The sequence below is a fragment of the Mytilus edulis genome, chromosome 1 (assembly GCF_963676685.1).
Source record: "Mytilus edulis chromosome 1, xbMytEdul2.2, whole genome shotgun sequence".
Classification (NCBI taxonomy): domain Eukaryota; kingdom Metazoa; phylum Mollusca; class Bivalvia; order Mytilida; family Mytilidae; genus Mytilus; species Mytilus edulis.
The window spans coordinates 38822323-38894411 of NC_092344.1; the positions used below are offsets into that span (position 1 = coordinate 38822323).

Genomic DNA, 72089 nt, shown 5'->3' on the forward strand with positions numbered 1-72089 from the left:
GGAACGATCAATCGTATTTGAGAAGGAGAAAAAACAAAATATTATCTAAAACTGACGTGTCCAAGATGCTTGATGTTCTTGATTGATAAACATATTTGTAATGTCTAAAGGACTTTTCAACAAACATTCGACATTCTTATGAGAACAACCTCTTCTTCTTTCAGATTTCTTCCTTGTTTCATATGAGACTGACTTCATGCAGGAGCGTTTTAGGAAGAATGAAAAGAAGCTAGCATTATACGTTAACTTTACTCTCCGCTATACAAATAATGCCATCGTATTAAAAATATTTACCAGTTTAAATGATTTTCAAGACCGTGCATTTCCTATCGTAGTTTCATACATGGAAGATTGTAGAAATTGAAGCTATTGTAAGAGCTCCAAGTTGTGAATAATTTTCGTAAAGCATTACGGACGCCACAACGAACTGATATGTTTTGATTGGCTTAACCATAATGCCGCTATATTTTTCCTCAAATGTGCCCTACCTAATGACGGATGCCAATTGTTAGGAATGTTCTATTAATCCTCCAGGAGAACCAATGATTAACATTGCCTTTAAAGCGGGAGTTTTGGCATGCCACAAAACCAGGTTCAACCCACCATTTTTATTTTAAAATACCCTGTACCAAGTCAGGGAAATGGTCATTGTTATATTATAGTTCGTTTTTGTGTGTGTCACATTTTAATGTTGTGTTTCTGTTGTGTCGTAGTTCTCTTCTATTTGATGCGTTTCCCTCAGTTTTAGTTTGTAACCCGGATTTGTTTTTTCTCTATCAATTTATGAATTTCGAACAGCGGTATACTACTGTTGCCTTTATTTAGATCAACTCATTTTTTTATTTTTTTTTTGGTTGAGTTCGTGTTGTTCAGTCTTTAGTCTTCGATTTTGTGTTTTGTATACTGTTGTTTGTCTTTTGGTCTTGTATAGTATTTGCAATTGTATACATGTCACATCAAAGAAGAAGATGTGGTATGATTACCAATGAGACATATGCAACTAACTAGTTTGGATGGGCTTTTATTATCTTACGACACTCTTTAATAACGGCAATGATTAACATTTCATTTTTTTCGTGTATCTCGTAGTTATATAAAAATAAAAATATTCTTTTTATTTTTTCTACGTTGAAAATATCCAAAAATACTTGACGCTTGGTTCAGAATCGTGCCTTCTTGCACGGATTGATCAAGGTGTTGGAATTACAACCCTGCTCAATAGAACCAGCACCAGAGAGGTAGTATGATTTATATATAAGTAGGTAATCAGAGATTGCTTTCTGTAACTGATATTTGATAAGTCGATTTTGTTTTTGAACCTACGTTTTGTGTCGTATTATACAGGTTGAATAAAGCAGATTTTTCTTACTCTTATTGTATTTTCTTTTCACTAATAGTAAGCAAAGGAATGGTTTGCCTGAATGATGGAAAAATTAATCCATCCCTGTCATATATACTCATACATCTGTCTCACGGTAAGAAATTAGTCACTGATTTCTTTCCTTGTTACTATATGTGACATACAGTTTGATTTGGGACAATGATTTTAAGATGCCTCAAAAAATCAAAACTGAAATTTACTGTTTAAAAAAGAAAAATAGCTTTTTAAACAATATTCAGTTCATAGCTTCCATCCAAGTTTGCAAAGTGTCTGTATCAACTAATGTCTAATATACAACACTCGATCCTCAATTGATTCAATTAAAATTATTTGAAAACAAATCCCTTGATATAATCTGTTTTCTAGACTTTGTATTTCGAGTTAAAATGTAGCACTGCAGTCATTACCTCACCAATATATCTTAAAGTTTAGAATTTAAATCGAGAAGGGTCGAATTGGTGTTTTATTCATGATGCAAAATCATGGACAATACAAAACCAAAGGAACTCGTACTTATATAAAACCAAGTTTATCCACTAATTTCTACATACGAAAAAAAAAACAAATCAGGAATATGAAAGTCGTTATCCATTCGTTTGATGTGTTTGAGTTTTTAATTATGCCATTCAAATGTTGACTTTCCACTTTCCTCGGTGTTCGGTATTTTCGTGATTTTACTTTGTATCGGTGTGTTTCAAATTCATAGTCATAGCAAGGCTCCAACTTCGCAAAAACATTAAGACGACCTCAATCACCAGTTTAAACTCATGTTTAATTCTTGTGTTCGAGCATGCTAGATCTTCAATTTGAGGTAAAACAACAGAAAATCACAACATTGCCGAATTTAGCATGAATGTTATCGATCAATTACTGAAATAAATTGCCCGGTAATGATATTATAAAATCCAGACACCCTTAAAGCATTTAAACAACCTTGGAGGACTTCAAATTATTTGTAATAATTTCAGGAAATCACATATGAATAGAACTAATGAATTGACTCAGCTGTTCTACAATCAAGCTAAACACACATACCAAAAGTGAAGTATTATACAAGTGAGGAGGGTATTTAGATTACAAATACCATAATTGTCAAACAATAACCAGTGCTTAAACTTAGCATAATACTTATCATAAATACCAGGATTGAATTTTTATATTTGCGCCAGACGCGCGCTTCGTCTATAAAAGACTCATCAGTGACGCTCGAATAAAGAAATGTTAAAAAGACCAAATAAAGCACGAAGTTGAAGAGCACTCAGCAATGTTGAGGACTAAAAATTCCTAAGACAATTTGCCAAATACAGCTAAGGTAATCTGTTTCTGAGGTAGAAAAGCCTTAGTATTTCAAAAATTCAAAGTTTTGTAAACAGTTAATTTCTAGGTCTGACCATATCAATGATAATTGATGTCAACAAAGAAGTGTTGACTCCTGGGCTGGTGATATCCTCGGGGGAAAAACATCCACCAGCAGTGCCATCGACTTAGTGGTTATAAATAAATGACACAGAAAACTATTTCCTTCCTAAAATCTCGATGCTATAATGTAAATGTTGAAATTTGATTGGGGACATTTTATAACCGAAATAATGAGGACTTTCTAAAAAAAAATATGTTTAGCTGTTTTACGGAATTTTGAGTCATCACTGCTGTAAAACTGTGTGCTTGATTTGTCCTTTAACTTTTATTCCTTTATCGAACGGCTATTATGAGTCTTTTAATTTTGCAAAGTGTCTGTATCAAATAATGTCTGGAATACAACACTCGATCCTCAATTGATCCAATTAATTTGTTATTAAATTGTTTAAAAAAAAATCCCCTGATATAATCTATTATTCTTGACTTTAATTTGTTTTTTTAATTAACATGTAGCACAGGAGTCATCTCCTCACCAATATATTTTCAAATTGAGAAAGGCCAGACGTGCTTTTCGTCTTCAATAGACATCAGTCACCCTCCGATCATAAAATTTAGAAAGTGAAACAAGTATGAATTTGAAGAGCATTGAGGACCCAAAAACAAGATGATCCAAAATACGTCTAAATATGTCTAAAAAAATCATTAGTATTTCGAATAGTTCATTCATTGTTAAGATATCAATGTAGGCAGCTTAAGGCGGGAATGTGACATTCATTTCTTTAGTACTCATTCTTCATTGGTTCTCTATATACTATTGACAACAGGGTTATAGACAGCTGTGACATTGTAGCACAAAGTGCCTACTATTTTTTAGCCTATAGTTGCTTAAAGTTGTTGACAAATGAATAGTATTTTTTATGTTTTTCTATGTGTGTCTGATAAAGTGCCACAAAACTATTTTGCATTCCTAGTTTTGATGTTCATTGATGCATGTATGTATGAACGAATTGTTCGATATCTTTGGAGTGTTAATTTCAAACGAAACTAATTTAACTTAAGCTAAAAGAAATCTATAGAGTGATATGTATCATGAATGTTATTACAAATTCGAATATGTATGCTACTTTTATGAACACAAATTTACATGACTTAGTGATCTTGTGATATTTTTATGCAAATTGACCAGTCAGGATTATGTTTTAGATTGTCTAGTCCAAATGCAGCTTACATACTGATTAGCACCATTTTCATTTTACCAACGCAAATTAATCATATCGCATTGTAAAGCTATTTCGTTCTGTGTTATTGACATCAGGTCTATGTCTGGGACGCGATTTAAATCCAAACATTTTTCTAAATTTCCTTCGAAAATTTGTATTGCACAATGGATAAAGAAAAGGATTAAGTGTCGAATTAAGATATCCAATCCACGTCATTGCGGTTAGAAGTCCTGGATCAATACATCCATCACAGAATGCGACAAAGAGAAATAAAATAAAGTATGGTAGAAAACAAAGCGTAAAAGCTCCCATGATTACTCCAAGCTGTCTTGCCGCTTTTATTTCTTTTGTCAATGAAGAACTTCTACGAATATTACGAAGACGGTGTCCAATGTTTAGTAATTTTGAAATGCGTCTATGCGAGTCATCGTTCAGTGTTGTTAAGCGATTTTTACCGTTTATATGGGCTTTCTGACTAGCAACTGAGGTATGGTCCATTATGTTCGTTGCCTGTCGAATTTGTTTCAAACCATTAGTGAGTGAATATAGTGACTTCTTTTTCTGTGTTAGCGGAGGCTCTAGCGACCTTACAGACTGTCGATCTTCACTACTAGAACTCCCCGTCGGTGTTCCGGAAGGAGGAGACTGATCGATACCTATATCACAGGCATATGATGTAGGTCCACTCTGACATGAACCATTCATTTGTTTTTTGTAATAATATCGCTCCAATTTTTCTGTTGTGGAATCGAATACACCCTCATCGTAAATGTATTCAATACGTCGTTTGGGAATATATCGCGTGTTAAACTCAGTGACATGGAAATCTCGATAGGCTTTTGGTATCACATTATTACGTCGACGAGTTCTATAAGTTGTTTGTTGACAATTATTTCCATGAACTGAGTAAAATCCACTTGAAAAATGCATTTTTGAATCTTCTTTGAGAGAAGTTGTTAAATTGTTTTCACTGCTATCATCTAATGTTTGGGAATCTAAGCTTGGTAAAAATTGAACAGTTGGATGTTTTGAAGTGTGTCTCTGTCCAAGTTCTAATGCTGAACGTTTTCGAATTTCATGAAATACTTTTCCATAAAGACATATCATAATGGTAAGTGGAAGATAAAAATTAAAGAAAGCTGTTATTACTTTGAATGCTGAATCCTTTGCATATTCAGTCTCACAAACATTGGAAGGTATACTTCTTATACCACCGAACACAAAGAAATGCCATCCAACAATTGGAATTATCCACAGTGATGACAAGAACCAAACAAAAGATATCATAAATAACGCCCTCTTTTTCGTTCGTTTTCTAATATACTTCAAAGGTGACTTTACAGAACAGTATCTATCAACACTCAATATAAACAAATTAAATATAGACGCCGTGCTAGCTATGTAATCCACAGATATCCATAACTGGCATAGTCCTACACCAAAATACCATTGTTCGGTGAAGATATATATAGCACTAATTGGCATGACAAACATACCAACAATTAAATCGGCCACAGCGAGGCTTACTATGTACATGTTGCTTACCTGAAAAGATAAAAGAATATATATTTAATCATTATTTGATATATAAAAGTACCTTTTTCAATTACTATTATTTGTATTTAAATAATACCAACAGAAATTTATTATGACGTCGTAAGGAAAAAGCTTTAATAAATTGATGAAGAAACAAATAAAACTAACAAAAAGTAATAAATAAAGGAACACGAATCAAAAGGTTGGAACATCGTCGATTTGAACAAGATTTATTAATTTTCCAAGAAAATAATGATACAAGAGTGTTTTTGTCTATTGTCATACAAAAACAATTGGACGAAGAAAAACACTTTCGTCTTTTTTAATTGACAATGCAAAGGTTTCCTTTGGGAAGTAGTAATTTATAACTTAGTGATAATCAAACATAGTGTATTTTCATGTTTTAATTTTATGTCATTCCATCAAAAAGAGCAAATCACCTGCGCTCAAATTGCAGGCTTAATTGTTATTAAAAATATTCCAACAGACTTCTCGCAAAGTTCTTAACTATCTTAATTAAAAGTGATCTATCAACAATTTCATTAAAAAACATTGAAACATCAAATTTGATTCATGTTTTAGTTAAAAGAAAACTGTTTACCTGTTCAGTAGTTTTCTTAATACGATGTTTAGACCGTTAATTGTTATGCCTAATTTTATAATATTCAACTTAATATATATTTTTGAGGTTTGCTAAAGATAATCTGCAAAAAAGGGAAACCATAAAATAACTAGAGATCACAAAAATACGAAATAACATTAGAACCAGACAGTGGTTGAATTGGGATAATTCTTATTATTCCATATTGGTATTATTTCAGTAGGTTTCTCTCTACGAATTGGATTTTGAATAAAAAAGCATATTCACCTGGGAAAGTGTTATTCACCGCGCTTAACGTCACGCGCTTTTACATGCAACGTTACAGTAAAATGTTTCATGTAAAATTTGTTTTGGTATATGTTTGTGATTAAATACATTTTCTTCTATCGGAATATGGAATAAAACAATTACTGTCTTTTGTTTCGGTAAATATGGGTTTTAATTGACTTTTGAAAAACTGATATTCACTTCGGCCGTCGGTCTCAGTGAATATCAGTTTTTCAAAAGTCAATAAAACCGCATATTTACCTCATCAAAAGACAGTAATTGTATAATATAATTGTTAATGAATCAGATAACAAATCCTTATGTTTAGATTACCAATGATTGCAACGCAACAAATAAAGAACAAAAACATTGTTTAAACATATATCTTTATACTTATAAAGCCAACGCATTACATCGGTACAAAGATAACAAATTACAATATGAACAACACAAGTGAGTGAAATGTAGAAAAATCAGTTTTTGCTTATTAGCAGTATATAACAAACAGTCAATTGAGCATGCGTATATTTTTCACAACATCTAATTATAATATTGAAAGATTGCTGTAATATTAAAAGTACAAATTGAGAATATATGACGTGAGAATGTCAAATATGGTTTCGTTGTATAACAGTCTAACCTACTTGCTCTCATGGCTCCTTTTGTCCAAGTAAATGATTGTTTCTTTATGAATCTGGCAGAATGATGTCAAGTATGCAATATTACGGAATTCAAACAATCTTGACAACCCAGGCTCTGGAGAAAACGACCTTTAAGAACTAAACTGTATAAAAAAGAAGATGTGGTATGATTGCCAATGAGACAACTATCCACAAAAGATCAAAATGACACAGACATTAACAACTATAGGTCACCGTACGGCCTTCAACAATGAGCAAAGCCCATACCGCATAGTTAGCTATAAAAGGCCCCGATAAGACAATGTAAAACAATTCAAACGAGAAAACTAACGGCCTTATTTATGTAAAAAAAATGAACGAAAAACAAATATGTAACACATAAACAAACGACAACCACTGAATATACAGGCACATACTTAAATAATGTGGCGGGGTTAAACATGTTAGCGGGATCCCAACCCTCCCCCATTGTGTACGGAAGATATTCGATTGAGCAAACGAAAACAAAAAAATACGTGCTTAGGGACAAGATAGTGGTTGAATTGAAATTATTCGAAATATAATTGTTAATAAATCGGATTACAACTCGTAATTTCCTTTATTACTAATCATTTTAAACACAACAAAGGATTCGCTAAAAGTTATGCACAACGTCATGCCGAGTGAACTGTTCAAAAACAAATTTTGGTTATAAACCAGTAGTCGACAACACGTGTAACTTTACATTTTCTAAATATTGATCGAAGTCAGCTCAGCAGTTCGTGTTTTACGTCATCTAATTCTACTATTTAACGATTACAGCAATTTCAAAAAGTACAAGTTTCAAATAAATGATATGAAGATGTTTCATATGGATTAGTTGAACTATAGTCTACCTATTTGTACTGACGTCTCCCTTTGTTCAAGTCAGTGATTGCTCCCTTATAAGTCTGCTGTGTTGATATCAAGTTTTCAATCTTACGTAATTCAAACATTCTTGGAAGCTTACGCTCGGAAGATATCTATTTCCGTCTTTTTAAAAAGACCTTTTAGAACTGAATTGTGTATGAAAGATATTTGATGAGGCAAATAAAAAAAAAACGCTAAGGGACAAGATAGCGGATGAATAGAAATTATTCTATAATAAATCAGATTACAACTCGTAATTTCCTTTATTACTAATTATTAAAATACAACAAAGGAACAGCGAAAAGTTATGAAAAACGTCATGCCGATTGAACTGAACAAAACAAATTGAATTATGAACCAGAAAGCGACGACAATTTCACCTTTAAGTATTTTTTTTTTAAATTAATCGAAGGAAACCCAACAGTTCGTTTTTTTACAACATCTAATTCCAAAATATTTAACGATTACAGTAATTTTAACAGTACAAATTGCGAATTTATGACATTAAGATGTTGCATATGGCTAAGTTGTATTACAGTCTAACCTATTTGTCTCCTTTTGTTCAAGTAAATGATTGCTGCTTTATAAGTCTGCTACATTGATATCAAGTATGCAATTTTACGTAATTCAAACATTCTTGGCAGCTCACGCTCAGAAGGTATCTATTTTTGTCTTTTTAAAACGACTACATTGTGTATGACAGATATTTGATTAGGCAAAAAAAAAACGTCATATCCAGAAATCAACGCCACTTTGCTTATTTGAATATTATACTAAAGAAATCGGATACGGGTCACGGAAATTACATTAAAATGATAGGGAATTTTGAAAAAATGTCTGTTTTAATTTTAATTTAAGTGATAGACAGGTTGTCGGGGCAGAAAATAAATATACACAACAATATACACCATTTAACTGAAACATAATGACTGTTGTTGCAAAAATACAGGTTCCTGAGCTATTTTAAAAATCGAAGCGTGAGGCTTTTAACATTGCAGTGTAAAATACAGGCTACAATGGCTGAAACGTCAAATTTGCAAACTTCGTGTTGAAAATTGACTTACAAGGTCATTACAAAAACAGGTTGCCGGGGTGAAATATGAAACTTGAATTTCCAAAGAATAAGCAAGTCCAAACCTTGTATGTGTAGTCATTGAACTATGGGTTCCCACGTAAAATTAAAATGTCACTATTTCAAGAAGAATAAACTCACGAAATCACGAAAAAATCACTAAATGCGCGTTCATTGTTTTGATTTTGACCGCCTGACAACTTTACGGAAATATCAAAGTGATTGTAAATAAGGACTCTGTTACGGGCAATTTATAATATCCGTGTTTTAAAGATTTTATTGATATCAAGCCTATCAAGCCAGCCCAGTTCAAAGTACTATCACGTGGTACAATTCTCATTTACATATTATGAATATTAATTAGCAAAACCACTACTAATTTCTGGCTATGGTGCTAAGGGACAAGATAGCGGATGACTTGATATTATTTTAAAATAATTAATAATAAATCTGATCGTAATTTCCTTTACCACTAATTATTAAAACACAAGGAAGAGGTTAATGTTATGTTCAACTTCGTACTGGGTGAACTTTACAAAATCAAATTTTGAGTATGAACCCGTAGTCGACAATACGTGTACATTTATGTCTTTTCCAAACGGTGATCGAAGTTAGCCCATCAGTTCGTGTTTTTACGTCATCTATTTCAAATATTTATCGATTGCAGGAATTTTAAAAGTACAAATTGCGATTTATGACACGAAGATGGTAATTTTGTATTACAGTAGTTAAACCTTCTTGTCCTCACGTCTCCTATTTTTCAAGTAAATGATTGCTCCCTTACAAGTCCGATACATAAATATTATGTATGCAATATTACGCAACTCAAACAATCTTAGCAGCTCGGGCTCGGAAGAAATCGTAATTAGTCTTTTTAAAACGATTTTTTAAAACGTAACCGTGTATCGCGCTTAGGGGACAGTATTGGAGATGAATTGAAACTATTCAAAACATCATTTTAAATAAATCAGATTACAACTCCCACTTCCTTAATTACTAATTATTAAAACTCAAGAAAAGAAGAGCTAAAAGCTATAGAAAACGTGGCTGAACTACGCGAAATCATGTTTTTATTATGTTCAAACAGGCGACAACACGTGTAAGTTTATCTATCACGAAATGTCAGCTCAGGGTGAGTTTTTTTTTGTTTAAACCATCGAATTCTAATATTTAACGAGTGTATTAGTTTTAAAAGTACAAATTGCGAATACGTGACGTAAAGATGTCATACATGCGTTTGTATAACAGTCTTACCTACTTGTACTCACAAGTAAATGATTGTTTCCTTATAAATCTTGTATATTCAGTTCAAGTTTGCAATGTCACGTTATTTCAACAATATTGGCAACTCGTGTTTGAAAAATTTCTATTTTTATCTTTCGACCTTTTAGAACTTAACTTGTTGACAGATATTTGATTTTACATACACAAAAAATGGCGCCTTTGGGACAGGATATTGGATAAATTGAGAATTTTCTGAATTAAATTGTTTATAAATTAGATGACAATTCCTAATTCCTAAATAACTTATTATTGCAACGCAACAGAGAAAGAGCTGAAATTTATACAAACGTGGTGCCTTGCGAACTGTTCAAAAATTGAGACCGAATTTTATATAAGCCATAGCAATTCATTTGGTAATTATCTTTTTAATTCATTCTTCAAATAAGGTTGCCTATTGACGGTTGTTTTGAGTTTAATATCAAATATGAATTAAAATATTACTACAGTTTAATTAACCAAATTTTAGTTTGACCGAAGTGTCACATGCACTTATTATTTGATGTACTTAAATATTCTGTTTTCTGCGAATCTATTTAAAGTAACAAAAGCGAAGAATGGTTAAACCAGTTCCTTTTATTGCATTATATATTGCAACACTTGGGGGTATTTCATTAAGAAAATAGTATACTGTCAGATGCACTATAAAATAAGAACAAACTGTCAAAAGTTTTGAAAACAATTATTTCGTATACAAATATATGGTTTCCTGCACAACTATTTGAAGAAATGATACAGAAAAATTGATAAATATTAGATAGATACACCGGGGGATATACATATTATATTATACATGTAGGTAGTAATTAACATCAGGCACTCTATGTATACACTTTTCTGTCATTCATTTAATTTGATGAAGCCAGACTAGTATTTTTCCAAAAGCACTTGTTCAAACTTGTACTTCTACATTTTCGGAACTTCATACGGAAATGTTAGCAATAAAAAAGTCCACTGAATAAATAATAATGCTATAATAAATTCAATCTTTGGGCAATATCTTTCGTTTCGGTTTCAGACAGTAATTGGTTACAATGATAATTTCCAATTAGCTGTATCCAAGTTTTTTGTTACTTTTTTCATCGAACTGATAGATTTGATTGATATCACATTTGCTCTGTACTTGAGAAACAATATGCTATTAACAGTTATTTACGGTTAATAGAGACAAGACAATACAAACAATGCCAGTTTTCCGCGGTTAAAGAAGTATTTTATGTTGACTATGCTTAATTAATTTTTGCAAGATACTTTTACGATATTTTTTTTTCCTTTCAAACTTTGATGTATGGTAAATGCACTGTTTGTATGAGGCGCGGTTATCGTTTTGAATTGAAAGCTTCATTTGATAAGGATAGTATAAAACTAGATTGTTCGTTCTATTCATGTGTCTGATATTTCGCTCTTGCTTTCAAATGTTACATTTCGTGATAGATAAACTTACACGTGTTGTCGCCTGTTTGAACATATTCAAAACATGATTTCGCGTAGTTCAGCCACCATCACGTTTTCTCTAGCTTTTGGCTCTTCTTTAGTGTGTTAAAGTAGATCATAAGTATATACTTTTTGAGACAGCATTTTCTTATAATTTGCCAAAATGAAGATTTTACTATGCTTTTTTCAAATATATAATAAAAAGTATGGGTCACCGTGCTATTTTTTAAGCTATGAATCGTTGAAAACTGCCTAAATTTGGTTACATTATTCATGAAAAAACATATTTGTGTGCATAAAATAAATTCTATGAGATAGAGTTTTGAAAAAAATTGTGAGAAGATAGGTTGTATTACATGTTTTAAGAAAATAAAAAGAAAGACGGGGGTCACCGAACTTGTTTTCTTGCTGCAAGTAAAAATAAAAAAATTCCCTATTAGTCCAGTATAATGTTTTTACTAAAAGAGTTATCTCCTCTTAAATGGCTCGTTTAAAAAATGATTTTAAAAACAAAACAAAATAATATGTGTGTAAATATTTTTGATAATACAATAAATCATCAAGTTTTCCTTATATAAATAATCAATCTAATCATTAAATAACAAATCTGTCTCAAAATTTGCAGACTTGGGCAAAGAACTATACCGATTTTGTACTGTGATTGTACAATCCAAGATGGCGGTATACCATGTATCTACCTTAAGTGTTGTCGCCTAATTTTTGATTTTCATAATCAAATTTTATTTTGTACAGTTTACTCTGCATCTATAAGCCTTTCCTTTGGTGTGTTGTAATAATTTTTTATCAAAGGAAATTACGAGTTGTAATCTGATTTATTAACAATTATTTAGGAATTAACTTCAATTCATTCACTATCTTGTCCCTTAGCGTGTTTTTTTTTTTTTTTTTTTTTGCTTAATCAAATATCTTTCATACACAATGTAGTTCTAACAGGACGGTTTACAAAGACAAAAAAAGATATCTTCCGAACGTTAGCTGCCAAGAATGTTTGAATTACGTAACATTGAAAACTTGATATAAATTATATAACAGACTTATAAGGGAGAAATCATTTAATTGAACAAAGGGAGACGTCAGTACAAATAGGTTAGACTGTTATTCAACAAAGCCATATAAAACATATGCATGTCATTATTTGCAACTTGTACTTTTTGAATTGCTGAAATCCTTTAATATTAGAATCAATGTTTTAAAAAACATAAAGGTACACGTGTTTTTTCCTACTGTTGAGTTCATTATTTTTGTGATTTTACTTGATCACTTACAGATCACTAGTCTTAATAACACATGTTAAGATAGTCGGTAAGATAAATTCGTTACATAGTGTGCTAGTGACCTGATACAAAAATATGGGGTCAGTAAATTCCATATGGTGATTCGAGCTTCGCTTTTACCCCATATGGAGTTGAAAAACGTATAAGGCTACTAGCACACTTATGTAAATAATAATATCAAAATAGCATTGCTGGTAAAGATTTAGAAACAAGATAAACAACAGTTCTAGCTATTATTGTTACCCATAGACGTATTTACACTTGTATACAAATTTGTCCGCCATTACGTAAAATCACACAGGTTTCCGTAAACTTTAACATCATAATTCAAAACATTTGACGTCACAAATAAAAAGTAATTGTTACTTGACGTCAAAAGGTGGTTCGTAGTAGATCTCAGGTCATTCGGATGCAAAATACAGCTAAATACCAAAAGTGTAAATAAGTTTATTGGAATATAAACAAGCTGTCGAAAATCTTAACCGGAATTAAATTTATGCTATTCTAAGCCAGGAACATAAAACCCAGTAATTGTTGGTTGCTGTCTGTCATCTTTGTTTTCCGTTCAATGGTGAAGTATAGGGAAGGATACTGATTTTCATATTTGAATGGATTCACATAGTGGTAGTCTGTGACCATTGATAGTCTACTTTACCGTTGGAATTTTAATCATTGCATAACGCCGTATGGTGACCTGTAGTTGTAAAAATCTTTGTTCTTTGGTCCTTATGGATATTTGTTTCCTTGACAACTAAACCACTTCTCCTTATTTTATGTTTATTTTATAATGGTTTGACCATTACTTCATTAATAGGCAAAGTTTATGCTTTCTGCATTCGACTTTATTCATATTGCTATACCAGCTTGATCCAGATATTTTATCTTTTAACTCCCCCATAATAAGATCTGTCAGTACAAGGAAATAATAAGATCAATATAATAATACATCTCTGACACGTATGAATTAATCGAGAAACAACATTTATAACACAATTTTATCAATTTTATCACCGTGATTCATAATTTGAATAAAAATTGATTTGATCATTATATATTTTGCATTAATTAAATTGTAAACAGGTATGATAGTTTTGATTTTTAACAATGCTTAAGATTTAACTATAGCGACAACTTACATCAATTATAATAGAACGAGATTGAATTTAAACTTAAAATTAATATACACGTATAGATTTGATCGTGACACCATATGCAGTTTAACGTCCGTCGTACCGGCGAATGGCATGTAAAGACAGATAATACGTCCATAATCAAATATAATCTACAAGAAAATATTTTTTTTTATAAGTTTTGTTTAAAATTGCTTTCATCAAAAGCGAAAAAAGCAGAATCTTTTTGCATATAATATCCAAGATAGTGATGTCATGTTTACCTAGATAAACTGTATATGCTTTGTACATGTACATTTTCTACTGTGGCTTTATTTTAAAATACTTCAAAAAAGAGGGGTTGGTCTCGTGTACTTCGGAAGGGAAATCAGATTCTGCTACACATTTGGCACCCGTCGTGGTGCTCATGTAAGTACAAATTCGGTTATAAGTCTCACGTGATGTGAAAGCTAGTTTGTTTACGGTCGTTTTATCTTCATAGTAACTTGGTTGACAGCATGTTATGTCTGTATCGTAGATTTTAACTGGTATTATCCATCTATTAAAGTTACAATTCACATTATGCACAACAGACGAACCTTTCGTCCACCAAATATACAATTACAAATATCTTTAAACATTATTAAGATAATATCATGGAACACTGTATTGCTATTATATGAAATAAAGAAGAATGATGTAGACGTATGTATGATTGCCTTTAAAAAGACTATTAATTGCATGAAGTTATACAGAAAATGTTTGCTCTTTGTCTTGTTCTTTTGTTTTTTGTGTTCATAGGTTGTAGCATTCTTCAATATATTATTTTATAAGTGAAAACAGACCGTCACATTTATCAACATGTCAATTCGCTTTTGATAAAATGATATCATTTATGTTTTGAATGGACACCATGTAATTTCTTGGGAATCAAGGAGTTTATCGTATTGGAACAAATAAAAGATAAATCAGATATCGGTGATGACTAGATAAATCTGGTGTCAATGAATAAATACATCCACATTATATTTGTTCACAGATGATTTATTATCTTAACTTCATAGAGTTCACAGAAAAATAGGTTTCATAAAAATAGTCGAACAGATTTGCATTTTGGTTGGGTTTTTAACAATTTGGGTTAATGATTGCTATATTATTTTGTGACGATTGTATGACTCTTGTTTCCTGTTGCAATGATAACGCAATATAGACAGATATAAACTGTGATGCGCAGTAACGGCTGTTCTGTTTTCATTTGTGGCTCATTATTAGATTTCATATTTACTGACTTACGTACCGGTGTATTTATGACAATATGTCTCTTTCTTTGAAGTTGTTTGGTTTCTATCTATTTTTTTTTATATATATAACATGTTCAGAAAAAGGATACCAGCGATCACCGAACATGTATGACAGAACACAAAACTAGCATTTGAAACTGCCCTGGTAAATAAACATACAAACTGCTATATACAAAACATAGATGTTCCATATAGCCGACAAACCGAAAATGTGATTGTGTTCACCCAGTCTCTCATGCGCACACATCTCTTGCATTGGGGGTCTCAATAGAGAGTTGTTTAGATAGTGCATCTATCGTTTCACGTCTGGTATATCAACACTAGAGTTGAAAATCAGCACGTGATAGGTGATTGACTCCGATCTTAATTACTAGGATTTTCAGCTTTAATAAACTCATCATAATGTCAATGTTTCTCTAAAACTGACCGCTACGATATTGTAAATAGCTTGCTAAAACCCCAAAATCAATCAATCAATTTTGGTTTTGTCACATTGGCAATCATACCACATCTTCTTTTTTATATTGTTTCTGTATTCTATGTCTCGCAATAGTAAAACACACAGTATAAACCCAAAAGAATGACCACTAATTGTGTCGGGTTTTATTTTTTTAAGTAGACTCGTGAGTTGTGTTCTTTTTGTGTAATGATGCAATTTGTCATATAATGTAATCTGGCAGTAGATGTAATTATGTTTCTAGAGTAAATTTGAGTTAAGCGTGATGGGTCAACAAGAATATGACACCCCCATGTACGTAATGCTAATTTGAACGATTACATGTTGGAAATCATGTTTATATATATAAAAGAACCAAATCAATTGAACTTGAACAATGAAATAAAATGCGTTTCCTGGAAAGAAGGTTAAAAGTAAATCCTTACTAGAACGAAACATTTGCAATTATTATAATTTATCAATTTCAAGACCAAAGTTACAGAAAACAGGTCATCGACTTGACTATAAATGGTAGACAAGTAAATATTTGTCTTTGACGTCTCAGGGCGAATTGTGGATCTTTTCAATTCACTCTCTTTTATTCAATAATACGACCTTCGTCTGACAACTGATGTACAATATGGTTCAAGATAAATGTTTGCTGCAAATAAAGACAAGTTGATGTATCGAATCTTTCAATGTAGACTTCATCAATCATTATGCTGTAGCATTTTATTTACTTTGAAGCTTACATTATGTAATCAAAATCATTTAGAAAATTCACTGCGAATTGTACAAAGAATAATTGACTTGTAAATATTTCAATGAAACACATCAGGATCAGCAATTGGTGTTATAATTTACGTAGTGTTTAGTAATTTAATATATTTAAGATATTCTATTGTGGAATCAAGTTCAATTTTCTTTAGGTTTAGAATTTCAACCCTTAGATTGCATATTAAACTTTTTCAAACAATTTAAGATCATCTTAATTCTACCACCTGAAAAGAATGTCTGTTTCAGTATACAATTATTAGTTGAGATGTCGCAGTGACAATGTTAGTGTTGAAATATGGTCACTGTCAGAATACCAAATACTGAGCGAGACCTTTTATTTTGATTTCTAGGAGGCATTCATGCACAGCTTTATCCGGATGAAATTTTGGCTTTTAATTGGGTAGACAGTGATGGGAAAGTAAGTTTGCTATCGCAACGAAAAACAACGATCACTTTCGCATCTGGTGCAGGAAAATTGGTACCGTTAATGTTATTATTTCAAACACGTTTGAAAGGACATTGAAAATATCCATATACAAATGTACATTGCACCAACAAATTCTTTGAAAATCATTCGAATATGCTATTGAACTTACATGTATGACTTTTTCTAAGAATAGTTCTGTTCGAGGTCAACCTGAAAATTTGGTTTTAATTTGATTTGTGTTAATAACTAATTTAAAAATTGTGTGAGTTTGGACGTCTAAAAAATTGTTTGGCATATGCGTCATTTTATTAAGTCTTTTAGCTACTGAGGTATTTAAAACCATGTGTAAAAATCATTACATACGTCGATAGCGCCATGTCGATAAAATAGATATGTACTGCATAATCAAGCAGTCAATATCCGCACATATCAAGAGTACAGATAAACAAGAGGACAATACTTCCGGGTAAATAAATGGTTCAAGGTAGTAGATAAAAAAAACCATTGATTTACCTTACTCATTCACTTAAAAGATGTGTTATTGACTTTCAAGATATGATTTGTGTCAATAGCTAAAAGTGTGTGAGTTAGATTGAATCCAGTAAGACTGCTAAAACATGTTTGGGATATGCGTCATTTCATTTAGTCTTTTAACTTTTAAGGTATGAAGACATTGTTTAACAATCATTACATACGATTGTGTTGATAGCACCATGTCGATAAAACAGACAAGTACTGCATAATCAAGCATTCAATATCCGTTCACATTACAGAGTACATATAAACAAGAGGACGATACTTCCTGATAAATAAATGTTTCAAGGTAGTAGGTATAAGGAAGCATTGATTTACCTTACTCGTTCATATTAAGTATAAACTGTAAATAATCTTTTCCTTGTTCATATATTCCCAACCGCGCAAGGGCTGTATAGCCAGTCAAGGTCGTTAAAAACTTCCATCATCTTGCTCATATTTGAAATACGAGTTGGGTGACGATGGATATATGTATTAGTTGTCGTGATCAAAATCCGGTCGAGAGTGACGTCACCGAATGATACTTGTCATCAACACGAAGGGTGTCGCATGTGTAGCAGCATATAATTTCCTATCCAAAGCATCTGATATCAAACCCGTATTATTTAGGGGTTTAATGCTAAGTCTGTAGTGGTATATGTTGTGTTTTGTAAAATGTTGTTTGTCTATTCGATTTGTTTGCCAAAAAGTTGATATTTTGTATAAGACTTATAAATTTGAATACAGCTTTGATATCTCCCTCCTCTTTTTTACATTGCCAAAAGATAATTAAAAATACAAATGTGTATTAGTGTTTATAAAAATGTTACACATATTGTAAGTCTGACAAATAATACAAGACATTATATTTACCGCCTGTACAAAACTTGCATTTTTTTTGCATAATAATTTGGCTATAGCGGAAAAGATTTTTCTCTTAAATTTAAGTTATCGTTATACATTCAAATTAAACTGTAGAACCCGAAAGGTTTCCATAGGTTTAGACAAGTATGGTTCGTGACAAGGACATCTTTCTGCCTGTAACGGATGTATAAACGTACAGCTGTGTCAAATTTAGGAACAGGAATGTTTAAAACGATATGCCCAATGTTTGGAAAGAGCATATTAACTCTATGCACTTTAAATTCCTATTTATAACAACTCATTTCGAGATCCTTATCAGATCAAAATGTACGTCCAGACTAAAAATGTTTCCTTATACTCTGCTCTTCATACAAGTCGATCCGCTGCTACAGAATTGCTAAATATGCATTGAATATTTGCTGCTAGACGTTCACCAAACAATCCATTTATCAATGTATCAATAGTAATAGTAATCTCTCTGTATCATTTTGTAAGAGATAATGACATCAGTATGTTTGTATTTCAATTAAGCCTTTGCTACACAAATTTTCATTACAAGTAAAATTTAATACATTCCAAGTAAAATTCTAGAGATTTAAACGACAGAATAATAAAAATTAAGACATATACGTGTTATTTAAAATCACAGAGAAAACGTTTGTTTTAATTGAAAATATTGATAATCGTTTGTGCATATACATAATTTATAAACATTAATAAAAGTATAATGTTTATTTTTAATTGATATACACAGGTAAATTATTATTTGATTCATTAAACACATGTTTATTTGTATTTTATCTTAACTAATTTCATATGAAACTTCTTTAATTGTTGTTTTATATTAAACAGGGAGCAAGAACAGCTATCTATGAAAAAGATTGCTTTTATGAAGTTTAAATTATGCAGTGTTCATTTGACTAATGAATAAAAACAATTATAGCAGTGGGCTGTAACATACAATTAAGTTGTTGTTTTTTGTTTAACAAGGTAATTCTAAGTTGTCGTTGACTGAACATGCTGAATACAAAATAATATTAATAATAAAAAAAAAATAACACTAAAAAACGGCTAAACACTCTTTAAGTGAAAAGCAAAAATGAATAATAGAAATTAAACGTTATGAAGACTAAATATGTGTTATATGCATCTAATGTATTTCCTTTTATGCGAATAAGTGTCCTTTGTGTGTCAAGTGTTAGAATCTAAGTAGATAAGATATCGTCATACATTCAAAGACGTTTGATAATGTCTTGCAAAAAACTATGAGTACCCTCTGAAACTGAAATTATCTACTGAAACAAACATGTTTTCTGATATGATACCACTTAACTTGAAGACGAAGGCAGCAATTGTGACTGGAAGCCTGTTACTTAATTACATGTTTGAGAATTTTAGTTCAGAAAGGTAACTTTAAAAAGTACGAAGATGACGGGTTGGTCTGTTTCTTTGGTATGATCTTTCGCCTTTCTTTTTGGATATCGTCGTTTTTCCTATTACTTTAATAAAATAATGCAAAATTAATGCAAATATATTTGATGGAACAAGACATGTGACAGAAGAGAACACATAAAAACTTTAGTCGTTTTGTTTATATTTAGAAAGGCTATTCCCCCAATTAGCTTTAAAATTTGTTTTATCTTTTATTATATTTGTTAGAAATGCAATATTGGTTAATACATATTAAAGATCATATACTTGGATTTTGAAGAGCATTTGCATTTATAAAGTAAATATTTATTGTAAATATTTATTGTAAATATATATCACAAGTGTAGCTAGCATAAAGGTTTAAACAATTTCCAAAGACTTTTTCACACCAGGACCATTTTCAAAAACATTGCCAGTCGTGATCTTTTCAATTATGTATAGTATCATGCTTTAAATGTAAAAAGGTAGGACGAAATTTGATAGAATTGTCAAAGTAAGGGCATACTCTTAATAAAATATCAAAGAACTCTTCAAACCATACAAACATTAAATAATATCAGCAATAAAAAAAATGAATATATTTAAAGTTTGGCTTCATGGTGTCCCTCAAAGCATAATTATACATATATCTATCGTACCAGACAAAACTGTACCTAGGCATACCAAATACTAGACCAAGAATACAACTTGAAGGAAAATTTCGCCAAAACACAAGTAGAGAACCATTTCTACAAGCTGATGAGGGTGACATCAACAAGATACTCATATTTATAACTGCCGAAAATCTTCGACAACTGTGCACTGCAGAAACTGTATACTGTGATGGAACTTTCTGCACAGCACCACCAATGTTTGACAGCATTTTCACCTTTCATGCATTTGTTGGCAGAGCCATGTTTCCATTAGTGTATTATTAGCTTTCACATGACACTTATATAATATTCTTCAATCTCCTGAAAAACATCGCCAACCAACATAACCTCAACTTTCAGCCAGACAGAGTTAGCCTAGACTTTGAATGTGCATCAAGAAATGCAGTATCTCATGTCTTTCCAAACGAGGAACTCAAAGGTTGTTTGTTCCACTACGCAAATGCAATATGGAAAAATACACAGGAATATGGGCTGCAAACTCAATATGAAGATGTCCCAGATGTCAACAAACTCGTCCGTCGTTCAGCAGCTTTATCATTACTGCCTTTATATCGTCTGGAAGACTACTGGTTACAGGCCTCGGAAAACACACCACAGTCAGATGCTTGCACCACATTAACAGACTATGTAATTCTGACATGGATAGAGGGCAGATTTCCACAACCAACCTTGAGCCACCACTAAACAGAAGGACCCAGAGAAATAAAAGAAAGATTTGTTACTTTGAAGGAAACCCAACACAATGGTACAACTGACTATATTCAGTATGGTGATGCAGTATCTTACATCCTCAATATTGGAAACTAAATGAACTTTGAACATTCAAATGTTTACATCAGTGCCTTGTTTTTCACAATATGAACTATATGGAAATAATTCTCAGGTTTTATTTATTATTTCTTATTCTCATGCTATTATTTATAACATTGTGCTTTGAATTCAGTGCTGATGCAGAAATAAAATATTTGTTATGATAGTTTGATATTTGCCTTTATTTATTCAGTAAAATATGAAATATCCATGTCCAATTTGTCATCTCTAATAAGACTTTATTTACAAAATATAACACATGAGTAAAAAAAAAATACAATTTCAGAAAAAGAAGAGCAACTATCAAAATAAATATTTCAAAAGTGAGACCCAAAAAACATCTTCTTTTAAATAATATTTCATGGTAAAATTTGACATCAAAATAACAAATATCAACTAATTGCAATACAAACAAAACATAACTTAATTACATTGTTTACAGAAGCTTTCATTTCGCCTTAGTTGATTCTTGTGTACCTGAAATTTTTTACTAAGGCAAACTAGGATTCATTTTATGCAATTATTTTGACAGCTAAGGCGAAATGGGAATAAGCCATGTTAACAGTGTAAAAAGTGTAATGATACTATTACATGTGTGTATCCCAATTGATTTCAAAAGCAATGCATGTATACGCCATTTATTTTTAACTACAATGTATAGAGGTGGATTACATTTTAATTTATGTATATACGAAAAAATCTTTAAACTGAAAAGCGATCATAGAATATCCCATTATGTTCGGAATGAACAATTCATGATATTAACATAAAAATAATAGGAGCCTTTGCCCTTCCTCTTGTCTGAAATTCTCCAAACTTATTTTGGGAAAAGTAGCCAATCATATTTAGAATGAGATAACTTCAGTTGCTACACAGACAATTTACTATCTTTCTTTTATTCAATCAACTCTAGATCTTTAAAAGATTGGATGCGTGGAGTTTGTCATGCAGTCATGTGCTAAGAGGTATTTTTATTCGATTTAAGTCTAAACCATGTAAATTCTTGACATTAATGAGAACAGATATGTACAAATTTACAACCATCTTTAAATTTAATCCTGCAGAGTATAAAGACTTGTTTGTTTTAAACCTTTCCGACGTTGAAATTGTCGTTACGCAATAATATCATTATGATATATTATGTTTCTTTAAACATAAAAGGCGACATTTATTGGCGCTTCTCTCATGCTGACGTCCAACTTCAAAGTCTATTGAAAAGATAAGAAAATAATGCATACATGTATATCTAATAGGAAAAACAAATCTAGCTTCAAATTAGAGACCCGTTAGCCTTACCAGCTTCATATGGAAGATTATGGAAAAGCTAATAAGGAAGAGAATTTTAGATGACATGTACATTCTACTGCTTAGTCAATAATAACCGATTCTACAGTAATTCTTAATTATGATTGTTTTTACCTTTATCTTTATTTAGTTAACTAAGGACAATTTTGATTTAATAATGGATGATCAAGGTTGCTGCATGATTGAAAGTGCAAGGCCATTGAACTTGTATCTTGGATAAAAGAGAACCAAAAGAAGACACATAATTATACTGATTTTAAGAAAGATTTTAATGTAGTTCCAAACAGATGTTCGATGCATTTGTAAATGAATTAAGGCAAAGAGTAAAAGTTGATGGTAATCAACTAAAGATTCATGACATGGTTCTTATTTCTCAAAATAAGTTCCATTAAAACTCCATTATTATTAGTATTGAATTCAAATTGTTCTCTATACAATTTAGCTTAAGTCTTTCTGTTTCGAAATATATATCAATTAGAACCGTTCCTTAAAAAATCTGCGTCTGCCATCTAAAGATTTGGTACTGCAGTAATTTACGGAAACCAGTTTAACCACATACGTCTTACGAGGTATTTCAAATAGATTGCTGTCAAAAGAGAGTTTAAAAAATGTACGCATAAGAAGATTAAATACTTTATTTTAATAGGCTGCAACCGTTTAATCAGTTTGATTATAATAGTATTTCTTAATTTAAATGCAAAATATCACGATTAAACAGAAGGTGTTTTAAAATGAAAAATATCACTCTTTTTATGGACTCATATTCATAACTCCAAACCCATGCGTATCAAATGCAAATTCATAAGTTATACATGCATCAACATCACAATTAAGTTTAATGCCAAATGTCAGTTTTGTTGCAATTGTAGTCATAAGAATAATATGAAAACTTCAGACACGGCCGTTAAAAGTAAACACTATTTCGCGTGTCCATGACCGGATGAAAATACATGTTCATTGTTAGGCCGGGTTTTTAGTGTATTTATTGTCATCTTATAAAGTCATGCTGATTGTAAGATGCACCGTTTTCTTTGCTTAGAATCTGAGTGTCTTGGTCTTCCTGCACAAATTAAGCTAAATTGATAGTGATATTGAAGTGAAAGGAAACAGACTTGCTAAATTATGGACTAAAGTATGAAGTAAAACACATCACATGAATTAAAAATACTCACAAGAAACTATGATTTGCTGTTCTTGTTATTATTGAAAGGACAGTAAACAGTAAATCTTCTCATTTGGGGCGGGTGTATTAAAGAATATTTAATTAAACTCAAATAAATTATATTCATTTCCTTTAAAATCCTTCTTAACAACCAATCCTTTACTTCTTTATCATAAAATCCTTCAGCATTCGGTGATAAATGATACTATGCCTATGTGAATAATTATATGACGGTTCTAGTTTTACTAGATTTCCCTCAAATTGTTTTTTGTCGTGAAAGACTATTAAAATTTAACCTGAAACACAACAATTGATTGTTTAGACGTCATGCACTGAAGTTGGTTTATGCTTTCACACGAAAGTTTTTAATGAGTATAATAATAGATTAACAAGCCGATCTTCCTTCCATTTTAATTGATGACGTAAATTAAGCTGACAAGAACACAGTTTACGGTCAGAGAACCAGCTGATTATTTAGGATCCAGAATGTAGCACTTGATATATTTGGTGCGCCAGAATGTAGCACAAATCTGCGAATAAGTACTTTAATTGCATTTACTAGTACCTGGGGTTGAAATCGTAGAACTTTTCTCAGTGCTCGAAATACAACAAAGCGTGCTCGAAACATGACATCCAGCATTTTGGTTGGTTGATTGTGGAGTATGAGTACAAAAAAGTATGACTTCAAGGCCTGGTATATGCCTGTGTTATTGTGACAGTTTTAAAATTTTAAGGTTTCTGTTAAGATCTTTTGTGAAGTCATTTCATGTTCTGTTGATCTTTTGTGAAGTCATTTCATGTTCTGTTTCCTTGTTTTTCAGTTGTCCATGTAAAGACTTTCTGTTTAATAAACTTTTCAACATGGTCTATTTCATTTCAACAGATTTTACCATGTCCGTAAATGACATGCACTTACTCGTTTAAACTACTAGTACTCCAATTTATATGACATAAAACTTATATCTGTATCTGAGCATGCTATTTTAAGCTGGATTTATTGTACTATATAAAACTCATTTTTCTGGTTTTGGTGTCCGTTGTCCTCAAATTTCCCAATATTAGCATTCAGAAGAGAAAGGAACAAAATGATTGAAAGACATTTTTTTATAGATTAGAAAACGTCTCACTTATCAATGAGTAAAATCATGACAAATTTGAAATAAAAAAAGATAATTAATTGTGAGAAAAATTTATTCCAACTTGCATCCTACTACCAGAAAATACTGTACAATATCATCGAACAAAGGATTATTTGTAATCCTAGAAACTGCCGAGAAAATAATAGAAAATATCTCACATCGAAACATTCAAGCAACAATCTGGCAGGTCTGTAAACAAATGGTTCAATTCCAAACTCCATGAAAATGGAAAAAAACATAAGGACAAACAATCACATTTGGTTAACTTTATACAAAAAAAATATCGTTTCAAACTTAAAATACTTTTGTATGTATTTAATCTTTTAATTAACAAGAAGGTTAGCTGATACATTGAATTATTTATACCATCTGACTAATAAAACGTTTATGTGATACTAACATTAGCCTGATGAATTCGGGTTCAATATTTTATGTCAAAATCATAAATGAAAACGGCTTTTTATTTATATGTTTACACATCTTTATAAAACAAAAGATTTGAAAGTGCAAAGTACATGAGCAAAAAATAAAGCTGTATTCAACATGTCCTTCTTTTCCAGAAAAAGGTCATAATTCTCTAATTTTTTATCGATTTCAGATATATTATATAAAAAGTTTCTATCTTTCAATATGAACCCACTGATTTCAAAGTATCGACTAATTGCATTTTAAAAGTTTAAAAAAGCAAAACAATGAGCTCCCCATGGACAGCACTTTAATAACCCTTGCCTCTCCATTATCAATTATTTTCTTTATTGTCGTTGTCTATTTTAAATGGCATTGACATGCTAACCAAAGCATAATGCTCTTGACTAACATTGTACAGTTTTTCATAACTACAAACTTAATTACTTTTTAAGCTACATGGAACATTACATGTAATTAGGAGAATGTTCTTTCACGAAAAAGATAACAAAAGAATAATATTCGCAAGTTCATCACATTTGTTTTTTATTGTAATTACTGATTCACCAAGGACAATACATTTGTACTTAGTCTAGGACAGGTTTCGTGTACAGTAAATGTATCCTTGCTATGTACTTTAAAAGCATTCTATTTGACATTATATAAGGGTTTTTTTATGGTTTCCGTTATATGATATTTCATCTTAAACGTTTGTCTAATAAATAATGAAAATAAGAGAATTTTACAGAATGTATACCAATTTATTAAAGAGTCAAAGAGGTTTCTTATTATGTAATGTAGCACACTAAAGTGCAAATACATGTATCTTGTGTAAAACAATTCACATCATCCAAATGATCTTTTTTACATATCCTATATATACATGTACATGTATACTTGTGTCCATGTATGCTTTGTAAATATTCGCTTGTTATAAAATGTTTATGGAAGAAGACTGTTTAAATTTTATTTACTTGTGTCGCATCACTTTTGCATATTAGGGCAAACAAATTGTAAACACTCCATGACACTTTTAATTTGCAAAACACTTATTTGCAAATCCGTCGCCGCATGTCCTTAGCGTTTCAGTGTCATGTATTTAACCAAAATGTGCAGAATTACATGATATTCAATAAAACTATTATTATTATATAATTTGCAATTGGATTTAGAAAAAAAAACATGTGATTTTCAATATCCAATGGGACAGGGCCAATGATATCTAAACTTAATTTTCTGTCTTGCAGAATTTTCAAGTAAATTACGATAAAACCGTTAATTTCGTAGACACATAGAAATGTTTAAAAATTCCGATTCTGCAGTACTATTATACTATTTTATATAAAAACGTGGAGAGGTGGTATAATGATTATCAATTGAACAACCATCCACCAGTCAGAGCTAAAATAAAGTGATAGTACACAAATATCGGACATCATACGGCCTTCAATAATGAGAAACTCCATACCGTATAGTCGGCTATAAAAGTCCCGAAATGACAGACGTGAATCAAATCAAACGAGAAAACCAGCGGCTTAATTTAAAACATCACCGTTTACGAAAAAAACATATGAGACACGCATCACCTGACATGGGACAAACACAGCAAGAATGCTGCGGGATGCAACAGTTTTGCAATTGTGAATCGTTAACCCCTTCCTCAAAAATTATCATGATTTCTGCCGGAGTTTATGCACTTTTTAACATGTTTAATCTCACCATGTCCTTTTTGAATGCCCATGTACTAATTGTTCATCATGACTATCAGTCTACAGTTGTTCTGATAGTTTCGTTAATTGTATTCGAACTTTTGGTCGTTAAATTTGATTTTCCGTAACGTTTGAAAACTTTTTTTTTTTTTTTTTGAAAAGTATTGACAAAATATTGAAGATTTTCATTGCAAATTTATTGTTTTTAAGATACAAATTTTAATTTCGCACCAAAAACAGATGTTTCTGCGCATTTGATATTCAATCTTTGTGTACACAAAACTAGCTACATGTAAAATATGATGCGTGATTTAAGTAAATCGTGCTGATAGTTCCAGAAGTTAATGAAATCATCTGCTATACAAAAAAATCTTTAAAGGCTACCGACCGTATCATCCTCAACAACCAGTCATGGTCGTTAAAAACCAGTATGCAAGGCTACAAAACTGCATGACTCTAATAGTTCGAATATTTTTTTTCAAAATTTTTAATTTGGTTTAAATAGATGCGATAACAAAATGTCGATGTTCAAAACAGAGGTAAAAGATACCAAAGGAATATTCTTACTTATAAAACAAAAATAAACTGAAAATGTCATTTCAAAAATAAAAAACGATCAAATGATAAACAACAGTTTACAAAACATATAAAAACAAACGACAGACAAACAGCAATCCAACAAAAAAACCGGGATTTTCTCGAAAAGGAAGTTTTAGAGTTATTACTAGAGAAAAAGGGATCACTCTACAGCTTGCTATCACAAAATTACAGTTTCTTGTTTAAACCCGAATTATGATTCTGGAAAGAGTACTACCATTATGTAGAGTGCATCGCCTGTCCTTTGAAATATAATATTATGACTTAATGTGACAAGTTTTAACAAGGCAGACATACATATAGCAATATGATACTTTGTCAGCTTACTTATTATAGTAGCAATCATCAAGTCTATCTGATGATCGCTACTATAATAAGTGACCATAATTTACCATTTAAAATTGATTTCAGAAACAGTTATTAGGTAAACTTAAATTTGTCCCCACCCCCGTATTTCAAAGTATCGAAACGAAGTAAGTTTTTTCTCTGACAGATCTGAAAGGAACACCCATGTTACATGTACATCTTATCCCTATTATGCTGAAATATTTACCAAACTTTACCAAACTTTATACTTTGAAATGTTACATCAAATCATAACTTGTTAACAACATTATACGAAAGATCTCTTAGCGATGCTCAGGAACACAGTCAGTACAGATGTTTAACCGCTGAAATAACATTTTAACAATTTATATGTATATTTATGTACTTGTGTACTAATACTAATTCGACTAACTTAAATTATAGTAATAAATAGTGACAGTAAGTTTTTAATTACCAAGGAGTGTTCGGAGAGAACCATTGAACTTCGTCAGGAAAATTAACAAGGATCAGAGTCGGACACGAACGTGCTTTGAACTCATAGTCTCAAGAATTAGCAGGCTGTATATCAATGAAGATGAAGAATACAAAGAATCCTATTAGTATGGAAAGCCTTGCCATAAGATCGGAACTGTGCACAAAAGAGATTTTGGTCAGCTGAATAATTTTAAATTCTTTGTCGAACTTAACTTGATGTTGAATCTAAATATTTCAGGAACATACATTGTTTAAACAGTAAAATAACAAAAATACCGAACTCCGAGGAAAATTCAAAATCGAAAGTCACTTATAAAATGGCAACACCAAAAGCTCAAAAACATCACACGAATGAATAACTTCATCTTCATATGTTCAACGTCCTTGAAACAACAGCACTATTTCAACTTTCTGAATAATAGTTGTGTCTATTTGTACTTTTTACTAATTTAAACAAAATATTCAGGAAAATATTCTATATTTTAGGTAAAATGCAGCAAATATTCATATATCCTTTATGGTATTCCTATACTCCAGTCAAAGATGTGACACACTGGTTACATAAATAATTGTTTCCGTTAAAAGGTTTTATACGGAGGTTTGAAGATGTAATCAGGAATTACATCACAGAATTGTTGTACGTGCGCTATTTTCGTTTAAATTAGAAGGCAAACGAATCCGGCTATATTCTTTATCTGTTGCAAAAAAAAATTCAGTCAATCTTTTTGGCTGATGACACTACCACGTCCAACAGCAACACTTATAATCAATGTCAGCGATAGACGCATGTAGAAGTGCCTATAATCAGTTTTTTGGTGCATGTATATACGAAGATAAAATTATATTGTACATTACATAGCGATACTATATAAGTACAGCACTACTGCTGCCAAATCATTTTTTTAAACTATAATATCTAAGTTTTTAAATTTCTTAATAACAGTTAAAAATATTTTTAAAAATCTAGTTTTTAAAACGAAATACAAAGTGAAAATGTCAAATACAGTCCACCATCGCTTATTTGAATTTAACACTTAGTCTTAGTTGTATATACTCTCCAACTTCGTACTTGATTTTACCTAACAACTCTTTTGAATCGAGTGCGACTTGCATACTAGATAATAAGCCTCGTATCTTTGGGGAGTTTTTTCCAACTGTCAGGGATTTAAAAACCTTGTCTGTATTGACAGTTTGACCGTTTTGGATAATGACTCAATAGTAGTATGGTAGAAACATGAATTTCTACGGTTCGGAATACAAAAAGCTACATTTCAAAGGTGTCCATCACATGTGTAACCGTTCATCGTCTACAACATTTCACTTTAAAATGTACAAATCAATCTACAGAAAGTGGACTACTTCATGCTGTATAATAAATCTAAGTTAGGTTATACACTGAATAATTTTAAGATACGAAAGTCAGGATTAAATAACAATCTGTTTCAAAGAAATACAGACTTTTAGGATTTTTTTCTTTCTATCGGAAGTACATTTTCATCAATATATTAAGTCATCACTTGTCGATTGAATCTTGTACCGGTTGTTTATAAATGTTAACATCAGACGTATCTTGCTATCGATACAATCGCAAATCAATTTTTTTTTTATTTTTTTTTTTTTTTTATCTCTAAACAATCTGTCAAGGTGACGTTAAGAGTGTCTTACTACGTATCTTACTAAGGAATTCCTTTCAGTAGAGAGGCGTAAAGTTTTGAATAAAGATGTAACCTCTTTGACAGCATGTAACCAGATTACGCAAAGCCTAACACAGTGTGCTTTTAATATTCAGGATATTAATGTAGATATAATGAAGATCACCCACCACTGCCGATTTGCAGTTATGTATAAATGATTTCAAATATTTGATTTGTTCAATTATTTTAATATTACAACATCCATGCTGTGATACCTCCCAATTCAGTTCCTTAATTATCTTGTAATGTAATGTGCTTCAGTTGGTTAGATTCCGTTTCTGTTTGAATGTCAGCTCATTGGCAAACTATTACAAATGTATACTATAACAGAGGTAATCAATATCACAGAAAATTACAGGCACAGGAATAACAGGTATTATTAATATATGAACATTTTGTGATATAGAAACAAAGACATAAATGAATGAAAGAGGAAAAGAATGACATAATATAAGTTTTATAAAATGTATCTAAATTCAAATGTTATACATGTGTATTTTCGAACTCCTTATTTATTAATATTTCATTCGAACTTAAGAAAATAGTGTTTAGACTTCATATTTTGAAAGACACTATGTTCGACTCAGTGAATATGCTATATGTTTCTGTGTCTATAAAAAAAAATAATAGACTTGTTTGGTTTGTCTTTAACAATGTTTAAGTTGTTTTTCATTTATTTCCAAAGGTGTTAATGGTTTTTTTTGTCATATTAAACCTGAGAGTTTGAATATACCTTAGTTACATTCCTCCTATCTTTTATCGTAAAAATACTATACCCAACATCTCCTTTTTTGCATATTTCTGACATTTCAAGCTTAATAATGCTAACAAAATGTATCCATGTCGAGAAATATAATGAAGTGGCATATGCAAAAACAGCGGAAATAGGGAGAATACTATTGAGATTATTAGTATGTTTAAATGCCACAGAGAGAACAGCTTCTAACATGTCAATGGATTCTATCGCGGTAGTACAAATGCATGGTGTTTTAAATTTTGAGTAAGAGTTATCTAACTTTACTAATTGCGAAACATAGAATACTTCCGCTTTAGTTAGATCTAATCTATCATTTAACAGTAAGATTTTGAATAATGAACACTATTCCTCATATGATTTAGCCGGTGACAGTTCTCACTGAAAACAGTTGTATTACACTATATACATAGAACGTATGAAGTGCTATTTCATATGAAATTACATCGATCTTAATCCTTTCACGAAAACCTTAAAGATTAACGACGTTATAGCCGGTTTTCCATTTTCTTTGGAAAAGTGCAAATAAATGGAAAAGAAATGTATGTCTATAGGAAAAAGACAAGAAAAAAATCGGTTTTGTTAAAAAATTTAGTTCTGTTTACTTTTGGCTAAGTGTTTCCCTCAAATAATTCATTAATTTAAAAAACATCTTTTTTTTTTTTTTTAAGTATTATAGATAATAAGTTGTGCTTAAAAAGTTGATATTGTTTCTATGTGTTGGGAGAGCAGGAACGGATACGATAATTGTTTAATTGGTTTAATGTTGTTTGCTTTTACGTCCAGTGACAAATATTTAATGCATATTTTTGAAGCTTAAATATTGAAACTAATTCGAAAAGTATATATGTTCTGTAAAGACGGTCGAGGTAATGAAAAGCGGGAGTTAAGACAACCACTTGGAATAAGGGTTACATGTTCGATACGGCAGTGGTTTGCTTCGCTACAACTCGCATTCAAACCGCTCAGCAAAGCTTGCAAGGGTTGTGTAATGTTCAATGAGCAAAGTACTCAGCAAATACGATGTCGAATTGACACTCACGAATCGAATGCGTATTCATACATCAGACATAGTTTCTTAATAGTGAATATGGACTAGGTTGAATTAATAAACTTTGGAAATGCAGCCAACTTAATACTCAATTAGTCGATTAAAGATAACTACAATATTGTGGGCATATATTTCTATCATTTTTATCTAAGAAACGGTTTAATTCAAATTTAAACTAATAATTAATTTTGTTTGGTATTTTCATTTTCATTCCCATTCCACGTAAATTTCAATTCATTTTTTTTTCAATTCAATCCGCCCCATTAATTTAGTTTCACTATTTTAACTCCTTATTCATGTTAGTTGAATGATTTTTAAAATGCAAACCTTGTTGATTTGAAATTGAAGTTAGCATTATAAGTTGCAAATTAACCTGATTTAAATAAATAATAAACAATAAATTGTTACAATACATTATATAATGATGTTGAAATTCAATAAGTTTTTTATGAGCAATCTATATTGAAATCGACATTTTCATTACACAAATTCCGCCTATATATGACGTACAATGCATTTCATGTTTGATAACAGTGCTAAACAATTTCTGCTGAAGTTATTAATTATGTTTTATTTCGAAGATCTGTAAATATTAGAATTGCATGTTGTTTAAAGAAAATATTATAACTGAAAGGTAGTAACGAACAAAGTTTGAAATTGCATGCGCGGAGCGCTTTCGTTTTGTTTAATTGAATTTGTTTTTTAAATGAAGAATTAAGCATAAATACATTTTAAGTGAACTGACATTAAAAGAATTATACATCTACATGTTTTTGGTCAATTCTAAGACTAAATTACTATACCCATTTTTTTAATTAATTTAAAGAATAATTCCTTCCCGGATATTGTAGAGAAAATTCTCAGATGTAAGATGGTTTATGGGACTTGATCACGATAGGTCATTGGAGAAAAGTACACGTCTATCTTATCTCTAAACAGAAAACTAACTTCAATCAGGATTAAACAATACGAAGTCCATACAAAATGAAATTGAACTTACATTTTTCTGTTCACTTATACACCCGTAGTGTTTTACATGGTAATTTGGTAAAAAGCCAAAATTTAATGAACTGGCCATGGTCCAATAATAAAACATTGCCCATTACAAATTAGTCTACTTGAATGCACTTCTACATGCAACGACTGCTTGAAGCAGCTCAGAATTAGCTCTCTATATTGACCTTTAAAATGAAAAAGGTATAGACAAGAACTAGGTAGGACCAGTTTATGCCAGTGAGAAAGCAAGCAAACGACACATAAATCTTATTATTTGAAATTCATCTTTACGTATACACATATGGTGATCTGTATTGAAATTAGACATTTAGAACCTAAAATACATATGTATAATTGACCTTTCTTGGTTCTATGAACTTTAGTTAAGATTGAAAGACTTTTTTTGAAAATGTTCTTGGTGTGAAATTCATTTAGGGTTTATTGTACATACATCTTTCAAGTTCCACATTTTTTTGTCAGATGTCATGCTTAACAGTTGTACAACATACCAATGCTACTGTTATACCATTGGGAAATCATAAAGCGAATGAAAAAGTATGAAGGCGTTTTTAGTATTTAGATGTGTCTTCAATCATGCAACAACTTTAATACTTTTCTCACGTACATATCTATCTGCTAAAAAAAATAAAACTTGTGAAAGATATTGCATATTAGAAGTGCAACACACGTAACAGTATATATTAATATAAAATGATTTAATGAAAGGAAAGAATGCATGATATAATTGCACCATTTAGTTCTTAGTGAACTAAATTACAGGACATTTTAATAGTTGAAGTAAAATCCCGATATTTGATTACAGCTACATGTAATCTGTTCTTTCAGAAATCAAAATGATTACATAATAGCACTGTGGTTTCTTAATGCGTTTCCAAAGGACTATGTTTCTAAATCGACATTTTAATTTTTAGTACGCCTTACATCAGTGTAATACGTATGACTCAGAATTAAACATGTCCAATTACTTGCACTTGAAATGGTGGACACTTTTTTTCCGGTTTTTTTCAAACCGTATCATAGTAACAATTTCTTTGCTTGAAAATCATTTTTACATCAAATCTCCCACTGAAGGAATGAAGCTGTACCTTTTTTTCTTTCTGCAGGTTAGATTCCCCTATACAACGCATAACAAATAATATATAAATATGTACAACAGAACTAACTTATTAAGGTAGATAGGGTGTCTTCCTCCATCTTGGATTTTGAAATACTAGAAAACAAGGTCTAGATCTTTGATGAAATGTGCAAATTTTTATAGTAGTAGGTAATTCATGTGTAAGAATTTTTATTATAATATAGAAAATGCCATGTTTGATCATATTCCTGATTGTATTTTACAAAAATAAGAATTCTTTTGTTTGATTCATTTTTTTCCAACTTTCTCAAATAAGGGGAGGCAACTCAAATGCAAGGGCAGATAATTCAGATAGTGTTACTTTTACAATATAATGTGTTGGGAATTTACCCATTTTTACATGTAGCAAGAAAACGAGTCCGGTGACCCCATTTTTTCTTTTTCTTATCTGAAAGCCTAATATTGGAGCTATCTTCTCATATTTTATCTCAAAATTTTATGGTGTGGTTTGCGTTTTATGGCGGAAAAATGGGTTTTCCATGCATAATCTATACTAAATCTTGACAATTTTGCACAACCTGTACTGTGAAAATAAGTCCGGTGACCCATTCTTTTTATTAATGTTTTTAAACAAGCAGGATATGAACTACATTTTGGCAAATTATTTAAAGATTCTATGGATTATAATTTAGACACCACATCTACCTTAAAGACACAAATTCAAAATAAAAATCAACCAAAAAAGACATCAACAGATACGAGTTGTCAAAACAAAACTTATTAATCTTTGCATTTGAAGAAATAAATGCAAATAGACAAAAACACATAACGTTGATTGTGTGTAATGCGTCGTCAATATTACAAAATATTCGTGATGAAATTAATGTTCACGAAGGATTTTATTCACTATACAAATCATTGATGAAACTGATCAATTATAATTTTGTTCATAACGTAGCTCTAAAACAAAATTTCTGATATCAAATTATGACTGACATTTTCATATTTCTGTCCAGTTTTACAGTTTTATACAAAATGTACAAAAGACGTACTTACATGCACAAATGTTTACGACATTTACAGGAGTTAAACTTAATTTGATTTATAAAGACGAGAACCTCCTCTACTTAAATAATATAGGCAATCAAATCATATATACCACATCTTCTCTTATTATGTGTTTATTTTCATCATTGCGCTATACTTTTGTCACTGTACATGTTACAAAGACGTGTCTCATTTGTGGTAAAATTGATAGGGTAATGAGAAGATAGAGCATTAAAACGAATTAGCACGAACTAACTCAGACCGATAATATCTCGTTACTTTCGTAAATGAGGACTTAGATGTGTAAATTTATTGTGCTCAAGAAGAACTGCTATACTGTCTTTTCCTAATTTAATGATTTGGCTATACACATAGGGAAATAGAACGATTGTTTATTGTAGAAATGATTTAGAATGAGTTGCATTCACGGATACATTATCCAATACACGTTCTTCTTTTACAGCAGACTGAGTGCTTAGCTGAAACAAGTAGCTTCGATATCTTGAAGATATGAAGAATCTCCTCGACGTTAAGAAATTGTTTCCTGTTTAATAATACAAAAAAAAGAAATACATTGTATAACGATTGAAGCGTGTATGAAAAAATGGAGATACAATGTATTTTCCAGTAATTAAATAAAAAGGTTCAATACCTTTAATAATGGTAGTATTTATATAATGTTATAGATTTTTGTAATCACGGCCTTTATGTTCCAAATGAACATATTCTTTACGAAACGATCTCTTCACCAACAAATCTAGACATTGTATATTTATACAATAGCTGCATTGAATGACCTTAAAAACAATCTTGAAAATAAATTAAGCAGACGAGTCACGTATTATTCGAATCCTTTATATGTCCGCCGTTTGTGGAGAAAAATCCGCAATTATCTCTATTGCATTAACTAGTACGGTTAAGGAAACAGTGGACGGCATATCAATTTGCGTCTTCCAATGATTAGTGATCTTATTAATTATATTTTTTGTCATTTGGAATTTATAATCTAGACAATACATTGATTATAATTATTTATATTATAGCCAAAAGCTTTTCTATATAGACTAAGTCATAAATAATAAAATTTATGATAACAATTACCTTTAAACTTTACAAAACCTGCGTTTAAAAATAAAAGAGTTACAAAATGCCCTTTATACCATACTTTTTTTTTATTAGAGCCAAATTATCTACCAGTCATCCACGTGAACTTCTGATGAGTTAATCCTGGTTTAAGTGGTAAATGAATCGTATCATATGGATTCAATCCAACTTTAAAAATCTATAACCTGTATTTTAATTTTATTTAGTACCGTTTTCCTTAATTTTTATTACAATTTGAATTTTTCATAGTGGTATATTTGAATAGAATGAAATTCAAAACAGTGTGGCTGTGGTCATTGATTGACACATTAAATTCATCCATTGACTGGGACAATTTACGTGAACGTTTGTCAGTAACAACCACTGTTCACGACGTACCTACGATAGACATTTAAACCGTGGGGTCACAAAAGGTTTCGTAACGCCTTTAATTATAAAATAATTCGAAAAATTAATCAGGAATAACCTTTATGTTTTGATTTATATAATTGATATAAATCAAAACATCGTGTTATTTCTGATTAATTTTTCGAATTTCTTTATTAAGGTGTTGAGAACCTTTGGTGATCCCATAGTTTAAGTGTCTTTAAAAAGTACATAGTGAGCAGTGGTCGTTACATACAAACGTTCACCTAAATGTCCCAGTTTTGAATTTCATTCTATATTTATGATTAAAGTTTATATGCAATGCTTTTGGAAGTAAAGGCAGAATTAAGAGTAAATAATGGTAAGAAGTTTTTAAAAGATGTCTACATTTTTGTATATATTTTTAAAATATTTCAACGGAGAAAACTTGAAAATAAAATCAAGTTAAATTAATTCCAAATGCACTTGCAACTTAAGTGCATATAACGCTTAAAGTGGATCTTAAAATCTTTTCATTGTAAAATCTAACACATTCTTTCTAGTATAAAATTTTTATGTTGACTTATTTATTCAATAATCACAGCATCTGCAGAAGCATACAGAACAAACATTACAGTGTTGATTTTGCATTATTTGTTTAATCATCCTAGTAAGAGTTGGAGCAGAAAAAAGTAACAATTCACGTGTTCTTTTCCAGTGCATTGATTCGAAGCCAGCAAGTGAACAGTTTGATGGCTTTTTAATTCCTTATTTTATAAGTATCTGAATTGTTTTCTCATTTAAAAGACGACCCATGTGCAGAAACGTTCTCGGCTGTAATAATATGTATTGAAATTGATGTGTGTCAAACAGTGATTACTTTATTAAAGTCAACAGCTTGACAGTTTGACGTAGACGGCATTTGTTGATGACAGTGGCAAATTTGGAGAAACCACAATGTCATAGGGTAGAGATAGTGTTTTATTCTGATTAAATGTACCGTCAAAAACATTGAGACTAATTGTTTTTAAAATATCTCATTATATATAGCGTTTATATTACCACGTATAGCTCAATCGAAGAAGAATTACGTATTAACCATAATATTAAATCATAGAAACATAAGAACATGGGCAGACAATTCTACACTAGATACAAAATGACATAGAAGTCATTATGCATACTTGTCCAAGGAAAGATATTTTAATTGTTTAAAAGTTTAACTAATTCGTTAATGAAGCGCCACACAATTGTAGAGTGGTTTGTGTCGGTAAGGGTCACATTTAGCAACGAATATTAAGTCCGTTGTTTCAAATTTAAAAAAAATCAAGTTGATAAAAAGACAAGCGAAAAAGCGAAAAAGAAGTATTTTGCACAACTGCTTTGACAAAGCGTTTAGATTTACAGACCAAATAGTTCAGATCGAAGAAAAGTTTTTGGTGAAATTTGACAAAATAGTCCAGATTTAACCAAAATTTAGGCCAAGGAAACATAGATCGCAGGTTTGGAAAAACTATATTAAAGTCAGATATGTAAAATCTTCTAACCAACACATTATGTTAATATATCTCTATTCAGTCGACACATGCGTTATATGTCTCAAGTCCAAAAATTCAAAAAAAAATTGCCTGTTTACCTTGATTTTCGTGGAAAATCAAAATGGGTTCTATTTTTGTCGTCATAAAAGGAATGTATGATCAATTAACGCAAGTTTACAACAAATAGAAGAACCGGTATTTTCTGCTAAGTTATTGCTTTAGTTTTGATTTATTATGAAAAAGGTCAATCATATCCAGAAATCAAAGCCACTTTGCTTCTTTAAATATTTTTATTTATACTAAAAACATCGGATAAGGGTCACGGAAATTAAATTGAAATGATAGGGAATTTTGAAAAATATGTCTGTTTTAACTTTAGTTTAAGTGAAAGACAGGTTGCGGGGACAGAAAATAAATATACACATCAATATACAAGCCAGTCCAGTTCAAACTATTATCACGTGGTACAATTCTCATTTACATATTATGAATATTACTTAGCAAATGTACTATTAATTTCTGGCTATGTAAATCCTCATTCGAAAATGGGGGCATAATCGAACCTACTTCCTTTTCACAAGTCGTACTCTTTTGCCAAGAATTAGTCCGATTTGAGGGAGGTAATCCAATCTTGTCATTAAATTTATTTCAAAGACTGATAACTCGAGCATACATTGTTATCCCTCCATCCCAGCGTGTGTGGTTAAATGTCGAGGTCTGGCAGTTAGCACCTTGTACTTTTTGTCTCTTATCTTAAATTCATGTTATAAACATACACAACACATTTTCTGATTATACATGTATCATGGAAATTGGTCATATATCAAGAACCGACTCTGTTAACATTTTGAATATAGTTTTCTAAAATCGTTCGTAAAACCCGTTCTTATGAACGTAGCTATAACAAGTTCTTGTCTCTATGACACATTCCCTGTTTCCATTCTCTATTTTATTTCAGTTTTCATGCGTTAACTAGTTGTAACAATTTACAACGTGTCTTTTGTTTTAAGTTTTATATCAATTTTATTTAAATTTAATTTTTCATTATCATTTTTTTTTTATCGAAGAATGCATAATAGGGATTTGTTTTACATATATGTGTTTGTTAATACCACTTAACATTTCGCTTGTTAAATTTGGAGGTCGGTTTTTTGTCCTATTTTTTTACTTTTAATTCGTAATTTTAATCTTTGATATAAAAGTTTGCCAGTTAAATAGTTATAGCTCTCCATTCGTTTGCTCATTCAATAAATTGGCATTCCGACTACGCGAGCAACATTCAACAAAGTAGTCGCGTAACAAGCATAACACAGTTGTATTTTGAGTTATGATTAAAGGATGATGTTAGCGTCAATGAAACAGCAATCCAACGACTGAAATAACTAAACAACGTCTAAATGGCATTATTCAGTCTACATATATAATGTTTTCTTATTCTATTGAAATATATCCCTTTTCGAACCCATTGTATAAAAAAATCAAAGTGTGGTTGCCGGTGATCTCAGAAGATGATAGGCCGAGTTACATAGCCTTTCTCAGCTCCCTGAAATGATCAAAATGTTCTAACAGGTGTTAATGAAATTGATAACTTTGTGGAAAGTGGAAGTCACTCGAAGGGGAACAAAGGTGACAAACGCAACCCCAATAATTACAGACCAATAACTATTGTGAGCTGTTTCGGAAAAGTCTTTACAGCGGTATTAAATGAACGCCTTAAAAAATTCTCAGAACAAACATCTCTTCTTAAAGAAAATCAAAATGGTCCCCGAGAGAAATACTCAACAATTGATTGCGCGTTTCTTCTGAACTCTCTAATTGAAGTTTTACAACACTCAAAAAAGAAACTATTTTGCGCATTTGTAGACTTTGAAAAGGCCTTCGATACGGTTAATCGTAATTTCCTATGGTTTAAAATGTTGAACAACAATATAAAGGGGAAAATGTTTAATACTATTTTTAGCATGTACCAGAATATTAAATCCAGCTTGAGCTATAATGGTCAAATTTGTGAACCTTTCGCTTGTGAAATCGGTGTCAGATAAGGAGAAAATCTGTCAACGTTTTTATTTTCTGTATACTTGAATGACCTAGAAGACTATCTAATCTCGGAAAATGTTTTAGGTATGAACACAATAAGTAAAGATATAGAAGAAAAACTTGGAACTTTAATGAAATTATTCATAATTCTCTATGCAGATGGCACTGTAATCATAGCAGAATCACCTGACCAACTGCAACATGCACTTAACAAATTTAAAAAGTATTGCGAAACCTGGAAGATGCGAGTAAATGTTGCTAAAACTATAAAGATCGTAATTTTTTCAAAAGGAAGAACTACAAACCCTCCACTTTTCCGATTCAACAATCATCATATTGAAACTGTAAAACACTTTAACTACTTACATGTAGGAATTATTTTCAGCATAGCAGGCAGCTTTAAACAATGCAAACAACATCTAAAAGACAAAGCAACAAGTGCAATGTACGAAGTTTTAAGGAAGGGAAGAATTCACAATTTATCAATTAAATGCCATGTAGATTTATTTGACTTACTGGTAAAACCTATCCTGCTATATGGATGCGAAATATGGGGTTACGAAAACATAGATATACTAGAAAGAGTTCAAACTAAATTTTTTTAAGCTACTTTTACATCTTAAGTCATCTACTCAAAACAACTTCATTTATGGAGAACTGGGTACCGCGGTATCCCCTAGAAATAGATATAAAAACTAGAATTGTATCTTATTGGACAAAGTTAATTACCGGTAAAGAAAGTAAGCTCGCTGCTGTAATGTTTAGATATCTTTTCAAGTTAGCACAAGAAACAACATTTCGATCGCGATCGTTAGACAAGATTAAAAGTATTCTAGAAAAATTTGGATTCTCTTACTTATGGTCATTCCAAAACACATCACCTCACCTTAAATCGACAATTAAACAAAGACTAGAAGATCAGTTTACACAGTCATGGTCAGGAAAGGTAAACGATTCGCCTAAAGCCCTGAATTATCGCCTATACAAGACATCACACAATTTCGAACACTTCCTTAACGTACTTGATAAAGATGTAATAACAATGTCGCGGTTTAGGACAATGAACCATAAACTGCCGATTGAAAATGGTAGATGGCAAAAACATTCCCCGAGAACAGAGAAAGTGTCCGTTGTGCAGAGTTGCTATAGGTGACGAATACCACTATGTAATAATGTTTTAAAATTTAATGCTATTATGAACCAAAAACAGAAATCTTAACTTCGAAAATTGTGCCAATTTATTAGAATTATAAATGACAAACTGGATTCTCTCTGATGTTAACCTGTCGGCTATACTGATCATACCGTTGTACAAACTCATATTTTATGCTTCCTCAACAAATGTACATATATGCAATGTAATGTAAACTAATGTGTTTTTCTGTATACCTTTGTCCAACTTAGGTGATACCAGAATAAAATTATATATAGTTTAGATTAAAAAAGGAAAATTTATCTTTTAATCATTAGAGAAACAGATTATTACATAGTAGCGCGTGGATTATCCGATTTATCCAATCTCGATAGTTAAATCATAAATTTAAAACGCAAACAGAAGTTATTCAGGGTCTATAACCATAAAAGCACAAATGCCACAATACTTAATACAATTTTCAAACTTTAATAAATTTTAAGCCTATGAACTCAAGTTTTGAATACCTGTACGCAAAATCTACTTCAAAGGGTTGTAAGATACAAGAGAAGATGGAACAATACGTTTTCAACTATTTCTGTAGATCATGATATATAAAAAAAAGCGTACAGTTGGTCATAAGAGTAGCCTTGATTCTACGTTGATTGATATAAAATAATAAATCATATTTTATATTCTTATTCTTGATGGCGTATTCCATTGGGTCCGTCTTTAAAAAAAAGAAAAGAAGAAGACACTAAGGGGACACTTAAGGCTCACAAGTCGAAAAAAAAACCCCAAAAAACCCTCAAAAACCTAAAAACACGACAACGCCATACAAATAAGGCGTAAATTAGTAGACATATGGAATGGAATAAAATTTACATACAAATTGTTTTCATCGAGAGAAAAAAGGGGGGTCTTTGCCAAAAGCACCAATGAGAGAATTGTTATCTGCATTTTTCTTTATAAAGATATTGGCATAATAAACAACTCTAATTGAATGATCACGCTATGTTTCCACACCAAACAGTTTAATTATGCATAGTAAAGAACGAAAAAAAAACTCGATCAAATATGGGATGCGGTGCTTAGAAAAAAATAGAACAGCAAAAAGGATCAATATTGTATTAATCGACTTCCTATCTCCTTTATATTTTACATGTATTCCGCGGGAGGTTATCAAAGATCTTACCCTATAATATTACAAATGTGAATATTATTTATTTCATAAAAAAAGATTTTATAAAATTGTCATTCCCCTCTCTCATATCCTCTGTCTTTCCCATCCCACCACACCTTGTCACTCCTCTATCATATTCAAACCCCTTCATGTGCCATCTCATACACACACACACACACACACACACTGTCCACTCAAACCCCTCCATGCGCTCGCTCTTCTCTTCACTCAAACCCCTACATACACTTTCCTCTCCAATCAAACCCCTCCATGCGCTCGCTCTTCTCTCCAATCAAACCCCTCCATGCGCTCGCTCTTCTTTCTCTCACACACCCACTCTCTCATCTCCACTCAAACCCCTCCTTACACTCACTCTGTACTCTCTCACTCCCCTCCTCTCCCTACATACACTCACCTCTCCACTCAAAACCCCTCCATACACTCACTCTACTCTCTCTCACTTCTCTCCTCTCCTATCCCTACATACACTCGCCTCGCCCTCTCTCTCCTCTCCACTCAAAACCCCTCCATACACCCACTCTGTACTCTCTCTCACTTCTCTCCTCTCAACTCCTATCCCTACATACACTCACCTCGTCCTCTCTCTCCTCTCCACTCAAAACCCCTCCATACACTCACTGTACTCTCACTTCTCTCCTCCTCACTCCTATCCCTACATACACTGTCCTCGCCCTCCTCTCCACTTCTATCCCTACATACACTCGCCTCGCCCTCTCTCTCCTCTCCACTCAAAACACCTCCATACAATCACTCTGTACTCTCTCTCACACACACACTCAGTCTATACTCTCTCTCTCTCTCTCATCTCCACTCAAACCGCTCTATACACTCAATCTGTACTCTCTCTCTCTCCACTCAAACCCCTTCACACACTGTAATCTCCCTCTCTCTTATCTCCACTCAAACCCTCCATACACTCACTCTATCTCACTCATAGTCTCTCCTCTCACGTACTCTCTCCACTCTCAATACTCTCTCTTCTCGCACACTCTACAATCACACACAGTCTCGATCTTTAGCCCAACCCTTCACTTTAGCCAGCCGAACTCCTAACTTAAAACCAGCTATTAACACTCCTCGACCTTAACCAACTGCAATATTCACCCTTTTTACCCTTAACAGACTTCACCATCATACCCTTAACCCTCTAAACCCTTCGCATACCTATCCGTTCATACTCCTAACTATACCTACACATAACCCATAACCCTAGTTACCGCTACCGCCAAAAGTACACCCAATCATTTCACCTGCCCTACACGACCGCTACTCCTCTCCCAGTGAATTTTTTGTATACGAATGTTTCCCATCCACATGTGAAATTTTAATATGTCAAACATTCAAAATGGCTTTGGCTGTACAGAGTTCTACTCCTTCAGGACTGTGGACACCACAATGGGGAGAGCGCCGCTCTCTACCATTGCCTGGGAAAGGTTGGTAATCGTCCCTCCAAATAACTTTCATTAGGTACGAGTATAACACTAAGTTAGAAAAATCTATGCTTTTATTTGCAATGAAAATGTCATACTTGACCGGTCTTTTAACATTTTACAATTTGCAATATATACCTATATGAAGATACAACTTTTTTTGTTTTCATTTGCATATAACTTTCTTTAATATACTTGACCCTTTTTATGTTCAGTTAGCTAAACAATTTCTTACATTTAGTATGCACAAAACATTTTAAATGGGATGAAATAAAGGGTGCTAACTGTGACAATCCTTAAGTCCGTGTTAATATATAACGTAACAAATATTTGCTAATTAACAGATTGTTTGTCAAAAAAGTTCACTTGTCATCATAGTAATCACTGAACTGTAGAAATATCAACTGAACATTTATATCTTAAATTTTAATTTATATCATAAGGGTTTTTCGAATGAATTAAAAGTGGTTATATAACATTTTTTATCTGACTCTCAAAAACTCTGTTGAATAATTAATATCAGTTCCTGTTGTTTCTTTCTTCTTGTTTTTTTATAGACCTTTAATTCGGCATTATTCGTTCGATACCTACTTTCGTTAATTTCGTGCTTTCATGTGAACCACAAATTTTATGTTCAACACATAATCTATATTTAAATATCCACGAAAATAAATGAATTTACAGTTGTCAGGTTTGTGATTTTATCTGGTAGGTCGTTGATTTGCGCTGTTACATGTATAATGTATTTCGCACATTGGTTATTTTCAACAAAATAATCCAATCATTAATAAAAATCATAATGATTACTTTATTATGACTTTTATTAATTATAATTGAAATTATTGGTTCTAACACTATTAAGATATACAGTTTTACTTTTTTCACAACCAAACAGAAACTCCGCGAACTTTTATGTTTGCGAATGTCAATGTTAAAGGAAAATTAGCTACGAGATAAAAACGAAAAATCCAAACATGTTTTTCTTTGTTCCATCATAAATGAAAGTCAAAAAGTAAAATAATAATTCACTTTTTGCAGCCAGTTTGGTTATAACAAATTAGATAAAAAAAAAATATGACTATAAAATTTAATCCATTCAATTCTAGCGAGAAGAAAGGAAATACATAATTTTTCTCGGAGTTCGGTATATTGTGACTTAACTTTTTACCCCCCCCCCCCTTTTTTAAAGAGCAAGTGAAACAAAAGTCGGGATACACGCCTCCTGATATGCAGTATTTTGTCTTCTTTGTATTTTATTTTGCATTCGTTATCTTTTTTACCTCCTCTCTCTTTCAAAAAATTATTCTGAATCCCTTTGAATTTTATATCCGTTTTCAAAACGTATTTATTTTAAAACCTTTCAGTAATCACTATACCAACATTTTAAGTAGCAACACAATTTACAACAAGAAATGAGCTGTCAAATTGACAGCACATCCGTTTTTATGTATTTAGATGGTAACTGTTAAACTAATAATCATGGTAGCTAGTACGGATGAAATAAATGCATTCTGATGTATAGCATGTTCAGGCTTGTTTGACCTGACGCGTTGTCATTCTATTTTCTAATCTATCAAGGAACAAATGTCCTTAACAATAAAAAGGAAAATATGCATTATAAAACTTCAACTCCATTTTGTCATTTATAATAACATATTACATTTGAAAAGCATTGGATGAACATTTCATAAGTAATTGCATGGTAACGTTATTGGATGAACAGTTAATAAGTAATTGCATGGTACCGTTATTGGGTGAACAGTTCATAAGTAATTACACGCATACGTTATTGGGTGAACAGTTCATAAGTAATTGCACGGATACGATATTGGGTGAACAGTTCATAAGCAAATGTATGGAAACGACTGAAAGTGCCATTTTCCAATTCATCAAGGACCATAACTCGTTCACGGTAAAAGTGAAAATTGTCAATATTGAACTTGACCTCTCTTAAGTCATCAGTAACAAATTAAAATTAGGAAAGAGTTGGTTCAAATGTTCATAAAAGAGAGTTGAAATAATAAAATTAACGGTACCAATTTTCTTGTACCAGATGCGCATTTCGACAATACATGTCTCTTCAGTGATGCTCGTGGCCTAAATATTTAAAATCCAAAGCTTATATAAAAGATGAAGAGCTATAATCCAAAAGGTCCAAAAAGTATAGCCAAATCCGTTAAAGGAATCAGAGCTTTGCATGAGGGAGACACATTCCTTAATTTAAAATAATTTCTAATATTTTGTATCAGCAAATGAAAGATACCAACTGGACATTCAAACTCATAAGTCGAAAATAAACTGACAAGACCATGACTGAACATTAAAAGACCAACAGACAACATTTTTCAATCTGCCATGGACCATGACTCTGGATGTCATCAATAACAAGATATCTAAATGTGGAAATCAATAATTGAACGATTTATATGTCACGTCACGGAAAAAGCATCAAGTGCCATTTTTCAATATATAAGGGACCAAAAGTCATGAATGGTATAGGTCAATTTTAATCGTCATTATCGAAATTTACCTCAAATTGGCATCGGTAGCAAAATGATACAGTTTTAAAAGCATTGGCTGAACGGTCATATTAATTGTTGCACTTAAATGTTTGGCAGTCGCCACATGCCGTACGTCACCACTTTAAAAACGGTTACCGATTTTCCGTTAAAAAAAACCCAGGTTAACTTCTGGTACGCACTAATTAAGTGACTAAATAACCTCGATAAGTTCTCAATAAATATTTGCCACAACGTACCTAACAAAGCTGAACATTTGCATGACATTTTGTACTCCGTGTGTTCCGATTTACACAATACAATTCTTATAGAGGTTTTTTGTTCAACTTTTCAGAATCCGGTTCAGTGATTTACATGACAATGATTCTAGGAATAGCACGATTTGATTACAACTTGAATGTTAGACATATTTATTTTTTTTTGCTGATCAAATATAAGGCATAATTTATACATTAATTTTAACAAGTGGAATTGTGATTTATCTAATAAGTACCGTACGATGAGGTTAAAAATTATAAAGGGAATTGTTACATATAAATGTTTTGAACGTCTAATAAGTAGATTGTTTGAAGTTATAATCCACCAGAGATTCGAAACCTTCAATTATCCCTACCGTTGTTTGTGAAATAAACAAACCGAGTCAACCACTATTTCTGTAATGAATAAACTTGCAGTATGAAAACAAATATTAAAAATAATACTTGTGCAAAATCAGAACGATCAAGAACTAACATCACATGATGTACAATGTATATGATAAGACACTAACAAAATAAAAGTCGGAGGAGATAACAGTCACGATGTTATGTGGTCTGTTTTTTTATATCTCTTTAATTTATATTGATTACGGCAATCCATGGTTTAAAGATGCACTCGATTATGTTATAATGTTATGTAAATCTGGTTTATAGGTGCACTCCTTTATGTTATAATGTTATATTATTTATAAATAGTATTACATTCTAGAAAGATATTTCTTTTTTCACTCATTGTCATATAAAAGAATATTAAGGATTATTACATGTATACTATTTTTTTCTGATAATACAGTGCACTTTTTCAGCCTTCTGCTTCCCGGACAGTTGGTTTAAATGTAAACGGGAATCCACAGTTTGCATCCTGGGCAACTGAGGAAATTGTAAACAGGAAATATTTGGAATAAACAAGTATCAATTTAAAAAAAAAAAAAAAAGTCGGAAAAGGAATAATTTAATATCGAAAATGTTCCCTCTCTAAGACAAATATCGGACACCTTGATGGTTGACTTGGAATATAATATAATAATTCCTTGACTGTAGTAGGACTGACTACCAAAATGACATAGACATTAACAACTATAATAGGTCACCGTATGAAGGCCGTACGGTGACCTATAGTTGTTAATGTCTGTGTCATTTTGGTCTTTTGTGGATAGTTGTCTCATTGGCAATCATACCACATCTTCTTTTTTTATATCATTATAGATAGATACAATGTTCTAGGATTGAAATTGTGTATTTTCGCCGGATCTTCGTTTTTTATATCATCATAGATAGATACAATGGTCTAGGATTGAAATTGTGTATTTTCGCCTGACGCGCGTTTCGTCTTCAAAAGACGAATCAGTGACGCTCGAATCAATAAAAGTTCAAAAGGTCAACTAACTTACGAAGTTGAATAGCATTGATGACCAAATAGTCTTAAAAGTTTTGCCAAATACAGCTAAGGTAATATAATTCCTGAGGTAGAAAAGTTTGGAAACAGTTAGTTTATATACTGTAAACCAACTTATTTTCGCGAATACTTTATTTCGCGTTTATACCCAGCTAGTCAACTTCGCGGCGATTTTATTTCGCGATTTTCTTATTTACTTATAATAATGTAGTTGGATAGGGAAAGATCCAAGTTATTCTTTTTAGCGACGATTTAATTTTGCGTTATTTTTCTACTCGCGAAAGTCGCGAAAATAAATCGCTCGCGAAATTTCGTTGGTTTACAGTATTATGACCATATCAATGATAATAAGAAGTGCTGACTACTTGGGTGCTGGTCATGCCCTAAGAGAATAAAAACTCCACCAGCAGTGGCATCGATCCAATTGGTTGTAAAAAATCTCATCATAGATACAAGAATCCGGCAACGTTATTTTTTTTTTTTACATCTGACCCATTGCAAAGAAAATTACTACCTCTATTCAGTATATTATTAGTAACCTTGTTTTCTAGTAGCAGTCCAAATTTCTGCTCTCCATCTCTTCAAATTTACATTGCATAATCTATTATGTTTATTGTAAATGTGTTCTTGTTCTGATTGTGAATGAAATATTTTCAATTTGAATTCAGAGCAAGCAACAATGAATCAATCAAATATAGTGAAAGAGCTCAAGTAATGTGAATTAACATAGATAAAACGACAAAAAAATAAAAAAAAATAATTTGATAAAAATTGCCATGTTTCGCTTTAAACGATTTAATGAAAAAATAAGATAAAATAAAGTAGGTTGCGTGCATGTCTTTGATTCAAGTGGTTAAATTATCAAACTTTCGATCAGTAAAATCTAACAAGAAACATACGAATGGAATTGAAATGTCATACATCTTAATTAAATAACAAGAATTTAAGATTGATTTGAAAATATCTTAATTTTCATCAGAGGAAACACACAGGTTGCTTGAAAAAATAAACTTAATGTTGTTGTTTTTTTTTTTTTTTTATAAAAACCCTAAATATTGACAAAACACTTTTAAGGTATAAACGTAAAGTAAACGTAAAAAAGCAAAGAATTGCAATAAAATTGGAATAAATCGAGATTTTGCATGGTCAATTATATATTGCAGATAGCGATAGAAGAAAAAGAATCATCTTGAAAGTAACAGGAAGAAATTTCAAAAGCTGCTGCTTTTTGTTTACTAATGCCCGGACAACATTTCACCAAATAACCTCTTCATTTTCCCACATTTTGAAATGTGTAAAATTGGGCAAATGTATTCCCCAAACATTAATATTTCTAAAGTGGGTATCATACAGGTATATATGTAAATAAAACAAATCTCTGTGTGAGCAAGTAAAAACCCAAACGCACACGTTAGGCTCGTGGAAAAACAACTATTCAATTCTTTATTACTTTAAACAATCATTTTAGCAGTAGTACTATGTGTGTGTGTGTACTACTTACCGTTTGTAATCGTCTTTCTGTCCTGACAGCATGAAGCACCAAAGCGTTTCCAACAAGGGTCAACAAAGATAAGATGGTCAAGGTACAACCGAGCGGTATGTCTCGCCATAGCTCACGGTTACTGTTAATAGAAAGTATAGCTATCGCTGTCGATATGTTAAAATCGTTATAGGATCCTGTCGTATTGAACTCGTCAAAAATTAGAAACGGATTGATGGAGGTATTTTCAAAATCAAACAAAGATATACTTGTATCAAACTCCGACGTCCAATTTATTGTCATCGTTAGAAGTACATAAATCCTTTTCTGAATGCGTATACTTATTCTCTATATATTATCATCCATTCATATATTCTATTAGGTTTTAAAACTAAGATCATACCAAACATGCCTCTTTTGTTTTATTCCTTTCTGAATTTAAAAACTTTCTTCAACAGTTGCTTAGTAGTTAAAAGTCTTTTATACAGCAACTAAACAATCAATTAAGAAGCATCAGCATTACAATAAGGTAAGAGGTAGTCTATATGATGACATTCCCAACAACCAATAGCGGGAATCTGTTCACAAAAGAAATATTGCTTACAATTAGCAAACTGTCCCGTTGTGATTGGCGTTATATTACCATATCAAATCGACCCCTTTTAACAGCAAAGCCACATCGATCACACAAAAAGATGTTTTATTCCATTACTTTACAGAATCGTACAATATGACATCGATTCACTTCATTCATAGATGTATATGTATGATAACTAATAGAAAGTGGTGCTGAAGGTTATAATTATCCAGATGATTGCTAAAACAAGTTTTAGTACATATCAGCTGACGTGCATGAATCGTTTGTCCAATTATTTTCTTATTGTTTTTCAGCATCAAAAAATTATAGATATCAGTAACTGAGAGGGAAATTCAATCTTTGATATGGTATTATTTATTGAAAAATTATTTCTTCTATTATACTGATATCATTATTATTGTTATTCAGTAATTTGTTCTAATGATATTTATACATTTTGTAATTTTAGTTGCGCGTTTTTGTTTTATTATGCATGAAACATTTTCCAACTAAAGTTAAACAAATAGAAATTGGAAAAGTTTTAGCGAGGTGTGTTGGGTTGTGGTTTAATTGGTACATTAACAAAACTAAATAAAGGGGTACAGAACATTAGCCAAATTTTGCTTGTACACAACTGCTGCAAACATTTTCGATATATATAGGCTATAGGCCATCATTATACATAAACAGGTTAGTTACACCCATATAGGAAACCGACAATGTAAGGCTTCATTCGACAATCGAAAGCTAGGTAGTCTAGTTGGTCAAGTGGTCTAGAGACTGTAACATTTCTAATAAGCGTTAGGTTCAAACCCCTCTAAGGGAAGCTTATACATATTTTATCGCAAAAAAAAGAAGGAAAACTAAGATATTTTGAAGTTTTCAGACGACTGATTGTGACAATATGGTGATAGATAGTCCATATAAAAAACATGTGGTATGATTGCCAATGAGACAATTCTTCATAAGAGACCAAATGACACAAAAATTAACAACTAGAGGTCATCGTACGACCTTCAACAATCAGCAAAGCTCATACCATATAAAAGGTCCGAAAATGACAAATGTAAAACAATTCAAACGAGAAAACTAACGGTCAAGATAGTCCAGCATTCTTTCGCTATTTAAAACTTATTGTTGACATTTTTAAAGTTATTTTGAAAAATGCATTTCTGTTGGATAATAAACAGAGGTTTTACTAAAAAAAGATTTTATATAATTAGTAGCTAGAGTACTTTGTGTACATGTAATCATTTATACTGGGACTGTAATAGAGTGGTACGTGGAAGATTCATTCGACTTCAATCTACATCGACTATAGGATAATTAGTTTTCCTGCTTAATGTCGGTGGTTATATCTCCTGTACTTCCAGCTTTCACTACCGATATCTGTATAATTACCTCTCGTGTCCTCTATATTGCAGCAACATAATTGATAAAGCTACTGCCCGAATGACAGTTCTGCATTTTGGAATTGTCCTTTAAAAAAGGTGAAAATAATCATGCATACATTTTTTATACTAGATTACAATAACATATGTCGTTTCTATAGACAGAATCAATAGGAAAAATCGTAATAATTTAGATTACAAAAAGCTAATATAAAAAAGAAGATGTGGTATGATTGCCAATGAGACAACTGTCCACAAGAGACCAACATGCCACAGACATTAACAACTATAGGTCACCGTACGGCCTTCAACAATGAGCAAAGCCCATACCGCATAGTCAGCTATAAAAGGCCGCGATAAGACAGTGTAAAACAATTCAAACGAGATAACTAACGGCCTTATTTATATAAAAAAATGAAGTCTGTAAAACTGACATTTTGGCATTCAAAAATCGAGAAATCAATGAAACCAAGAAAAAAAGGAAAAACAAACTAAAAATGAAACAACATAACACAAGAAAATTGTATAACACAAAATCTGCGGATAGACAGAACGTGAAAAATAGATACACATTTACCCCTTGTTAGGTGGAGGGTCAACGCAGACAAACATTCCATCAATATCTATATGGTCCTATCCAAAGCCCCAAGGATACTGCAATTCAATGGTTGTCGTTGGGTTGTTTGATATTCGTTTTTCGATATAAATGGTCGAATGTTTTTTTCGATTATTTTTTTCTTCCTTAAATTTTGTTATGTTGCTGCTGTTTACTGTACGGCCTTGCTCATTGTTAAATGGCATATTTATTATACAAAATGTTTTGACTTGTCTAATTGTCAACTTGGTTGTCTCCTATTCATACATTAAATCTATCTGGTAGTATATGGACTGATTATAAATACCATTTCCCTTCGTCGAACAGGTTTCATGTTGCCTCCATGTTATAAATTTGCCTACATATAAACATCAAGTTTTAAACTTGACACTCTACCTACATTGTATAAAGACACAATGCATGTATGTAGCATTGCATATGTATAACACATTAAAGTTAGATAATGTTCTCATTATATCCAGTCTGAAATGAAGAAGGTCCCAAAATGTACGAAACAAAAGTCACAAATAAAACGAAGGTTAGCATGCTTTGACTTGATCGTATTAAGCATAACAGGTTTTAAAAAGAAACTAACCGTTTTAATAAAATTCAAAATACCACGAGTATGAAGAATGATGAATTTCTATTATAAAAATATGATTAGTAGGCAAAAAATAATGAAGTCATAAAAATTATTTATTGTCTTGTCTTTTCTGATATTTTAAATAAATGAACCCAATAAAATGCATAGTTAGTAAATTAATAAGCTCAAGTAATGGAAGTGAATTCCCGTGCTGACAAATTGTTAATATGAACAAAGACAACAAGTAAAAGATTTATAAAGATCAATAAATAAGGAAATTATAAATCTTTTGAACGGAATTTTAATCTGCATCCCTATGGTATATCGGTCTTTATAATTAGAAAGGTCTTAAACTAACTGCATGTTCGCAATAATTGTTTTAAAAGTTTAAAAGTAATGCTATGTACTCTTATAGACAAATAACCAATAAGAAAGTAGGACAGATGAAAATTAAAAAAAAAAGTGGAAAGTTTTCCTGGGAAATTAACCGACAGATACAGTCTTTTAAAAATAATATGGAATGGGACATTTTATATTTAAATTATTAAAAGTAATCTTACAATTATACATGACAACCAATGCATTGTACTGCCTCTATGTAGTGTGATATAATTTTTACTTCAGTAAACTTTGCAACTGATGTTACGTTTCCTTTCGAAATTTGTTTTATTTTGACCATAAATAATAACTCTATGAAACCATTGAAGTATTCAGGGTTTTGTGTGATTTCGTTTCTGATTTGTTCTGTTTAACATAATAAAAAAAAACTCCTGTTCGTTACCGTTTTATTTTTATGCTGATTTGGTGTTAAAGTGATGGATTCATATTATTAGTATATATCTTATTAATTTTTTTTAAAGCGTTTCATCCATAAGAACCTAGCTTAAAGTGATCTCAACAATTACGTTATGAAACATTTTTTTTCAATAACCGCGGCATCAGCAGTAACAAAACTAAGAAAAATCCAATGATGACCTTTTTTTCAAAAATAGTATCAGTCTCCTAAGTACAAACCAATATGACTTCTTTACTTAAAATAGATAATCATATGCTTGATTAATACGGGAATATCGGCCTTTCAAATTACACCTACATGACTCCAAGCAATTTCCAAATTAAGTGATATAGATACAATGGATAAGCGTTGATTCTTGAAAAAGAAACCATGAGCCCGCAGGGCGAATGGTTTCTTTTTCATGAATCAACGCTTATCCATTGTATCTATAACTTAAACTATTGTGATCAAAATTAAAGCCTATTCTTAATTGGAAGGTATTGTTTGTGAGTTTAAATAACCATGTTATCGTGACAAACGATGCATTACAATATATCATATATTACATTTAAATGGTTAAAACAATACAAATACATGTTGTACACATAACGTCTGCCCTTAAAGATTTTCATTTATCAGGCATCTGAACATTATATGTTTTGACAAAATGAGATATTTGATTGTATTTCTAATAAAATTGGGGAATGTGTCAAAGCCGGGGACAACAACTTGACAAAAAACATATATATGGCATATATATAAAGCATGTGTCCGTAATTTCTAACAAGAAGTCTCATTACCTACATCCCGATTTTCTAGCATTGGAATTTGTGAATAAACAGACTGATGTAATCATACTATATTGATTTATAAAACAAAAATAGACACCTATAATGTTAACATTTTCGTTTCAAACATGTGGAATAGCTAACAATCATCCAACAATAAACGACCAAACTCGCTTTTATTAAACAAAATATCCAAAATCACTTAATAAACAAGGAACAAACAAGGAAAAGTCGAGAACAGGGACAAAAAAAACAAAAAATACCAGGATTCGAACCTAAGCCGACAAGTTCTTACTCATTGAGCATATCCATGAAACCTCGCGGCTACCAACTCATACTATATGATTGCCTATTATTGTATATATAAAGGTACAATCTACGTGTGTCCGTTGTACCGATGTATATCAAATATTCATTTATATATATGAATTAGACAATTGAATCGTAACCAATTGGTAGCCGAGAGGTTTTGTCGATGTGTTGATGTTAGTGACAATGAAGAGAATTCATGGACGGGTTCGACTCCGAGTGCATGCATATATTAACTACAAAAATTAAAGGTAAGTTTTTAATTTAAATCCATTACTGAACAGAAATCAGTAAATTGGCCAATTCAACCTTAATGTAATTAGGCACACAAAGGAAACAAAAGAATGACAAAAGGTGAGTCCATTTCAGCGACGAATTAAGGAAGCGTTGATTCTAGAAAAAGAATCCACGGTAAATGAATAGGCTGACGTCACCACAATGGTTTAAGGCTATATGAAGCTTCAAGTGATCAGTGAAGAGCACTCGTTGAATACTGTAATTTATATTATAATAATACTAAATTTCCAAAATCAACTATAGTCATAAAACAAATTATTCATCATATTTTTTTAGTACACTTTATATATTTCTATCGTATAAAAATGAAAAATATGCATTATTGTTTAACAATAATAATAACATTAACAGTACAAATTTAACTACACCAAAAGCGCATTCGAATATTATTATCCCTTCAGTAGTGCAAACAGAAGTGAAAATCCTTAACCTCAATTAAACTTAAATGGGGTGACAAAAAAAATGATAATACAGGACATTAAAATAGCGGAACATAGTACACAAAATTTTTCGGCATCAAACTAACAGGTCCTTAAATTGTTAAACGGCATGCACTACTCGTAATCTCCCTTTTTTTTTTAATTTTTATTTCCTTTTTTAGGGAAAAGGTCGGAAATTCTTTGATATTACAAAGTACTCGAGATATTCTCTGATTTATTCACAAAACTGATGGTTTATATTTTAATCGAATAAGATGGCGTTATTATTTCTGTAATGAACAATACTGAAAGGAAATACTTTAAACAGCGTTTTTTTATCTCGTAAATAGGGACAAACACATATGTTGAAAATGATTATATATGAATTATACCCATTTTTTGTAAAGATAAAAAGTTCAGTTCAAGCATTTATATTTATAAATGAAGGCAGTTCAGCTCTGACTGTTAATTGATTGCAGTCTTTCATGTAACGTCCAGTGGGAAATATTTGATGCATATTTATTACAACAAATTAACAATGAATAGCCTTTGACCTTAAAATATTGGTATTTTAGATAGGGTAGACTCTTTATGACGTTAGGTAACCACTAAAACACAAATATGTCTGCCTTGGAAGTAAAAACACCGCGTTTAAAGAAGCTGGGAAAGTTCATAATCTGTTCAATATTCGTCACTCATTTTCTGTGATTTAAAAATGACAGCTGTAAAATCAATCACAGTGTTTGGCCTCGCTTAGCTTGACTAAGTGTTGCTTGTTTAACGGCATATGGAAATTATGTTATGCATTTTCTGGACTCGAAAACAATTAACAATTGATACAACAACTAGATTCTAAATGGTAGGCTAACCGGGATGAAGGGCGGAAATACTGACTGTTACTGAATAGATACGGAGCAGAAATCTTGCCTTGTAACATGCCAGAATCAGAACTCTCAGCAATGGTGCAAGGGTAAACGTTCAGAGCGTAGCACACACATTACACAAGGCATCGCGATCGGAGTCTCCAGGATATTCGTTCATGAATTACAGTCGATAAAAACCAATATTATCTTTCAGTCAAGTTATGTTGATATATGATTATTTAAATAACTACATGTAGCAATATTTTATATTGTAAAGGCAGTGTCATTGTCGGAATATTCAGTTCATTCACACACCATCCCGATCTATTCTCTCTCGCTCTACGGTTTAAACTTGTCACACTTTATTGGAATGCTATCCAAAATTGGTGGATAAACTGTTTCATCAATCAGACTGATGTTAAAAAAAGAAAGAATGATACTAAAGTTGTTTATCTATTTTCATCTATTATCTTTTCACATTTATACAATGTGCATGTGGTACATACAAACACTTCAATGTCAAAACCGCAAAACAAATACAATAAAAAAAGGCAAAATTATTCTGTCCTTTATTCTTTTTTCAACAAAATTTACAATGCGATAAATTGAATAACCTCGATGAATGCTTTTATATAATTCGTCAAACTTGTTATCCAAGACTGGCTAGTATGGAAGCATAATATACAATGAAATATACTACTTCCTTGGTGAGACAATATGGAACGTTGATTTGTTTCATTGAATTAAACGAGATCGGATTTATCTATTATTTGTCATGGGACTGGGTGCAGCCTGAAATATTTCCAATTCATCAATCAAATCTTTGGTTCAGAGAGTTAAACATTAGATAAATATCAACAATTTTGTAACATCAATGTAAAAAGAATACTTAACATGAAATTCACGCTAAATATTTAGCATGTAGATAGCTGCATGCATTCGACTTAAAATGTTTATAATTATTAATAATCAGAGTATTCGAAATAATTTAAGTGAATTTAAATACTAATCGTGTTACAGTACATCTGATATTTAAAAAAAAACAAACTTGGAGAGTTAGTTCATTCTACGTGGTATTCTTAATACATTTTATTTTTACTTTCCCCTGCAAATCGACAATGTAGGATAGCCAAAAAGTATGCATATATATGTTACATGTTTGTATAACAGTCAACAATACTATAAACTACACTGAACTCAAAACTTTTTAAAATGAACACCAGTTTCAGGCGGAAGACCAATGTTAGGGGACGCTACTCTAATAAATAGAGTAACACATACGATAGTATCACTGGTACTCTTGTGTCAACCCCTTTCATTGGCATATTCTAAGGTTTTCTTTAACACAGATTATTTTATTTCTCAAACACCATATAGTTACAATGGTCAAAAGTTATAACATAACATAAAGTTTGCGAACACGCATGACAAGATGAGATGAAAATATAAAATAAAGTAAACGGTAGTAGCGAATAGTTGTGAGTTACCAGGAAGACTTACTTGAAAAGTAATAACCCTGATAAATTTGTACAGCTTTTTTTACTTTTCATTTTTAATTTTTAACTGAAATAGTTTTCCAATCTTTAGTATATTACTTCTGTGCAAGAAAAAAGTATCGAATATTAATTTTGCCAAATAACTACACTGCAAAATGTATTGAAATTCATCACCAATCTCGTTACAATGATTTAAATTACAATATCTATAGTTACGTTCAATTTAATTCCATCTATCAGTGTTTATGGGTAACTTGTGGTTTCCCGTTCTAAATCTACAATATGTTATTCTATCTTTATCACTTAAATTTTTAAGATATAATTCCTCATATTCAAAATTTTGTTTATAAACAATTTGGAGGCAAAACCTTTTGATGAACAGTCAATATAATGCAGCTCTCCATTTCTGTTGAAACTGATCAAATAATTTTTGCTTTCAACTAATACCCAACCATTTAGAATTATAATTTCCTTGTGACAACCATATATTGCTATATGAACATCTATCTAAGAGAGGAGGCAGGATCTTTATCGGGACGTCAGGATTGGGTGTTTTCAAGCTCGGGATTGGGTGTTTTCAAGCGATTGACCCTTTCGAGATTCGGGATGGGTTTTTTTTTTCTAATTTTTGGATGTCGGGATTTTTATTTTTTTTTTAAATTCGGGACCTCTGGATTTCATGTTTTTAAGCCCCGGATTTCGGGATCAGGACCCCTCCAATACCCCCTCTCTAATGTATCTTTAATATATTTCAACCAATCTGACCTAAATTGGTTGTCAGAACTTCTTCAACAACATGTATCTGTATAATATTTTAGCAATCCTGTTATCCCAATTTCTCATTTTTAACCAAAAATTAACCATACGCAACTGCATATATAAACACATGGGATAAGTACCAATTTCACCATAAATCACAAAATTAGGTGTCAACTTCTTAAGGTTTAATAATAGTTTACAAAATTTTAAGTGTACTCTTTCTATAATATCAGTATTACTGAAACCACAAATCTCACACCCATATAGTAGGATTGGCTTCCCAGTTTTATCAAATAGATCATACTGAGATTTTACTGACAAGTTGTGCAACCTCCCCTTTTTCAGTACTTTAATTTATACTTATGAATGTATTAAAAGCAGTAATGGAAATACCTTTTACAACCGCATTGCTGACTGTGGGAGTTTGGCCATTTACAAGCTCAACCCTTAAACTTTATACATTGTAACAGAGTATTAGTTTATACATCTTTATCGGAATGTTTATAGTAATAATTAAAAAAAACTCTGTGAACCCGAAACGTTTTTTTAATTACATTCAGCTAGTGCACTTCAGACCAAAACTTTAAGTTGGCGAAAATGCGATTTTTTTTGTCTCTAGAATTACAACAGAAAGTGCTCAAACGACATTACCAAGCCCAATTTATTGCAGTTCCAGTCTCATTTTTTGTTAAATTGCATAATATTCAATTCTATATCATGTCAGTACCATGCATTTGTTAAAAACATATATGATAAAATGAAACACTGGTGCTATATCCGTCATTTCATTGACGTAAAACATAGTATTGGAAATAGCAAGAACATGATCTAAAGATTCCATTTTAAAATATTTCTTTGAAAACTATAACTCAATATTGTAAATGTTTGTGTTAGCTGTAAATGTCAGATAAGAATATCCATAGCCTTGAAAAGTTGAACCAATCATCAATTATCATTGTTATATCATAAAGTTTTAAGAAAACCAGGAAATGAAAATGCATGCTTTGGTTAGATAGTCATTCACCTATTTTATATGGATTATTAAATAGATTATATTTCCATCCTGTTATCCGGAACAACCACAGCTGTAGGTCTATTCCGAACGGACTTGAATGAGAACTTTTTCTTCTATGATTTATAGATGGAAGATAAAGATTCGTGGAAGCAAATAAGTTTTATTAGTTTTGAAAGTAATATAGTTTGTGTGTTGTCCCTTTGAATTCCTTTCTTATATATTTTTTTATAATTTGATTTGGTTAATCATTTTATGTACAGGGATGGTTCTCGTCTTAATCTTGCTGTGCTATTTATAAAGTCCAATTATATTCATTTGGTAACTAAAAAGAGAGATGAAAAGGGATTTGTTAGCGACACTAACAATGTTCATGTAGAATATTTTTATAATTGCAAGGTGATTTATTGTAAAGCAACATAATTTTCCATAAAACATTTCGAAAAGATAGCGTGCAATCTTCTATGATATCGCCTTAGTGTTAATATAGCTTTAAATTATCGACATCATGAGTTATGAATATATGTTTGAAACTATTAATCAAGCTTTTTACGTACAATAATGGGGTTCATGCATCGATAATGGTGAATATTATTCCTCGCAGATCATAACATATTGCACAGATTACGAGTGAAATACAAAATATATTTAAGCCATTTTTATTCACCATATTCATGCAATATGATAGGTCTTATATTATCCACATGAGCATTATGCTGTAAAGTATTCGACAGAAGTATTTGTTCGATGAATGAATTAAGCAGAAACATTATTTCCCAAACTCCTGTCATAAGACTTTTTTTTTTACCTCTCAATATTCTATTTAAAACTTTCAATCTTAAGTTATAAACATAAACAGTACGTTTTTTTCTTCTTCATAAAAATGGATAACAGAAATTACCAAAGCATGCATGTATGAATTTAAGAAAATATGTGAATTACTGCCATTTCAAACTGAATTTTGCCGCAAACAAGTCATATGGTGGATGGTGCCAATACAGTGTAAATTTCCCCCGAGCAATTACAAATTAGTTTAACAGTGACGCTTTTTTTCTTTTAATTGATAAACAACATAATTATTATATTGTATATGACCAAATCGATTTTCCAGACGCAGATATTAATTTCTTTGGTTAGCTGAACTAGATAATTAAATTTTGTTTTAAGCTAAGTAAGATTGGTTAGTTCCACTAGTGAGTCTTTTGTTTTTGCTATCATCGCTTAGAATTATAATGGTTTCCATCATTGAAAAGGCAGTAAGATTGTTATAAGCAGATGAACATTCTGTTTAAAATCTTGAAGTAAAACACTGTAATGAAGCAGAACTCATACGGGTACTTTGAAAACAAAAATATCCAACTATTAAACAAATATTTAAGTATATCTATCATGAACGAAGATGACACCTAGAAAAATTTATCTTTTCGAGAACAAAATATGATGAATAGTTGTTTGATACTATTGTAAGCAACAATCTGTATGGTATACGTCTTAAAAAAATTACACATTCAAAATTACTCAAAGACGACATTTCAGTTTAACAGAACACTACTTTTAAGTTCAGCAGATCAAGTTAAAATTTTCCTAGCTTCAAGTAACAAAAAGACTCAGCTGAGCATAATTTATACTTGTCGTTTTGTATAAATAGATGACAGCAGGACAGATATGTTTCTGAACTGATCATTGTTGCAATTTAACGTTTCTTCTTTTTTTTCTACTCCACTCATCAGGATGAAAATTGATAAGATTACGAGCATTTAAATGTATCAAAAAGTAGTAATCATCAAGTGTTTATATTCTACATGTTGCATTGCAACATCTTTGAAAGGCCTAATGGCTGATAATAAAATTATCGTTTTTTTGTTTTTTTGTGGTTTCTTATTAATATTCATCATGTTTATAGATAAAATATGGAAATTGGGAATGTGTCAAAGAGACAACAACCCGACAATAGAGCAGACAACAGCAGAAGGTCACCAACAGGTCTTCAATGCAGCGAGAAATTCCCGCAACCGGATGCGTCCTTCAGCTGGCCCCTAAACAAATATATATACTAGTTCAGTGATAATGAACGCCATACTAAACTCCAAATTGTACACAAGAAAGTAAAATTAAAAATAATACAAGACTACAAATGTAACAAAGGCCAGAGGCTCCTGATTTGGGACATAACAATACGCACATTAAAATTTAGTTCAAGAGAAGTCCTAGTCTGATGTCAGAGGATGTAACCAAAGAAACTAAACAAAATGACAATAATACATAAATCACATCAGACTACTAGCAGTTAACTGACATGCCAGCTCCAGACTTCAATTAAACTGATTGAAAGATTATGTCTTCATCATATGAATATCAGGCACAATCCTTTCCGTGTTATAGGTGAATTGGATTCGGGGATTAGGAACTTGATATATTGTTATGCCGACTGCCTGTATTTATTCAGTGTTGTTTTGATACGCATTTTTGTCGTTGTTTATATGATCCATATGGCACGACATCAAAAGATCAATGTAGGATAAAAAAAAAATCAAATAGTTTGGGGTGGGGGTTGAAATTGCTGCAGTGTATAAAGCCTAAAGAACAAACTCGTGTATGTACATTTGTAGGTCACAACAGTCACAACAATATTTCCTTCTTGAAACAATTCAGTGGTTTTTTTTTTATTAAACACACACACCAATTAAAACAAAAAATACATTTATAAAAAAATAAATCTTTTTCAGATTTAAAAGTATTTTCACATAAATAATTCTAATAATTTGAAAAATTATAAATTTTTTATCCTTAACTTATTACAAATGTTATTTCAACTTATCGGGCGGAGCTTACGTTTTAATATGCATAAGGACAGTCTATTTGAAGATGTGTGTGATAAGGATGACTGCCGTTATAATTATAACTGATTTTTAATTACCTATCAATGTCATCAAAGGAATTTACAAAAGAATGACTGGACACTTCATTGATGAGTTTATTCTAAAACACCTACATTTTATCTATAGATGGACTGGTTTATTATGAGCGAACCGGTTAAACTCCGCCGAGTCAAGTGAAATAAATTGAGTAATACATGTATATAAAATAATTGGCCCAGGTTTTTAGTAAGATTAACTCTTTCACTTTGCCAAAAATCAATGCTTGAAACAGTTTATTTCAAATAAATACATCCTATAATACACCATCCTCCGTATTATCTGATCGGTAAGTATATTTTAACAAAGCCAATAATATGGGGAAATATATAGAAATGTTATAAGACATAAATAAACTTATCATAGATACCAGGATTGAAATTTCGTATATACACCAGACGCGCGTTTCGTCTACAAAGACTCATCAGTGACGCTCGAATCAAAAATTGTAAAAAAGGTCAAATAAAGTTCGAAGTTGAAGAGCATTGAGGACCAAAAGTTCCTAAAAAGTTGCCAAATACAAATAAGGTAATCTATTCCTGATGTAGAAAAGCCTCAGTATTTAAAAAATTCAAAATTTTGTCAACAGTTAATTTATAATTATGAACATATCAATGATAACTCATGTGAACACAGAAGTACTAGTGTTACTGGCTTCTCTATTCCTTTCAAGACCATATTTCATAAATGTTTTGGTAAAATTTGTTTCATGCCAAATGAACCATACTTGAAGGATAACATGTACACATATATATTTTTTCTTATGATAATTCTAGGATGTTAAAGATCAGAGACAGCATGCCTAACCAGCTCAGTCATGATGCATTCACCATATGTCATGACTAGAACAGATTTGGAGATGGAAGAGTTATATACACCTCCAATCTATGACCAGCTTGACAAGAGTTTGTTAGATACAAGCATGTTACTTACATCCAATGGTGGTAAGGAATAACACAAGCTTCATTGGAATTAGACAGGCACAAATTTAAAAAGAAAAAAGCAGATCTCTATGCAGTTACCCACTAAAAATCCAAGTAAGGTGGCATTTCAAATAAACTCTTTTAATGAAAAAATATTAATGTGGAACACCAGTATATATTTTTCCTCAAATAAAATTTTCTTATACTTTTTGACCTAGTAATTGTAAAATATTTGGTATCTATCTTTTTTTTAAATTTATATAACACACAAATTGAATATTGAGATATACATTTTTCTTCTTTATTCCCTTGAATTACTTACTGATTTCAGAATGCTATTCTTATGAATGGAAAAATATGTATCTTTACTTATTTTTCAAAGTTGCTGAAAGCCTGAAATGCCAGTCTCCGTGTGATACAGATCCCTTATTAGAGGAAAATATGTTGCTGAAGAATGAAAACCAAAAATTTACAAAATCACTTCAACACCACAAAAGGACAGTACAGAAAATAGCAGACAATGACCAAAAGACCATGTTCTACACAGGTCTACCTAAATTTTCAGTGTTCGTTTGGCTCTTCAAGTAAGACCATATTAAAAAAAAATTCACAAAAATTTTACAAACACAAGATTGCACTCACTCAACTGTCTCCTTGTTTTACTTATTACTAAACATTTTGTAGAAACTCTGTAATATTTATATAATAACGTTTATTCATTACAAATACAATGTATCACTTAAAGTTAACATTGAGTAAATCTCTTCAGAACCATGAAAAGTTGCAATTGGCTAAACCGGAAAAAAACAAGACACAAAGCACTGAAATTAGAGAACTAATGCATTTATAATTACCTGTGCCATTGCTACTTCATGGATGTCACCACTGTCCAGCATCAAAGTGTTTAACTGCCTTATCCAGGCCATTTGAGTCGAGCTCTCCAACAGATGACCTGTATGATTTTTTTTATGCCAGATATTAGGATGACATCCATTGCAGACCATTCTACAATAATCTCATCTGCCATTTCCCACTACTTGCCGATAGAGACACCCACAGCATCAACATCTTTATCACCTGTAACTTCTGTCAACCAATACTCATCTGTACCAACTACCACCACCATGACCTATCCAGGATCTTCCAAGAGACCGAAAACACTTATGTCAACTACGTCAAGTCCTGATCAAGATCCATACTCTCCTGAAATATCACCATTAGTCCAGTACATCTTCGATCAGGATCTAATACAGGAAATAAAGGCAACAGTAGTATACTGCTGTTCAAACTCATAAATCCATGGACAAAAAACAAAATCGGGGTAACAAACTAAAACTGAGGGAAACGCATAAATATAAGAGGAGAACAACGACACAACACTACAATGTAACTAACACACACAGAAACGGACCAAGCATCAGACAAAAAGACTCGGAGTACATCCTACCACAGATTTTAGGGTCTGAGGCACCTCAACCAGTAGTGCAGACTCCTCCACCTTCTACATCTAACTTTAACCAGCAGATCTTGACGGCATTGTCTACTTTCACCACAACTCAGAAATTAATACTTAAAGAAATAGCACACAATACCAAGTGAATTCAAACACTCTGTACAGATATTGCTTACCTGCGTGGGCAGGTTAGACAATTTGAGAGGTTGCAGGGTCGCCCACAGATCATCCTAGACAGGTTGTCTAACCTGTCCAACCGCCCATTTAATTCAATAAGATGGAAGCCATACTTGAACAGACCCAAACCACAACAACGCCAACCAAAAGTGAAATATGTTGTAGAAAAGAAAGATGCCGACAGTAAAGAAAACGGTAATTAACCATCACTATTTAGTTTATATTGTATTTGCTTATTCTCTAGAACTTTTACATTTTGGCCTATCTTCAGTAAATGTTAATTAATAAAACATTTAACTATATATATATATAACTAGTTTTAGTATCGAAGGTTATAAAAAATGTATTTATTAAGTTTAACTTATTTGACATTTGATTTGGTATTGTAAAGACAAATTTGCTTTAAAAAAGTGAATTTCTCCAGCTAGACATTATGTTCTTTTAAGTGGTCAGTTAGATTGCAACGCTATTGGTGTTATTTTTGAAATATTCAAAGTTTTAGTCTGCCATTTTTGAAATATTTTAAAAAGAAATTTAACTGTAATGATCAATTCTCCTTATAAGGGCAACTCATGACTATACCATCTGTGTTTAACAGCCTCAGATTTCTTCATATTCCGTCATACCTTGATAAACTTTCAAATTTTCTTGTAGAATTATATGTTGTAATTTTAAGCATCATCAAGTTTGTCACATTTCAATCATTCTTAGGATAATTAATAATATACTTGTTGTTTAGTATTCTGAAGTACTCTAAATGGTAAGTCTTTAGTACATGTAATTATACAGTGTAGTATTAATATATAATAGAACACACCCGTGATATCTCGGGTCCATGACTGAAATAAAGTATATAACTACATGTATGCGTAAGCCTCATTTTAGTATTGAAATTGTCATCTGATAAAGTCATGCCGATTATAAGATACACACGTTTTCTCTGATTTCATACTTTTTCTGTGTGAACCCGTAGACCTTGAACTTGGTAATATTAATTATTTGGGAAACAAAAGGTCCTGGAATGGAGTATTTTTTAATCAACAACATTGTTCTATATTATTTATAAATAAAGTTGATTTTTTTTATTTGCTGTTTTACGTCATGCTGCTAACTATTTGAAAACTGTACCTATACGCCTTTTTTAAGTCCAGATTTTTAGTATTCGTATTGTTGTCTTAGAAAGTCTTACTGATTAAAATACTACAATAGGGAACAATTTGACAATGATTGAATTAAGTAGATTATGACCAGTGTGTATACCAAAATCCTAAATACACCGTTTGGTGGTGCGCCTGTCAGATGCGGAACATACAGATAAGATAATAGGTATTAGGTTAATATACATGTACTTTTGGTATCGGATTCGACCCGGAACTTGTTAATTATTGGCAATATTAATTGTGGAAAACAAAAGGGTCTGGCGTGGTGTAATTTTTAACCTACACCATTGTCCTATATTAGCTATATATAAAGTTGAATTCTTTGATTTGTCGTTTTTACCCCATGACGGCTGACAAATTGGACCTCGTTATTTTAGTATTATAGATGTATGTTATTTAAAACATTTTTTTCTGGTTTCTAATGGACTGCAGTTAAGCTGTTGATCTGCGACTTTCAACCTGAAAATATTGAAACATTGAATTAACATATGTATTTTGTGATATAAACATTTGCGAAGACGCTAAATGTTTTATTGGAGGGTAAAATGTAAGGCAACAGCCCCTTCTCATGCATGTACAAGAATTTTGTTTTTGGTATTATTGTGTGTATTATATGACAACTACATGCAGTGTTTAAATTGTATATTTTAAATTGTGCATAGATTTATGATGTTATTTAATATTTGAATGTTCAACATATGAAATGTGTTGTTTTGACAGTCTTTTTTTAATTGTTCATTTTAGAACACAATCAGTGACAAAACAGAAATAGAACATATTTTATTCAATTTAATTATTGACTAGAAAGTTTCATCACTGTAATATTCTTATTTTTGAATGGTTCATGGCACGTGAAGTTTAACTTTTGACAGTTTAAATCTTTAAAACTTTTCATAACAAAAATAAATTGGCATGACATACTTCCCAAAATATCTATATTATATCACAAACTCTTGTGTAAACATAACTTCCATGTTAATAAATTTGAAATTGTTGAAACTTTTGTCCATCTTCATGTTGTTATATAAAGTGTCGTCTGCTGCCAGTGCCTCGTTCCAAAATTAATTTGCATTTTTAAACATGTGCTGATGTCAATCTATTTAGTGTTGCTGTTAGAAAAACGCTATTTGTATGCGTGTTTTAAATAAACTGTGGTTGTTGTATGAAGAAATGTTATTCCTGGTATTAAATTATACAGTAGAAGTTCTCTTACGCTTTTGATCTTTTGTTCTCATCAGTCATGTTAAGTTAAATTTAAGAAACTGTAGAAAATACTTTCAAACCTTTTAAGTTAATATTACGGATTTTGCAGGAAATGCTTAGTTATAATAGTTCGAGTTTATATTCATGTTAATCTGTTAAATAGTTACTTATTTGATGTTTGTATTTTTAACACACTACTTCAAATAGGAATAAATAGGCAATATTTTGAATTAAGGATTATGGTTTCCATAAGGTTTGGAAACCATAATAAATTTGATAACAGTAAGAAAGGATCTAACTGATATCTTAAAATAGGTGCTGTTTCAGGAAGGACCTGGCAGTTGCCTTGATTTTATGGAATACTGTATAAAAGAGGGACGAAAGAAACCAGAGGGACGAAAGAAACCAGAGGGACAGTCAAACTAGGAAGTAAGAACTCGTATAAGGAAGGACCTGATAGTATTTCTTTAAACAACATTTTTGTATCTGTATCAGGAAGGGCCTGGTAGTTATTTAAACATATTTGTTATCCCAGGCATAGATTACCTTAGCCGTATTTGGCACAACTTTTTGGAATTTTGGATCCTCAATGCTCTTTAACTTTGTACTTGTTTGGGTTTATAAATATTTCGATTTGAGCGTCACTGATAAGTCTTATGTAGACGAATCGCGCGTCTGGCGTACTAAATTATAATCCTGGTACCTTTGATAACTATTGTACTGATACGGAATCAGTCTTCTACACTTATTTATCTTAATCAGAAAAGGTTTTTGATTAACTTCTGTTGAAATTATTAAACTTTATATTTATAGAAATAGAAATGTTAGTTAAATAAGTAAATTATATAGAAAGACTCAAACATGTAAAAGTTCGCACATATATCAGTACATTTCTTTATATAGTACTACAAACAGTATTATATGGGACTAGATCACAACCTCCTATTTTCCATGAATTCCAATACAATTAATAATTCATTTGGTGTACCTTAATAAGAATTGACGAATTTTTAAAAAATAAAGAGTTCCTAAATTTTTATTGGGAGCTCTGAGACTGGTTTAGAGAGGTTTAGAGAGGTGCTAGAAATTTTAGTATTATATAATTGCGCTGTACTTATATTGTATTGTAAAATACATATTTGATGTGGAGTCCTATAGTATATAAAACTTAAAAATGGAAACTTTAAAACTTGATTGGTGTTCTTTTTACAAGGATTCACATGTATAATCTGATTGTCCGGATTTTTATCAAAGAATATTATAGAATATTCAGTCTTCAGACTTGTCAGAAATAGTCTTGAGTCTACTTTTGCAAGTGGTTGGAATTTAGGTACTAAAATTTTGTTGTCTGTCAGGTGTTTAACCCCTGGCTCGCTACACTACTTCTTCGATGTCACCAGCATCATAGTGTTTCACTGCCTTATCCAGGCCCTTGAAATTTTGAGTTGTTGACCCTGAATACGTTGATCTTGTCACCATAAAATCATAAATCTGTCTCAATTTGATCACCGAAAAATTTGGTCTGGTCACTGATAGTGTAAAAAGTAAAATCACAAAAATACTGAACATAGAGGAAAATCAATTCGGAAAGTAAATTTGTAAGTTACTGTATTGAAGGGCGGGAGTTTTTCATTTTCTTGACTCGGAATAGTTACATACAACTGATCACCAAGCTTTAATTTGGCTTTTCAGTCTGAAAGAACCCATGGGTAAGTAGCTCGTTGGTTGAAGATATTATCTACCTTTTAGAGTAGAATATAGACCTGGTCCCAAACAAGGAAATGTTGATGCCATGTCAAGATGCAGCAATCCCCGTGATTGTCTGTGCCGAGACCTTTAACGGAATATTTAAAAGAGCTCTTCACATGGCTTGTTCCATGAAAAATTACCCAAAGTCCGGTAAGGACCGATTTTGGCCTCAAATTTCAGGTTCATCTGACGAAAGATTTTGACCACTTTTTAAACACTTAAGTGTCTATTTTATTTGAATTAATTAGTTTATATGAAAGATTTTAACAGATTTAGTCATTAAAAACGATCCGATTCAAGCTCAAATATGAAAAATCTACCTAATATGCCGAAAAATGTCACTTTTCAGATGGTTTTTGGTAAAAATAAAAGTGGCCGCATCCGTGTTCATCCTCAACCTTTATATATGTTATGTATTATCATAAAATTCAACTTACATTTCAATATTAAGGATGAACACGAATGCGGCCACTTTCGTTTTACACGAAAACCGTCTAAAATTTAACTAAAATGCTAGAATTATGAGGATTTCATTAATTTAGCATGACTTAATGGTGCTAGTACCGGATATATGTGCATTGTATTGTCAAAAACAGCCCATATTTATGTAGCAGAAGCATTCTACTCTCCAATAAATAACTAAAGGTTTACATTTTAACAATTTTGTAAAACTGCTATATTTTGGGGCCAAAAAAGGGTCTTACTGAACCTACTCCTTTAGAAAAGTTAAAAGTTTACAGAAATTATAATCCGTAAAACCCGGAAACCAATTAGAAAATATTTGGGCTACTTGGAAAGTCTGGTTATACCATAATGCAATTAAAGCATTTTCAAGAGTCTAATAATAATATAGGACCCATACTCAAATTGAAAACAGAAGGTGAAAGACCGTCCTTGAAAGAGCTTGAACGGTATAGTCCAGCCACCAGACATAATTGGCATTTATGGGACTCCCAAATCAAAGATGGCTTATTATTTAAGGAATTATAAAAACGTGATGGTAGTGGTCATCATTTCCAATATTTGACCCCTAGTATAATGAAAGATGAAGTCCTCATGCAGATGCATTATTCAATTACATCTGGACATTTAGGACAGAAAAAGACTTAAAAAAAAATTGCCAGAGATTTTTCTGGTTTGATGAAACTGACTTTTTTTATCTCCAGATGAGCAAAATTTGGGATTCTTATCTTTATAAAAATAAATATTTAGACAAGTTTCTAAGGTCCTATGTTTTTTTCCAGACGACTACTTACAGCTTTGACAGTAATAAGGCCATTAGAAGGGCAACAATGTCTTAGGTGTCCTGAGGAGGTCCCTACCAGGGCCTAAGATATAGAGTAATCATTTTCATTCTACTGAATAACCAAGGTGCCCTACTACTGTCTGCTTTGTGGTTATAAAACAACGAAGGAAGGTCAGCTGAAGGCCCATCTAACTTTTCACCGTCAACATATTGAGCTTACTGCCCATACGTTTGAAGGAGACCAGTTTTATTTCCGGAAGAACGAGCAACCATACCAGCCTTCTAAGCCAGAGGAAGATTTTAAATTAATGGTAGAGTAGTAAAGGCACCAAGAAACACCCTTATAGCTGCTCGTCTGGGGAAAGCACCTCCTCTTTGGATTTAACAGCTCTTAAACCCTACATACTTAACTAAGGTCCACCAAGAATATATATGTGAAACTTATTTTAAAATATGTTTTAGCAATTCAAATGTTCGATCGTGCTATGCCAGAAGCACTGTAGCACACTGGCGCACATTTGAACTCTCAAAAGCTCAACAGTGTACTTGTGCAGATGATTTGATTGGTTATCAATCTGCAAATACACAGTTGACCTAAAAGGGGTGAAATGTGCGGCGCGGATAGGATAAAAGTGCCCGAAAATGCTACTTTTACGTCACTTTTAGCATATTGACATAAGGAAGGACTCATTGTCAAATTTAAGACCAGTTATTTTCTATAAAAAATATTTAATGTTAACGTTTATCTCTTTTAGAAAACGTTATTTTATTCCTTTTTTGAACTTTTAAATGAAGTTAAATGAAATTAAGTGCATTAATAAAAATGCTTTACAAATTTAAATAAAATTATTCTATTTGGAAATTATAAAAATGTTTACTAAATTATTTAGAAAAGTATTTAAAACTTTTTAGAGCATACAACCGTTGGTTGTTTAAAAGAGTCCTGTTAAAGTTAAAGAACAAATAAATAAAGATATTGAGGGAGAAAGATTATTATTTGTTTAAGTAAAAGGGTATCTGAGTTTACCATTCTCATTCTGTAAGATCTCAAGACTAGTATTTTAAGAAAGTCTCTTTAAGAGAAGCCTTTATCATTAGTTTGAATAAATCTGTAAGCAGTATGATTTCATGAATTTAGGCACACATTACTAGTAAAGTTTCTAGTACTGTTCATTATTATTTTAGCACAATAAATAAACGTATTTTTTAGTAAGATACATAAGCTAGTAAGCTCTAGCTGCGATTCTGATCATAAAAGGTTAACTTTATTAACAAGGTGTTTACTACTTATATCAAAATTCATTCTATTCACAACTCTGAAAAAGAACATTATTTAAGTTCTCAATACATAGGAAGATTGGCAGTGTGAACTGGTTAAACATTACATTGTATGTGTTTAGATTCTAAACAGTTAGAGATATACCCGGATACACCTTTATTTTAAGTATATTTATATTAACCTGTACAGTTCGCCGATAGGTTACTTGTGACCCGTTACTAGTAAGTTTCTAGTACCCTTGTCCATTATTTTGGACTGTCATTATTTGTAAAGACTTCAAATGTACGTGACTGGTAGTGTTTCCAGTATGAATGTTATTCAAAATTACCCCTATTAGTGACAAATCCGAGTAACAAACTAAAACTGAGGGAAACGCATCAAATATAAGAGAACTACGACACAACAGAAACACAACATTAAAATGTAAAACACACATAAACGAACTATAATATAACAATCAATGACCATTTCCCTGACTTGATACAGGGCATTTTAAGATAAACATGATGGGTTTAACCTCGTTTTGTAGCATGCCAAACCTCCCGCTTTAATGGCAATGTTAATTATAACATTAGAATGACAATAGTACATGACAGGACTTCAATACAAATAAATGGGAAAAAATA

At 31.5% G+C, this 72089-nt stretch overlaps 1 protein-coding gene across 1 annotated transcript; it reads right to left on the reverse strand.

The window, feature by feature from the left end:
- Positions 1–3818: 3818 nt before the first annotated feature.
- LOC139482304 (histamine H1 receptor-like) lies at positions 3819–50269 on the reverse strand. Its single transcript, XM_071266109.1, has 2 exons — positions 49516–50269; positions 3819–5505 (listed from the first exon to the last, which is right to left on the reverse strand). Exons 1-2 carry the CDS (start codon positions 49795–49797, stop codon positions 4006–4008), a joined length of 1782 nt encoding a protein of 593 aa, XP_071122210.1. The 5' UTR covers positions 49798–50269; the 3' UTR covers positions 3819–4005.
- Positions 50270–72089: the final 21820 nt, after the last annotated feature.

Bases quoted from the DNA above. Each gene is read 5' to 3' on its own strand.
- LOC139482304 (XM_071266109.1), bottom strand. From the start codon at position 49,797: ATGACAATAAATTGGACGTCGGAGTTTGATACAAGTATATCTTTGTTT. The intron at 5,506-49,515 runs GTAAGTAGTACA...TTATCTTTTCAG, and splicing joins CAGAAAGACGATTACAAACG to GTAAGCAACATGTACATAGT.